Source organism: Blennius ocellaris (genome assembly GCF_963422515.1).
Source record: "Blennius ocellaris genome assembly, chromosome: 5".
NCBI lineage: Eukaryota > Metazoa > Chordata > Actinopteri > Blenniiformes > Blenniidae > Blennius > Blennius ocellaris.
In genome coordinates, this window is record NC_137654.1 from 5,705,550 (window position 1) to 5,777,638 (window position 72,089).

Genomic DNA, 72,089 nt, shown 5'->3' on the forward strand with positions numbered 1-72,089 from the left:
GAATGAAGATAGATGTGGACATTGTATACGTTCCCATGGTCATCCATTCTCAAGCCGTTCCATTGGCGGCGGCGTGCGAGTGCGCAGTCCTAAAAATGGAGCCGTGCTTTTTATCAGCAGGAGCCGCGCTGGTCCAGCAGAGGAAGCCTGGAGGCGTCCTGTCATGGACGCAGCCAGGATACAGGCTGGTAACGGCCAGGAAGTCTGGCAACACAACAACACGGTTCACACAGTCCTGCTGCAGCGCTCGCGCCATGGTCAAGCACTGACACACGGCAGAGTGCAGTACACAAAATGTTGGGAAAGTCCAACTGTGTTTTCAACCCAGATTCCAGAAAGTTTGGCAAAAAGGAAAAAAGAAAAAAAAAAATCACAAAAATTATAATTTTGAAAAATTAACATTGGACGTATTAAATATGCAAATTAATGCTTCGTGTGTGTGTGTGTGTGTGTGTGTGTGTGTGTGTGTGTGTGTGTGTGTGTGTGTGTGTGTGTGTGCCACATTTGATACACGTGTCTGCTTGTTAACACAATTATCTTATCAGTCAATCACACTGCAGCAACGCAACGACAGAAGGCAGGAAGACATGTTGAAAACAAGCTACAAAGGTCGTCTGTGTGTATTTGAAGACTGTGGTTGTTGGTCTCACTGCTTCACATCCGTGTTGATCTTCACACACAACTGTCTATAGCGTGACGTGAGCAACACATCTTTGGGTAAAGATGTATGTGAACGAAAAATGTCTAAAACTGATTCCAAACTGCAGTCAGCAGAAGTTCACAGACGAGACAATGAACTGTGAAGCTGATAGTGTTGCAGCAGCAGACAAGGCAGTGGAGAACAGGAAACTCTGGCTACAACTCACACAGGCTCCCACAAACAGGTCGGAAAACATCTCCTGGTCTGATGGGTTTGAATTTCTGCTGCTACATTAAGAAAGTAGCCTCAGAATTTAGTCAGAATTTGACCTCGCAAGAAACAACGGCGCATAAAAGCCACAGATTTCATAAGAATCATTGTTGTTCATCTCTATACGATCGGTGTTCCAGCTTCTCATGGACACTTGGAACAGAATAACACACCGTGTCATAACATTTCAATCGTCCTGAACTGGTTTCTTCAACATTGTAATGAGATCAGTGGACTTAAATATCCTCCACACTCTCCAACAAACCAACTCTGTGATATGATAGAATAACATACGCACCTTGAAATGCACAGCTGAAGACACCTTCACGTATTCATGTCAACATGAAGCTCTCTAGAATGTTTCTGGCGCCATTTTGGATCGATGTTATGAAGAATGGAGGAAGATTTTAAGATAATATTTTTTTTAAATGAATAGCGAGCTGTACAATGTTACGGCCTGTCAGTGTGTTTATGTTTTGCTTTTGAGCATTCATGTTTTGGTTGAATGCAGAAATGGAATAAAGAATAAGACATGATGATGCTGACGACATGTGAAGAGAAAGTGTGAGTGTGTGGAAGCGTCTTATCTATAGTGTAGGTCACAATAGGACACCTTGAGACGTCCTCTGACTTCTCAGTTCTTTCCTGTATTTTTACTGTAAACGTCAATATTTAATATCGACATACGATAAGAGGAACACACACACACACACACACACACACACACACACAAAATGCTAAATGTAAATGCTTTGTCAACACCTGTGGTCTTGTGTCATAAAAACTCCAGGGACTGGCTTACTCTCTAAAACACACACACACACACACACACACACACACACACACACACACACACACACACACACACACACACACACACACACACACCTGTGTACACACAGGTGGAGGATCGCCACACACACACATTCAGCCCCACTGACAGGTTCCACCACTGTTTCACTATAATCTTATTTCTTGTAATGGTCCCTCTGTTCAGCCTCTCTGTCGGTATCTGAAATATTTATCCTGCCTCTCTGCTTGTTTGACGGTCCGGTTTATTCATCGCTCTGGGTGGCCCGGACCGTTCCGCCAGCCCCCGAATCTCTGCTGGCTCAGCTGTAGAGAGGATGCAGCTTCAGTCATGGTCACAACTTTGCCCGGGCTGTTTTGTTTTACGGCTTCGGAAGCGATTCATATGGGTAGAAACTGTTTCTGACGGCGATGCTCCGGATCTGGGTTCAGTCAACTCTGGGATGGTCAACAAGTGCAATGTTTCTCAGTCTGAAACAAAGCAGGGGCAGGTTTAAAAGTTTAACTTCACTCAATTTTAAAGGAATAAAACTCAAAAGCAGAAATTCAAAATTGAAGTCGAGTTTGTTTTATTTTCCAAGTTTTTTCTATTGATTGATAAAGCAACCAGCCAACCAAAGTTCATCTACTAAGACCTTTCCTTGAAGTTCACAGTCTTATCAAGCAATGTCAGCAAATAAAACTACGTACCAGTCCATTTTGTAAATGGCTATGCTAATGCTACAGAGAGAAGAATAATCCACAGTGGAAACATTTGACCCTTCAATTTGGAGGCTCACAAGTTGTGCTGCGCATTGATGGAGGGATAGAAGTTGAGCCTTTCAAAGGTCTTGTTATGTTGTAGAGGTTGAAGCAGATTGTCCAGATTATATATTTGGTGGGTCTTTGCACTACTAATGTTAACTTCAAACAACATGAAGCCTCACAGCCGTCCAGATTGTGAACTGATGGTTCACTGCAGATCTGACCCACTTCCAGTCCAGAACAGACCAGGTTCAACTGTAAAACTAGCAGGAATGGTTCATCCAGTGGTAAGTTACATGATGATATTGATCTGTTGGGACCAAGTCACTAAAGTCCTGGTCATGGTCACACAGATAGAGTGCACTTCCTGTTAGCATGCGTTTTGTGGTTGGCCCCTGATTGGTTTGTAATTGTCTGACTCATCCTGGTGTCCCGTTGTGAAGCAGAAAGGAGGGATTTGGATGAATTTCCTCTCGAGATGCTGATGAATTATATCTGCAGAATCCAGACGGTTCTAATTCTATTGACCTAAGATCTAACCAATTTTTCATTTCCAAAATATTGACACATATTTGGATATCTGTACATCATTCATGTTTTACATTGAAGAATGAAGTATTCATTGCTGTGAAAATGTTGATTTTGATATAATTATTCATGCTTCTTCTACAATCTATCTACAGGGTGAGGGTTAAGGTTCAGGTGGGGGTTGGGGGGGGGGGGGGTCCCACAAGCATAAAATTAAATGTGACTTGGACGTGTTGATGGAGAATATTTTCAAACATTACAGATGGGTTTTTTTCTTTGAACCTTCACACAGGAAATATCCCGTCAAAAGTCAGCAAATAAATGTCGTGGGTATCCAGCCGAGGAAAAGCCGCTCACCACAATAAAAGCCTCTCACCACAATAAAAGCCTCTCTGTTGCTCGAACTTTTTCAAACGCGATAAAAACAATAACAAACAACACAAACCTTTTTGTGACGTTATAAGTCAATTAGCATATGATTAGCATAAAGTCCTGCCAGCCTTTCACGTGTTCAGGTGGACATGAAAGAAGGTCAGTAAACATCATGACATTGTGACTCTGTGGAGGACAGAGACTCTGGGATCGGCACACAGTCTCACACAGGATGAAAATCTATTTTAGTCTTTTGTAACTGAATATAGAATCAACCTGCAATGCTGATTTACCCCCCACCTCACCTCACCTCCCCTCACCTCACCTCACCTCCCCTCACCTCCCCACCCCACCTCCCCTCACCTCACCTCACCTCACCTCACCTCACCTCCCCTCACCTCACCTCACCTCACCCCACCTCACCTCACCTCACCTCACCTCACCTCACCCCACCTCACCTCCCCTCCCCTCACCTCCCCTCCCCTCACCTCACCTCCCCTCACCTCACCTCACCTCACCCCACCCCACCTCCCCTCACCTCACCTCCCCTCACCTCACCTCACCTCACCCCACCCCACCTCACCTCCCCTAACCTCACCCCACCTCACCTCCCCTCACCTCACCTCCCCTCACCCCACCTCACCTCACCTCACCCCACCCCACCTCACCTCACCTCCCCTCACCTCACCTCCCCTCACCCCACCTCCCCTCACCTCCCCTCCCCTCACCTCACCTCACCTCACCTCCCCTCACCTCACCTCACCTCACCTCACCCCACCCCACCTCACCTCCCCTAACCTCACCCCACCTCACCTCCCCTCACCTCACCCCACCCCACCTCACCTCACCTCCCCTCACCCCACCTCACCTCACCTCACCTCACCCCACCCCACCTCACCTCACCTCCCCTCACCTCACCTCCCCTCACCCCACCTCACCTCCCCTCACCTCACCTCACCTCACCCCACCTCACCTCCCCTCCCCTCACCTCACCTCACCCCACCCCACCTCCCCTCACCTCACCTCACCTCACCCCACCCCACCTCACCTCCCCTAACCTCACCCCACCTCACCTCCCCTCACCTCACCTCCCCTCACCCCACCTCACCTCACCTCACCTCACCCCACCCCACCTCACCTCACCTCCCCTCACCTCACCTCACCTCCCCTCACCCCACCTCACCTCCCCTCCCCTCACCTCCCCTCCCCTCACCTCACCTCACCTCCCCTCACCTCACCTCCCCTCACCTCACCTCACCTCACCTCACCTCACCTCACCCCACCTTCCCTCACCTCCCCTCCCCTCCCCTCTCCTCACCTCACCCCACCTTCCCTCACCTCCCCTCCCCTCTCCTCACCTCACCCCACCTTCCCTCACCTCCCCTCCCCTCCCCTCACCTCACCACCCAATCCCTGGTAGGAAAACTCAATGAATGTGTCATGAGGCCTGTCAGGACCCCAGTGAGGGTCGACGTCTTTGTACACTGAACAACAGGAGATACTGGACATAATGAAGGGGAAAGATGATGTCACCAATAGTGATTTTTTTTTTCCTGTTTGTAAATAGAGGAATGGGGATACATACACCATTGGAGTGGACTTGTCTTGTTTTTTTCTGGCACATCACATCCTGACTGAATTTACCAGCCTGGACTCTTTCTTGTTACCAAGCATTTCTAGAATAAGGGTTTGTGTATTTTACAACATGTAATATGCTATTACTGCAGTTATTTTATTGTTTTATGATTGCTGCCCCCTGGTGGCGAGCTTCCTGCAGGTAAAGTTTTATGTACAATAAGTTTTGTTCTGTATTCAAAAAGGACAAAACAGGAGGAAGCAGGAATTGAGGCTTTAGAGCAGGTTTCTGCTCCGAACTTTGTCCTGAGACGACGACTCACTTGGAGTGTACAAAGGTGAAATATGGCACCTTTGTTTCTCAGAGTTGGCCAACTATTAGTGTGAGTTTCCTGGGCTATCTACACACACACACACACACACACACACACACACACACACACACACACACACACACACACACACACACAGTGAGTGTTTAAACATGGGCACGGATCCAGCAGGCATATTGTAGTAGCAACACACTACCATCGCTCCACCCTCTCTGCTCCAGTCTCACCCACGACTCACAGGCCAATGACCCGGAGCGGGCGACACACGCACGCACGCACACAAACACACACACACACACACACACACACACACACACACACACACACACACACACACACACACACACACACCAGCAGGAGAGTGTCCATCAGCTCCTGGTCCTGCTGGACGGACTCCCACTGCAGCCAGGTGAGTCCATGAGCAGCCGAGGGAACGCCTCCTCAGCTGACGTCACCGTCACGTTCACCCACAGAGGCCAGCCACAATTTAATTTTATTAAGTTAAAGAATAATAATAATCCAGTCAGTGACAGATGTGACACAAAGAAATGTGTGATCCCATTTGTGTTATTGAACTTGTTCATATTGTTTTAGAAACCGTATAAAAACCTGTAAATGGGAGCATTTTTAATAGAATGTATCTGTAAAGTTTGTTTTGGGTGCAATCCCAAATGCTGCCAGCAGGGGGCTCCTGGGGACAGCAGATTGACTTTAATGACCTTTCTTCAGACTGGCAGAAGCGGGAAGGAAACGCAACGTTCTACAGGTTAGTCTACATCCTGAAGTACAAATGATGCTCAACCAACTTTTATTCTTTGTTGTGTCATGATAAATGTTGAAATTAGAGTAGTTGTGAGAATGTGTGTTCTGTTGACCGGAATGTCCGTGCTGCTACATGCTAATGAGCATTAGCCTAGCAGGCCTCGTTCAGCACAATATGACTGCTGGGCCTTGTTTCTGTTTAACCCTTTAATTTAGTGCTCCCGGTCAAAACTGACCGGTCTGTTTTAACTACTCTTAAATTAGCACACACAAAAAAAAAAATTCATAACCAAATTATTATGCAAACATTCTTTAGCTGTGAACAAAGTCTCAAAGTTGTGTTTAACATGAATTTATAGAATTATACATAAAATAACTGCAGTGAAAATACAAATCGACACTGAAAATGTACTCCAAAATTAATGTAATACATTGAATGTAATGCAAAATTGTGTGTGTGTGTGTGTGTGTGTGTGTGTGTGTGTGTGTGTGTGTCCATGCAAAAGTGTCACGTGACACTTAGGTCAGAGTGGGCCATTCAAACATAGGCATCACATTTGCAGCATCTCAGGCGTGTTTTGTTGTCTCTGGGGGCTCAGAGCTCACAGTGCTTCCATTTCCTGTCCATGTCCTTGTTGGGCGAGATCAGCCAGGGGGGAGATCAGCCGGGGGGGGGGGGGGATCAGCTAGGGAGAGATCAGCCAGGGGGGGTTGGTGCTGGGGCTTCACACTCCTAACCACACTGGCAGAGGCTGGTCTGTGAATTTAATAATTCTTGAAAAGACATGAAACTGTTGTCAGGACATAGTTGCTGGAATATAGGCCTGCCAGACTCTGCATCCCACTGATTTTTTTGTAGCCTCATAGTTTGAGCAATATACTCCTGCTGAAATCAACAGACTGATGTAGACTTGGAGGTCTACCTGGTCCATTTCTCTCCAGGTGTCCCCAAACACACGCTTCCCCTCCAGGTTTGTCATCTCCAGTATAATTCCCTCAACAGACTCTAGTAAAAAGAGTTGGAAGCTGGACTTGATGTCATGTTGACCCTGGCATCCTCTTTATGATGTTTTCCACTCTCGCTCTATTTCCTCTGTCCTGGGGGGGATGAAGACCAGAGCAAGTGTCCTCTGGGACTGGAATGTCTCCTCAGGTGCCTGTTCTTCAGGTGCCTCTTCCTCTCCCTCTGATGACTGGTCAGTCTCCTCAAAGTCTGGATCAAAAACTGTGTTGTCCTCCACTTCCGAGACATCCTCCTCTATCTCTGGTTCAAATAGTGTCCTCTTCATCATGTCCAAAAAGCTGGACCAGAACCTCTTTGACAGAGAACCTCTTGGTCAGTCGCCTCCTCATTGTGCTCAGAGTAAAAGGATTGCAAAGCAAACATCAAGCTGTATATATGAGGTCTGTGTGACGATGTTGATTAGTCTGGAAGGTGAGGTTCACATGAGAGACTCCTTCTAGTCTGTGTGAAGATGTGATACATTGTATCACCAGGAATCATGAGGGAGGATCACTGTGGATGAAGATAGTAGGAGGATGACTATGGATGAATATAGTAGGGCTGCCATTCATTTCCTATGGTGGTCACTTTTGACCAGGAACACCACAGGTGTAACAAGGTTGATTAAAACACTTAAAATTCAATGAAAGAGGTGATCACCACGTTTATATGTTCAAGTGCATAGTGTGGAGGATATCATAAAGCCTTGAGGCAATCAGATGTAAAACACAATATTTATGAGTGTTTTAAGTTGAAATCGGTCAGATTTGACCGGAACACGACCGGAAGGTTAATCCATTTTAATTTGTTAACTTTATAGCCTTCCTTGACATCCCTAGATACATGTAAAGTTCACAGTTTGTCATGTGTATATGTTTTTGTGTAATAATTGTGTGTTCAAAGTGTTCATTGTTTAACTTTACCAGCATTGCCAGCGTTTTTATGGGTTTTCTCATTATTTCAGTTTAACAGATGTTAAAGATTTTGTTTATATCATCGTAAAGCTTTGGATATAAAGAAAGATGTGTGAATCTTATTCAGTTTGATCTGAGATAAGCAGTTGGAATTGGTTGACAGAAGCAATAATAAATGTGTTGCACGTGTTTAACAGAAATACATTGATATGTAAAAGAAATAAAGCAGACTGGCAGAAGGAGGGAAGGAAACACAACGTGTCGTCCGTCTCACACTCTTTTCCTGATTCTACAGGAATAATTAATGTTAAACAGACTCCATCTATGGGGCCTGTTACACTGACATTAAATGACTTTACTGTGTGATTCAGTGTCTGACCAGTGAGTGTTACAGAGGATGTAATGAAGTCTGACCAGAACGTGTGTGTGTGTGTGTGTGTGTGTGTGTGTGTGTGTGTGTGTGTGTGTGTGTAAAAAGCTCTCTCTCTCCATGTCTTCTCAGCTGAGGAAGCGTCCAGTCTCCTCTGGCCATCCTTCAGGTGACACACACACTTCCTCTGACCAGTGACGCCAGCAGCTCCATTCTGATTGGTCCTCCTCTCCGTCCCGTCAGGAGGAGCAGACGTAGGGTGAGGAGCAGCGGTTTGATCCCGCCTGTCAGTGGCTGGCCAGCGAGGCGGTGCGCCGACAACGTCACCGTCATCCTGCTTTCAATTGGCTATTGAGCGACACGCATCACTTCCTGTTTTCTACTAAAAGCTTCTGCTAAAAGGACTGTGGAGTTAGCGACTGTGGGAACGCTCACACACTGCTGGAAAGAGGAGCGAGGTGGTTGGACTTTCAGCTTTGATGAAGAAAACTTTGTGGTGCTTCATGCTGCCTGTTTCCTGTACAGGTGCTACGGGAGCTCGCCACAGACAACAAACAACCAACAAAACCCACATTCAAACACCTGAGGGCTGCTAGCACAGCCACGAGCTAACAGAATAAATCTGGAGATAAAAGCTTGATTAAAAAAAATACTTTATTTACACACTGATAGCTCATATTGCTCCTCAGAGGGGCATCCGGTTCCCGTCCACGCTGATCTTGTTGGCGCTGGTTTTTGTCAGGAACCGGATGGAGCGATAGCGACGCATCGCCCTCTTTCGGGGAGAAACACCCTGACTGACCGGACCCTGCAAGAGGAAACAGAAGCTGGTTCAGAGGCTGGTTCCTCAAGGAGCCTCACCCACCCTGCCAGAGGCGGCGCCGGGGGGATTGGGTGAGCTGCAACTCCCCCGAGGAGAGCCAAGACATGGGACTTTATTTTTTTTGTGTGAAGATTATAATTTGTTGCCTGGTTAATTAGTAAGTACACAAATAAAACATGTATTTTTTAAATTTATTTTTAAAATAAAAAGCGATGTGATTCCATTGACCTTTGAACTTACAACTTCCTGTTATTGAGAGTGCATTTTTCCTGCTGACAGCGTGGCTTATTAATAATGAAACATGGAGGCTTTTTGCAAAAAACATAAAAGGGAAAACAATCCCGTATTATTTTATTCTGACGTCTCATGGTGACTGATGATTTTTGCCTGTTTGGTTTTTAAGATCTGAATTCTGAGCCTTGGTTCTCTGTACAGTGTTTATTAATGTCATTAGAGCCACTGAACTAAATATGTTTCTTCCAGTGGAGGTTTTGGTGACAGCAGGAGTCAGTGTCTTTGTGTTTGAGGCCCAAATGAAAACTTGCAGTGTGTTTTGCTTCCTGCTGCTGTCGAGGCTCCATCAGTGACATTCTGCTGTTAAAGTTTACATTCAGTGGTGAGTTGAAGTGGCAGGATTGTAAACCTTTCATCTTTATCTCGTTTTGTGTTGCATAATATTGTTTTAAATAGCAGAGCTTTTAATTTATTTGTACGACTGTCACGTGCACGGTGCCACATGCGCGTATTGTCAGCATTACCATAGAAAATGAAGGACAGACCCTTACATTTCCAGCACCGTCACTGAAAGACCAAGCTCCCCTAGAGCACTCGCAAAAATCAAACTGTGGAGTGTCACTCACCTTGCTGGAGTTTCCCGCCACATTCCACTTGGGTCGGGCCAGGTAGACCCTGGTGGAGGGCATCGGGACCCGGGCCCGGTCAGTGTCCTCGGGTCTCAGAGCTCTGTGGGGGGAGGGGGAGGAAGAGGAGGTGAGGTTCTGGTGGTCTTCAGGGAGCTTCAGGTGTTGTCAGGTGGTCGGAGGTGGACTTACTTGTCTTTTCCAGTGATCAGTCTCTGAGGCGTCTGGACCAAGAGGATCTGCTGACACGCCTCCCTCAGCCTTTGTTTGAGGCTGGAAGTCGTGTCAGAGACTGGCGCCGACTGGGAGCCAAGCGAGGTCTGCACCTCTGCCTCCTCCTCGTCCTCAGACTCACTGTCGCTGCCGAACAGGGCCTCCTTCCGCTCGCGGCGTTTCGCCGCACAACTTTTGTCGGAGCTGTAGCCACTGTCTGAGTCTTGGTGAGCAGACATATGACACCGCTTCAACGCTGAGAGACAGAGACAAACAGAGAGACAGAGCTTTCTCAAAAACTCCACCAGCTACTGACGTCGTTTCACCAGAAACTCAGTGGGAATAAAAGAAAAAAAGCTGCTCCAGGTATTTACCTGGCTCGTCCTCATCCTCGGACGTGCTGACCCGACGACGCTTTGTGGGAGCGTCAGTGTCGGCGGGCTGCAGGGCCTCTGCCGCTGAGCCACTGTCAGCCGGGGGTTCCTCCATGACCGTCCCTTCAGCTGTGGGACACAAAACACTGAGTTGAGACGATGGAGCTGATGGACTGAAGCCTGGCGGCCGATCTGGCCTGATGGTTTAACACCCTCCAACAAGTGTTACAGTGAAACACACACACACACACACACACCAGCCAGGGGTGGACAGATGTTCACAGGTTCAATTCCCACAGAGCACAGGTGACAGGGAAAAGTAACTTTAATCTGATTACTGGTTTGGAAATAGTAACACGTTAGATTGCTCATTACTGAATAAAGTGTTTATATAAGAGTAACAGGTAACTAATTAACACGTTACCGGCATCACTGGATGGAAATGCAACATATGTGGGTGCAAACTGCCGTAAAACCAAAAAGAAGAGGAGGCAGAAGAGATTAGGGCTGCAACAACCGATTAATAATAGATTAAATTCGATTATTAAAAGTGTGGAAAACGAATTTAATTATCGATTCGTTGTGTCGCGTGATTTATGCTTCACTCGACCGGTAACGGCAAAGTTGTGGTACGGCACTCGAGCTAACCGGCTAACCGCCGGAGCGCGCTCCCAGGCGGGGAGACGTCACCGGGGCCGACTGGCGTTTGCTCTCGGAAACAACACGAAGGTTGCGGCGCAGCACTCGAGCGAACTAGCGAGCCGCTGGAGCGACGTCCGGGGCTGGGAGACGTCACCGGAGCGACATCCGGCGGCGAGCCGCTAACTGGCTAGCCGCCGGAGCTCAGATGCGGGGAAACAAAACAAAACAAGCAGTGCATATATTGTCTACATCTTTGTATTGGTTCAGTTATGTGCTTAATAATCATATTTGATGTTTGGTTCGTTCAATATCAACTGGTCCTACAATATGAAATGTTTGTTTTTTTAACGGATTCATTGATTCATCGAAAAAATTATTGACGGATTAATCCATTATTGAAATAATCGATTAATAAATTATTAAAATAATTGTTTGCAGCACTAGAAGAGTCAGTGGAAGCAAAGTGGGTACTTACAGGAGCAGCTCCCTGGCATCAAGTCGTCCTCCACACAGTTCAGACTCCGAAGACGGTGCATGATGTTCTCCGTGTTCTGTGGCTCAGAAACCTTTAGAACCTTTGGAACCGCTAAACAAGAGCCAAATCAAACTGAGAGCAGCAGGAGCAAGTTTTTGCCGAATGAAGCCTCAGAGCAAGGTGCATGTGTTGCCATGGATGTCTCCAGATGCATCTGTTGCCATGGAGATCAAAGGAGATTAGCTTGCATGAGCCTTGAGCAGTCACACCTGCATTGATTTCTGGAAATGCAAACCTCTAGTTCAATATAATTATTCTTTGATTGATCACTTTAGAACTTAAAGGTTCATATAAACTTCCTAAAACATGTTCAGGGAGTTTATATGAACCTTTAAGTTAATGTCGAGTCCCCATAGGACTGATAAAGTATCCATCCTCCATCCATCCATCATTCTTTATTTGTATGAATCATCTCACGTTGTGCTTTTATTTTAAGAGCCACTTGTTATTTCTGTCTTTTTCAGTTAATAAAGTTTTGAAAAGTCCCCCATGTGAGTTGCAGCAATACAAGTTGACATGAGTGAGCAACCTTAAGACGAAGGAGATTGAACATCTTGTTGGCCTATTGGATAAATATCAGGGGACATGGAATATCTCACCCAATCAAAAATACATGAAGAGGCTGTTGGGAGTATGAACACATGTATGTAAATAGCTTTGGTTGAGGAGCAGGCCGGTTTAGAACAGACTAGTTCTCGTACTATTCCCAGGATCTCGTTTATTCTTCATCTGCATTTTGCCACTTAACTAATCTCTGACCACAAATACTTGTTCGGGAAGTGTGCATCCCCTCCCACTGCTCACACACTAAAGTGACATGCATAGCACAATTATTTATACAGAGCAAAATCTCACTTTTTCAATGCACTGAGCACGGTTTTCTGCATAACACACCTCAACCTGACATAAAGTCACATGTTTGCCATGTCAAAGCACTGACATTGAAAACATCACTATGAACTAAAAGGAAAATGTATGTGCCACCTGGCCAAACATCTCAATGGTTAGTTGACTTCACTCCAGTTCAATCAGGAAGTAAGGCCTGTAAAAAAGACCAGTGTGTCGTGGAGGAAGAGGCCAAATGTTGATTGGTGTCCAGGACACTGCCACTGTAAAGTTGATTTTGGAAAATAATGAAATCAGATTAGCAGAAAACCTAATCAGAAGGAAACTACTTTATAATGTGAGAAACTCTCAAAGAAACAAGGAGCTCAGAACGGAACATGTGGATGTTAGTACAATATTGACTGATTATTATCAGCATGGCGGTGGTGGAAAGTATGGACTGACCTGTTTGGTAAAAAAAAAAAAAAATAATAATAATAATTATAGATATATATATCAACAGCGCATGTGAACAATGTGAAGAATCTTCTACAATTTGAACAATTCAAGTATTATGTTAAAGTATGCTAAAGACTAGAATGCTTTACACTCGGCCCAACGGTGTGGAGTTGGTTAGAAAAAAACCAGGTAATTTGAACTAAGCGTGTGCCACTTGGTACAGACGTTCGATTTTGATGATGCTGTATGTACTTTTGGTTGCAGTGCTTCATTTTGCAAGATACATGAGGTATTTTGCAGTTTAGATGTGAGGTTTTGTGGATTGTGTTAAGTATTTTGATAAAACCAACCATCATAGGTTGCAAAATTTTGTTTTAGCAAATGGAAAAAAGCTGTTATCACAATCATATAGCAGCGTTTTACTTACATCTCATTAAACTCTACTTAATCAAAATAGTCGGTCCGCTGTCCACTCCTGATTTGGAATTTAGCACTTTTGCTGTTGTGACTTTAGCTGTTGTGTGTTGTGTTGTTGATCCTTCTGGGCCACCGTATATTGGTGTTATTTTGTCTCTGGCAATGGAAATATATGTATTGAACATATTGAAGGAATTCAGAAAGCCGGCAACACAGTGAAAACACTAACTGGATAAATTAGATGAGCCGTCAGAATATTCAGGCGTTAAATCAAACGTGACCACGAGGAATGAGGGAGGCTGGATCGCTGCAGCACCACCTGTCCAAGATCTCCTGAGTGCACCTGTAGAACCGGCCTCCACACGTCGAAACATGTTACAATGGCACCCTCTTCAAAATGTGAAGGCTCTGCGAGATTCATAGGCAGCTGTTAATTTGTGGCGCTGCTCGGCTGCGCTCTCCTCCCCCTAGTGCCTGACATGGAGAGAGCTGCGTAAACATTTATACAGCAGTAATTTTTAAAGGCCCTCGGCAGTGTCTTGTAAATCTGCCCCATGCTTTGATACCTTATCTGTTGTGCGTGTGTGTGTGTGTGTGTGTGTGTGTGTGTGTGTGTGTGTGTGTGTGTGTGTGTGTGTGTGTGTGTGTGTGTGTGTGTGTGTGTGTGTGTGTGTGTGTGTGTGTGTGTGTGTGTGTGTGTGTGTGTGTGTGTGTGTGTGTGTGCGTGTGTGTGCGTGTGTTTAACAGAGATGCAGGACCTAATTGTTCAAAAAGAGGGAGATGTCAAAACATGCTTTTCCTTCATTTGTTGATTGTTGTTTGTCCCGCTGCGACGCCTAAACACACCCTCATACTTTCAGAAAACCGTTCAGTCTTTTGTGTGAGACATGGACAAACGTCGTGATAATTCACCTGTTCGGCTCCAGAGGAAGGACAAGCCAGGGCCGATACATTACAAGTAAAGATTTTATTGAGACACATCCTCCCTCTGGGAATGTTTCCTCTGAAAACCACCGATTCTTCAGCCGTCTCTCCCTGTTGGATGGGAAATAGATGAACCCATTCAATGAATTGATGCAGCAAAAGCAAACTACACACTTCAATATTTTCTCAATATTCCCACAGAGACGTGGACGGTATCTTCCTGCTTAGCACCCCTTAAGGCCCTTCGTCTCCTCAGCAGATTTGTTAAACGCTGTTTATATTACAGAAAGAGAGAGAGAGAGAGAGAGAGAGAGAGAGAGCGACTGCAGTGATTTACAAGCCTGTGAGTGTTTTAGTGATGGCTGGTGCAGGTCAAGGTAATGATCATAAATAATAGGTGCAGGAGAAGAAGTGGGAGGGGGCGGGTGAGGGATAGAGGCTGGAGGAACATCATAACAAGGACGGGTTCAAATTCCTGTGGCTCGTACATGTCGTAATTTAGAGCAACACCTTGACCCAAGGAGAGCCGTGAAAGTGGCTGTTGACGTTGTAATCCGTCGAAATCGGGATTTACGGGGTGGAAATGTATATACAGCAAAAGAAACGGTTGCTTGTGGGCGAAAACATTCAAATATAACATGATTTGCTAATGAGAAGGGGGAAAAAAGTGTGCTGTCTTTCAACCTTAAATCGCCAGTCTGCCTTATTGGTTCTCGTTTGGAAATGAACCCTGCAGTGTGAACAACAGCGGAGGACGAGCTGCTGCTACCGGGATGACACTCACTCCAGAGCGGATCAAAAACATTCATTCAAAGTTATCGCTGCTGTGCTTGTGAACGTTGCCGCACGTCGCTCGTATTTCCTCCCTTTGAGGAAACGTCCACTTTGCAAGTATTGCACGTTGCCCTGTTGCCGTCGTTTCTCGCTGGTGCACGGCGGCGTCACGCACGTTGTGCAGCTTGCGTGAGTTACGCAACGCGTGGTGACATCACTCACGCCCACCGGAATCGATAAGGGAATGCTTCGCCAAATTAGCCAATTAAAGCATTAGAAAACCGGTTCTCGTTTCCCGTCCCTATCCGTCGCTCTGACACATGCTCGGTCGGTTGGTAGGTTCAGTCCCCCCCCCCCTCCACCACCTCCACCTCCACCTCCACCCTCCTCCCACGTCAGAGCCATAGTTGAATCCAAGAAGAAATCCATCAGGGGATTTAAAAGCCATTTCAAACTACTCCGTCCTCGGTGTAATGCACCCTCTAAGTTGGAATTGGATGTTTGTGTTGATTGATAGATAAATACCGTATTTTTTCAGCTCAGCTGTAGCTCTTTTCCCATCATTTTGAAATTTAAGGTTGTTAGTTTTAAACCTGATTACGTATTGGATGAAGGATTTTTTTTTTTTTTTTTTTTAGCAGAACCTGAAAGCGTTCTGGATTTCAGGTCAGGATTTTCTTTGTTTAATAGTCAAACCAGATCTGTTGGAGAGGTAGAATGCCTCTCTGGTGTGGTTGCGTTTGGAGGGTGACCTTCAGTTATTTAATTAAAACGTCTCTCTAGTGGCACACCACCCGACGAACACCAAGCCTGAGAAATTGATTGTTTTGTACACACTATCATGTCTATCCAGGAAGCTTTGAAATGATTAAGATGGATCACTTTGTGAATGAATCGTCATTCATGGATGTTGAAGCAATGAAACAAGTTGAATGATTTTTGCTTGCTGTAACATTTTCATTAAATTTCCAGGCGGAGTCGAGTGATTGAATTATGAGAAAAGAGGCATGATCCACACCGCTGAAGACTGATGATTTATCCTGAAATGTTTTAATTATCATTGTTACTATTCTGCCTATGAGATAACGAGGTACGCTCATCCAAGGTTGAGGAGTTTCCGCAGTGGTTTTAAATAATAGATTTAAGTTGAGGTTGAAAATCTCCGATAGTCTTGGGAACACCAGCTACATGTTGTTTAAGCTGCTCCACATTGTGGGTGAACGGGTGAAGGTGTCCAGCATGTCTAGTCTGACATATGTGAGCATGAAATAACTGAGAACTCATTTTGCTCGTAAAGCAGGAGGTCATAGAACATACATTTTATTTACTCTGAAATTTAGGAATAATTTACCACATGGTGAATATTGTTTAGGACTTGGAAATAAAAGGATATTTTCCATGCGTTTACACTGATTGACATCATTTTAGGGGCAACACGCCGGTGTACTTGTAGTCACTCTGGTCTCACAGTCCACAGGTTTATTCCAGGCTCTGGGGCCTTTGTGCTCAGCGTTTGCATATTTTCACTGTCCATGGATGGATTTCCTCTCGGTGCTGATTTACTTCTATAGTCCAAAAACATGGTTTGTTCCAGGTGTGCAGCGCTTTTCCTCATTGTGAGCTTCAACTGACTCCCGAACCCCAAGAACCCAGAATTGGATGAATCTATATCCAAGAGGGACGGACAAATGGAGCAATATTAAGTTTAAAGTTTTGATCTGAAGCGCCATGGATTTATTACTGAATGAGTAGAACTGGGTCAAGTGGCATTAATTCCAGAGCAGATTCCAGACGTTCAATAAGAGGACGTTTTCATCGGCACGTTGACCCAGACGTTATTCATGGAGCCGTGAACCTGCAGTCCTCCAGGTCATCCATCCATCTTAAATATGCACATAATTCAACTAGGAGTGGCAGTGTGCTGGACTTCATCCCAGCTGACATGTGGCGGCGGCAGGACGGACCCAGGAAAGACTTTCTAACACGTTCCCTGCTCCGAAACACATCTGCAGGCCTGCCAGAGGCACTAATGACCTAACTGGTATTTCTTTTCATGGGAGAACCCAGAACATGCATAGAAGGAGCATGCAAACAGAACCACTGGGGAAACAGTAAACTCCAAGTGTTTCCGTAAAAAGATCTGACTGAATGCCTTTGACTCAGACGTGCAAACACACGATCGCACCCACGTTCATGCACCTGCACACCTGCACACCTCTCCAAAGTCTGAGTTATTGTTGCAGGAAGCTTTGGAGACAGGCTCTCCCTGGAAAACACACAAGCTTTCTGATATGATTGTATGGTCGCCGCTCTGTTTGTCCACCTTCTCAGATCAGGGCTGAACTGCGACACAGCGCCTCTCCTTCTCCATTTACTGAATGACAATCTAAAAGGAAAATTAATACTGCACCATAAATTAATACTATAACATCCAGGACCCCAAATCTGACATGTTCAGGCTTTGTTAAACATAAAATTTCACTAAGGTGATTCTGTGGTTTTGGTCTTCTAACAGCAAACCAAAGTGCTCAACCGACAGCCATCCTGCCAGAACGCAATTGATTCAAACAAATCTTCCTTTTGCATCCTGAAATTGTAAATGTAGCGCGACCATGTGGCCCGAATGAAGAGATTCTGTAAAGCTTGTGTCCTCAGTGGATTCAGTAGGTGATCCTGGGGAAACGACTCAGACAGTGATTCTCACTCAAGTGCTTGAGAAAATCCACCCCACAAGTTAAAACACTTTTCTTCCTTTTGAGTCTCATTGACTTTTGAAAAGCTGTCCGTATGAAGCTACACGTGACATCTGGTTCAGTTTGAGGTCCTGTGCACCGTCGATGCAAGGCAGGCGACAGTCTTTTACATCTATGGCCAAAACAGTAGGATTGAAAAGTTCTTTTAAAAGAGAAGCATAAATTAATTTTAATCCGTGAATTTGATTGAGTTTCCTTCAAAGCTTCTTCAAAAAGAATCGCTCTTCCCCTTCGCGGCAGCAAATATTTCACCTGTCAGGCCCTCCCGTTGAGACACATTGTGCTCTCATGACGTCAGGCCTGATCCCACTTCTGCTGTAGTTTATTTGCTCCCTCTTATGGAAGAAAGCAGTCATCACACTATCAGTTCACTTCAGTTTAGTTCCTTTTTTTATCAAGTATTTTCTGTCATGTCTTTGTGTTTTTTTTTTGCCTTTTTGTCATTTCTCTGTTTTTTTTGGGAGTAAGTGTGTGATTTGTAGCTCTTTGGTGTATACTCAATATAAACTGTTTATTCAGTGTATTCTGTGTATATTCTGAATTGACTTTGTACTGAGTGTTTGGTTACTGTGCTTCAGCAGGTGACTGTCTATACATGCTTTTTGTTTGTTTTCCCCTCCTTGTGGTCATTTGCAAGTGTTTGTTAAAAGGTTAGGAAGAGATTTTCTGTTCATGATCATTTGCTGTTTTGTTTGAATCACTTTCATTGTCTTTGTTGTTATTTTGTGTCTTTTCAGTTGTGCTGTGGTTATTTGTTTTCTCTGGTCCACACAGGGATTCCTGGATGGGGCAGTAACATGTTTTGAGATGTTCTTTGTTTGCTGGATTCCAGAAGAAAAACACACTGAGCTTTGTCTTTTGTCGCCTCGTTCTTTCTGCAAATGACGTCACTTGAGTTCAGCCTCTTGTCTGTTTGCTTTGTCTAGTTTCTTTCATGGCGTCCTCAGAAAAGGAGAATGTCTGAGGCCCAGGTGATGCCTGCGTCTTCCTCACTTCTGCCTGGATCCATATTCTTCAGGTTTGCTTCTTCTTGTCATGCAGAATATCTGTATAATGTGCCAGTGGTGGAATTTGGCACGTCTTCCTTCATACTTGTTACTTTTAGTTACTTTGTGATGTTGAGGATTTTAAAGCAATAACTACAATTATGTTTGTTGTTTTTTTTTTCTTTTTAGATTATTTCTTTTGATCACATTGGGAGGTTCAATATATGCTACACTTTTGATTGTCAACTGTGTCCAAACACTTTCAGTTCTTACTTGTTTCAATAACCCCATAACAATATGAAGAATATTCGTGTTCGTGTCGTCTCCTCACCAATCTATAATTCTCCCAGTCTGAAGTTGGCTCGCTCGCTGCAAGCTTCCAAAACTGCACTTAGTCCACTACTCCAAATTTCCACCAATTATATTTAAAAAATGGATGAAAGTCAACAATTACTACCCGTGTGATTTATCCTTTTTCTCTTTCAGCATCGATAGTGGCACAATCCCACCACCTCCTCACTTTTTTAGCAGTTTACAAACAACTATCAAGTCATTAGATTTCATCTTGATGTTCTTTTTATAATATTAAAAGTTTAGACCAGTTAGTCTATCAGTCTTAAGTGATGCAATATATTGTAGTTATCTGGTTTTACTGCTATTACATGAACTGAAGGTTAAAAGAAAATACTTTTCTAATATTCAAACTGGACTTTATATTCAGGGTTGGGAAGGTTACTTGAAAAATGTAATCCGTTACAATTACAAGTTACTTGTCCAAAAATTGAATCAGTAACTTACTCTAAGTACTCAAATAAAAAGTAACATACCAGACTACTTTTAGTTACTTTTGGATTACTTCACCAGCAAACATAAAAAATAAAGACAAGAAAGAATAGAATGTGTCGTCAGTGTATTGACACGTCTTCTACACAAATTGCACTGAACAAGTGTTGAACTAAATCAAAACTCAGTAACCAATCAGGTGTCGAACACTGATTCTATTTAAGAATCAAAACCACAATTCAAATGAAGCTTTTAATTTCTGTTCAAGAAAATGTGACCATATTTTTTAAAACTCACTCTCTCTTATGTTGTTTTGTTTCCGGACTAAATATGAATGTTTGATGAGAGACTGTATCTGGCAGCATAAATCACTGATTGATATTAACTGAACAATCTGCTACTCAGTCAATTAGCAGCCTTAGAAGAAAAAAAAAAGTTATGTCACATGTCACCCCGATTAATCCCTAAAACATGAGATCCTCTAAACGTATTGAGAATGTCTTCCTACCGTCAGCACCAGTACTGGTATTGGCAGGTTACTGACAGGTTATGGACTAATAAAACTAGTTGACAGAGTCCAGGTGTGTTTCAGTAAAGTGAGCAGGTTTTATCCTCCCAGATGTTTCTTCAGGTGAGACGTTCACAACACTTTCACAGCTGGGAGGCGTCATTAGCATTGTACAGAGAGGTTAAGAGACTCCTCCCACTTTAAAACATAGTGATGAGAGCAGCTGGCTGCAGTATCCATGGCAACGCCTCAGTGCTGGTGAGCCTGAAAGTGTCAGGAAGTGACGCAATGCCAGTGGACGGATCATGTGACACTGCAGTTCTAGTTTATTCCATCTGATTTCTATTGTAATCCTGCTCAGTAATCCCACTTTTTATCCAATATACCTGTAACAAGATTACACTTTCTTTTTTATGTACTGTAGCGGATTACAGTTAAATCCTAGTTACATTACACCATTACATGTAATCTGTTACGACCCAACCATGTTTATATTATATCTATCTTATCACTGGAAAGTGGTGGGAATTTTAGAGTCACCAGTTAGCCTCACATGCATGTTTTGGGGCTGTGGGAGGAAACTGGGCAACAGAAAAAAACCCACATAAATAAAACATTCAATCTCAGACGTTGGCCTGGCTCGTATTTGAACCGACAACCTCTTTGCTATAAGGTGAAAGCACTAAACTCTGCAGCATCCGTTAAACAGTGTTGCACCAGATACTACAGAACGCTCCACAGATCAAATAGGTGACATTCTGTTGAGTCATTTTTGCACTTGCATTATGCATTATTATGCATATCATAAAAGACCATTTTATCACAAGAAAAGGTTGTTACTTTACTTTACTTAAGGTTAAAAAGTAGAGTATGCTTCTGCAGGGTGGGTGGACAGAAAGAAAAACAAAAAAAAGTGTCAAACAGGACAAACCTGCTCTGTACAGAAAACACTGAAAAACTCCTGAACTAATGCAAATGGTAGGAGCACAAATCAGCAGGTGAATCCCCACTGCACCAGCTGCAGTGCAAGAACAAAATATAACTACTTCCAATAACTAATAACTAATATATGTAATATTATATATAACTAATTCCATAGATAATATTTAAAAAAGCAAATGACTTGTTTTAAGCATCAGCAACCAGAACTTGGATCAAAGCACATATTATATTTCGAATTACTGCTTTATTTTGAAGGGACAACCCCATACCTTGCAGTTGTGACTATTCTTAGATTGTTTTACAAAAGAAAAAAGGGAGTGTTGGAAGACTCACACTTTAGCAAAGGTTCACTATTTTCATATTGTATACATATATAATAGATTAGCTTAAGTTACTTTGCACTGACATGCATTACTTGCATTACCCATATAAATGTATTACTTAAAACATTTTTTTTTTTAAGTTTGCTTGGCTTACTAAACAAACACGTGCACAGTTCTGAGTTGTATGGAATGCTTTCACCAAAATTGAAGACGTTCTTTGAAGGCACCTTTGAGATGTTGAGGAAACACTGGGATGGACGCCGATTCAAAAGCACATCAGTTCCAGCCCATGACGCTCCTCTGGCAGGACCTCCGCAGGAGGAGATCTACCTGTACATTTGGGAGGGGTTGGGTACAGGACGTCCTCTTCCCGCTAAACCCACGCAGGCAAATTTGTGATTTGAATACAAAAAAAGTGTCTGTGGCACTAAATACTATGAATGGGATGCAGTAGATTGGCAGCGTAGTGATACGCCTACGTGCGTGCGTGTGTGAGGCCACTAGCCATTCCTCTTGTACTGTCAAAATATCTTTGTCACATGAAGCAAAGCATGACAGTAATGTGGTGCACTTCACCGTGCACTTCACCGTTCCCCCATCAGCACCTGGACCTTCAAGTGTTTCTTTGAAAAGACGTCTTCCTTCACAAATAGCAAGAGGAAGAAGTTCAGCTTTGTAACTGTGGGGGTTGCAGGGGTTCACAAGGACCCCCTCTTCTTGGAAACGCAAAAAGCTCACTGAAGTCTCTGGACTTGCTGGAGAGTCAACGTCCGTGGCGTGTGACTGCAGAGAGCAGCAGGCTGCAGAGACGCAGTGACGAGACAAGTGATCAAATCGGGCTCCATCAAACTGATTGTCAGGAATCTGGTTCAGGCAGCTCTCTGTGCCGGACGAGCTTCTTGCATGATGCATGTGCCATGTTGCTTTTGTCTCTGTGGTTGACCGGTCGAATTTGCATGCCATCGCCGCAGTCGTGGAGTCCACCACACCCTGCTGCTCATTTTACACACGCAGCTGCCCTCATGCACACTTCGTGTCCTCCGATACCAGGCCAGCGACGAGTTCCTCATTGTTGGTTAGCACAATAGACACTTTGATTATTATCATGTCAAATGTGTAATCGCACTTCCACACAGGTAGAAAGAGGCTCGGCTAGTCTTGAGACTTCCCTCTTAGCAAAACTCCTTTCAGGTTATAATTCATACATGGTTCTATAAATATACTTTCTATGTGTGTAAAAATCCCATTTAGCCCTTCAGATAGATAAAAGGACATTTGTGCAGTGGACATTTCTTGTTCTCAGTCAGTTCGGTCCCTCTATCACCACAGGGCTTTATGCAACCGGTTTAACCGGTTATGTGGGATTTCAGCAGAACAGGAATATCAAGGGAGAACTTGCCCGGGCCTCGATGTTTGTGTTCCTCAAGGGGATAACCGCTCCAACCGGTTTTCTGGGCTGGAGAGATGTGAGAAAGAGAGAGAGAGAGAGAGAGAGAGAGAGAGAGAGAAGGTGGAGGAGGGTGTACATGGGGCGTTCTCCCTTCTCACCTCGTTCTCACTGTTTCTCGTCTTTATCCTACGACTCGGTCCATCTGTGAAGCAGCACTGAAAGTTTGGCCAAAGGGACGACTGACACGAGTCGAGGGAGTGATTCTCCTCACCCCCCCCCATCGTGCATGGTGAGCAGACCGCGAGGACCTGAGGAGGACTGCTGGCAGGTTGGTAGAGCGGTGGGTAGGTTGGGGTGTGTGGCCAGGAATGGGCCTTATAAGCTTGACGAAACTTTGTAAGTGTAATGGTTGGTTTCCATATCTTGCTATTAAAGTTTAATTGATCAAAGTGAAACATAGTGGATAATCTGTATAGATCAACCCAAAAGCTACTCACCAGTAGGCCACAGAGACCTTGAAGTATTCTATTTGGAAGATGTTACATTTAAAGCTCGAGAATGACAGAGTAAAAGACTTCTATTGAAATGTATAGGCTATCATTTGTCATCACTCTTACCAAGGCCACTTTATCTCCGTACGCACCTTCCTGTGGTGAAACTGTGAACCCGGAGGAGTGACAAGAACGTTTAGTCAAGTCCCACGGGGATTGTAAGTCAGACACGTTGAGGAACATGAGGCTACCGCGTTCCTCTGAAGTGTCCAGTCTGAATGAGGTCTGAAGCCTCGTCCAGCATCCATTGAAAGTAGTTCCAGGTGGGAGGTGTTAGAGGAAAGGTGTGTGTGTGTGTGTGTGTGTGTGTGTGTGTGTGTGTGTGTGTGTGTGTGTGTGTGTGTGTGTGTGTGTGTGTGTGTGTGTGTGTGTGTGTGTGTGTGTGTGTGTGTGTGTGTGTGTGTGTGTGTGTGTGTGTGTGTGTGTGTGTGTGTGTGAGAACACCGATCAAGAGATAGCGAAGCAGACATAAAAGCAGACAGGTCTTTTCTTGCTCCGCTGAGATGATGTGAACACTCGTCTGACGTATCCTGACATGTCGAGGAGTCGAATCCACACTAATCAAAATGTAGGGGAAAAAAAACAACATCTGTATCACACGCGCGTGTTTGCATGAAACTCCGAATGCTCAAGTGACATCAAGCTGTCTGAAAATGGAGACGGGCAGACTGACTGAAACACACAACTCCAAGGTTAAATTGCCTCATGTGACTAATTCGATTGCACAGAGAGTCACTGGAGGGAAAAGCAATAAGGATACAAGTGTACTACAGTGGCTACTTCTTGGTTTTGAGTTTAAGAAAAGTGTGGGAAGACTTACTTTCTTCTTGAGAGTTGAGCCACGAAAGAGTCTGAGCTGGAGGTTCATTCGTTTCATTCATTTGCCTTTATTTAATCAGGAGAAACACATTGAGATGAAGAATCTCTTTTGTAAGTGTGTCCTGGTAGAGGTACATACAATAGATTTATAGTGTCAGTGATATTAAAATGTTCAAAAAAAAAATGCAATATGCAACTACATTAAATACAATAAATGTACAGACATAGGGAGCATATGAAAGATTAAAAAAAAGAAAAGAAATCAAAGAAACAATTCTAAAAACCATCAGATAGTTTAAATAAGTTAGGTAAAACCAGAACATGGTGACTTTTTTGTTTCCATGTGGTGTAAAAGGGCCTTAAACACATGAAGCCTTTTTTGCCCAATTCCGCACGGAAAATAAGTCTTTGGACCACAGATTGTAGTTGTTTTGGTTTTTTCGGTCATGTAGCTGCAGAGGTACGGAGGCAGCGAGCCAAGAATTACCCTATAGATGAAACCAAGCCAGTGAATGTGCGTAGAGGTAGAGCTGGCCAGCGGAGAGTGAGCAGTGGTGGGTGAGAGCTTTGCAGCCCATTATAAATCTCAGTGCTCCATGATAAACTCCAGTCCAGTGAGTGAAGACATTGAGAAGAAGCATTCATATATACTATTTGTATATCTAGTTTTCAAGTCCAACATGGACAAGAAAACTAGATCAAGGCATTTTTAGGCCGGAAGGAGAAGCTTAATCGATGTCTGCAATAAAAACCCAATTTTAATTTCAGCTTTCTCACAAGCTGGTCAATGTGAGGCTTAAAGGAGAGGGAATCATCGATTGTGATTCCAAGGCAGGTGGTGAAGAGGTGAGGTGGGCATGAGGGTACCAGAGGGTTTGCTGTGGTCATGAGATTTTTCAGGTTGTACTGTACTTTCAAACACGACATCACACTTCTCTTCAGGAGCTGAGCATCTTTTAGGGCTTTTCCACCAAACAGAACCAGGTTCTAGTTCAGGGCCGGTTCTTAAATGAGCACCACCAAAGAGCCTGTTGTTTTTCCATTGTCAACGGAGCCAAGTGAGAGCCACGTCATGATGTCACTCCAAAACGTTGTACATCACTGGTACGACTGGTCCACCAATGTTGTGCTGGCAGCACTCATAGAAGAGCGAGGAGAGGGACTGTATTGATCGGTTAGGCGTCGGTCGCTCCATCCAGTCTGGCCTGAACCTCGGATTCAGACCAACCCAAGACCTGGAAGTGACGTTAATAACAACGATGAAAAGCGTGGAAAAAAAACGACAATAAAAAACCGCTTCTAAATTAGCCGACGTAGGTGACTGTGTGACAGCGCAGGAGCTTTGCGGCACAACAGTTCACGAGCCACCGGCACCGTGATCGCAGATTCAATGATCTTATTCCCATGTTTTGTTTTGTTTTTCTCGAGAACTACTCCAGGGCTCCGTGTTCACTGTAGATTTCAGAAAGCTGGTTCAGCATCTCTTTCACCTTGTGGGTACTTCTAACTCCAGCCATAACTCCGCCCCAAGCTGATGACATGTCAGACCCCGCTCTAACCCCCCTCTGGCCCAGCAACAATGTGGGGCCGGCTTAGCACACATCTAGGCCCTGATAGGCCGGGGCTTTGGCAGTGGAAAGACAAAGAACCGGTGATAAATCTCGAATCGAACCAGTCCCTGTTTCTTTCTGGTGGAAAAGCCTCTTTTGGAACCTCTGTTACTAAATGAATGAAGACGACTGTAGGATTTCAGTAGTTATACTTGTCTTGGTTTTTGGGGGTTTATTGACCAGATAACCTTCATTGTGAGTTTAGAATCAAACATAATGTGTAGGATAGCCTTTGTCATTCAGGGGTGGAGTTCAGGGTAGACGGGGGTAGGGTGATAGTAAGGTTAAAGTTGAGGGTAGGTAGAGAGAGAGTGTGAGAGTTAAGCCACACACACACACACACACACACACACACACACACACACACACACACACACACACACACACACACACACACACACACACACACTGTGATACAATTGCAGGCAAAAGATGACAATCACAGGAATCGGTAGTGAAATCAGTGGTTTGGGCTCTAATGGGTGGTCTACGTTGCACCGTGAGCCCGGCTTAAGAGTGGCTGACATTGTGGTTGTAAGCCTGCGATCAATATCAGACTGTCCGATATTTCTGGGGCTGTTGCTTCGAGCCCTGGGGTGGATTTCTTTCTTAACGCATAAATGTCACAGCGGCGAGGGCTCCATTCATGTTTATGTTTTGGATGTGTTGTTGTTGCATGATGATCCCTTATTGTAGTGATGACCAAATGAAGCTTCAATAAAGCTTCATGAACCAATGTCTTTATCTCCTGAAGCCACTAGATGGCGTTGTCTGTTCAACAAATGTTTGAAAACACTTCATTACCAGTCTTTCAGACTCGATCTGCAAACCAGGAGCGCCATCTGGTGGAGTCAGGAAATATAGAAAGTGGTTCATGAAGCTTTATTGACGCTTCACTTGGCCGTCACTTCCTTATTGTGTACTGATGTCATCGTGTACAATCACGTCATCATTCAGTCTGCACACAGCAAACTTCACGATGTGGCATAGTTTATGTGGCAGGCTGTGACTGTGACTTATAAGATGTTAAAATTGTACAGTTTGCAGGAGTGAGTGTGGGTAAAGTGATGGGTAGGGGTCGGAGGAAGAGGTGTGGATAAGGACAAGGGCACGGCCCGGGGTATGGTTAGTGTTCGTGTTAGGGTTACAGCTCGCCCAGCTAAACGTCCAAAACTATATTCCTGTTAAGTGAAATTGAATCCATTGAAATTACAATTAAAAATTACAAATGAATGTAATCAACCTTCTATCTTCGTCTTCAACGCACCGCAGTCAGAGTTATAAATCTCTGTTGAATCAAAGTCTGCTTATAATGAATCATGATCAATAACTCCCAACGAGAAGAATCTGAAAGACTGGGAATGAAGTGTGTTTTCAAACACTTGTTGAACAGACAACGCCATCTAGTGGCTCCAGGAGATAAAGACAGTGGTTCATGAAGCTTTATTGAAGCTTCATTTGGTCGTCACTACGCAACGCTATGAGTGAAGTTTATCACTGTGCAAATAAAAACAGATTAATGGATGAAGATATCAACACCATGCGTTGTCCATAAAAACAAGTCTTAGGATTGTTTTCCACTGTCATCATCATCCACAAGTTGTCCTCCTGCTATGCTGGACTTAGTCTCTTGGTGAGCAGCTGATCTTTCAGAAATGAAAGGATTAAAATAAAAAATTTTTAAAATATCCAAATAAATGTATGTGTTCCGTTTTAACATTTTGTAGCATGTTTGAAAAGTACCACATGTATGAATCTGCTGCCCTCCCACATTCCTTACAAGTAAGTCAAATGTGAGGCGAAACAACAAGATTACTGCCTGCAAACTCCGGCCATATATGGCCATAGTCAGATTAATTACTGTTAATTTAAATGGCAAATTATGACTTAACTGTCTTTGTTCTGAAATGTGTTTAAAAAATAAGGTGCATCAGAGGTTTGCCAGTTTGTGTGTTGGTCGGGTTAGGGTTAGTTTTTGCAGATCATCATAATCGTAATGAATGTTATTCTACAATGGATTTGAGTTGTGTCGTGTGTAAATGCCGTTGATATTTGTGCTTTTGGATTCACATGACCGAAGATGAGAGCCTGTTAGTTTTGTAGCTCACCATATCAAAGTTTGAATGGCGTTTTATTTACAACACTAATATTCAGTTATTTGCGGCTCTTGTTTTTCTGTAGTAGTCCTACATATACCTGTAATGAGAATTAGCAGATCTGTGTTCTCATGCAATAGTTTATGTTACTGTAAACATATCCACAATCATTTTAAGTTGGGTTTGCACTACTCTCTGACTCTGCTGCAAATCACTGGAACAAGTCAAACTGTTGCTTAATTAATGAAATGTTGACATGAAGATCAAGGTTGTTGGGTTTTTTTTCTATCCACTGGGATCATATTTTGCTGGAAATGTCTGATCTCAGCCAGAGAATGTTTTACGCACAATGACAAAAAGTACGAAATGCGAGGAAAAACCCAGATGCTCGGTGAGACCATGAATAAGTTGTTTCTCGTGTACTTGATTCACAAACTGCAGACTTTGAGCTCCGACCTGACGGGACTGGTCACACCAGTTTTTATCATCCACAATATACCAGCAAGAAATTTGCTCGTGCATGTGTGCCACAGTACAACGCATGACGCCAAACGTAATCAGACGAGTCCTCGGGCTGTAACGCCTGTGTACTTAATAACTGTCAGATTTGCTTTCCGCTTCAAAGTTTTAGTTTTATTTCATGAAAGCGTCGGGCGAGGGCGTGGAGTGTCAAGTCCAGTCAAGCCTGATTCGTCTAAAAGTAAAGTTCCACTTGACAGTATTCAAATCAACAGCGGTGTCATACATGAAGTCCAATTTGACCTGCAGCCGGCCGGAGCAGTCAAACACTGAGCAGACAGAACCACAACTCCAAACTGATGCTGCCACTTGCTTTAGTGCAGAGAAGTATCACAAGTTAAAAACGGTCTTTTTACCAAAAGAGTGTCTGGATAAAGACAAATGGGTATTTGATTTCAACAATAAGCCATTTCCGGTGCCAAACACAGTGAGATACCGAAAAAAAACATTTTTTCTATTTTATGCCTTGTAAAATCTTCTCAAGACACAAGAGTTCTGTAAAGCCTGAGCCATTTCGTTTTAAAGCAGACTATTTTATTGAAACGTTTGTTTAATAAAAAAAAAAAACACTTTCTATAGTTTCTGTATTTGCACATCAAACATTTTGTTTGAATTGTGGCTCAACATTTTGTTTATCGGAAATAACATGTTTAAAAAGCAGCTGTCAAACAAGTCCTATGCTGTGGCCTCAGATGCAACAAGGTTTTCAGGCAATAAAAAAATCAGCCATGACAAATGACTCACTAACTTATATATGAAATACGAAACATGTTTACAGAGCTAATGCTTCTTTGCTCCAGATTTAAAAAAAAGAAAAAAACATATTTCATGACTGCTGTTCAAACTAACACAACCTCCTCCAGTAAATAGTAGAGAAACAGCAGTTAATAGTATGAACAATCCATCTTGAGCCTTTGTGATAGTTTATATTCAACCCTCTGGTGGTTTGAGGTCATCTATCCATCTTCTATCAACAAAATAAGTGATCACCATTTATTTGTTTTTTGCACAGCAGAAAGACAATGGAGTGCTTCAATGATCTTCTACTCAAACTGCGGGAGGTCCACGAGCGAGAAGTGGAGGGTGAGCAGGATCTGAGAGCGTTTGGATGAAGGATTCCACAACTTTATGAAAATGTTTGACTTTGTTTTTGTAATCACAGGGTGGCAGGTGAAAGTCCAGGAGCTGTCCAACAAGAAGGGCTGGTGAGTGGAGTCTTGTTTACACGGCGCCGACAAGATGTTCAAGCTCATCTTGAGAAGGCGTGGGTTCCTTAGTGGGGCAGCAGGAAGGCAGGCCCTCCACTGAGCCCTGAACCCGCTCGGCTTGACTGGAAACTCAAGTTTCAACAAGCTGTTACGGTCTGAGGCGCCAAAATCCTTTGTCTTCTTTCTCCTATGAATTCACGAAAGTTCTAAAACTTTGAATAACTTGCTTAAAATTCATTGCCAAATGCCTTCAGGTTAAGTGAGATTGGACAATTAACATTTAGATATAACATAGAGCTCCCTTGTAATCAGGGGCGACTGGTCATTAGGGGCTGAAAAGTATATTATTAATTCTTTAAGATTATCTACAATATGTTCTTGTCGCCTCTCTGACCATACAGTGTGTATTGCATGCAGTAAAGTGTAAGTACGCATGCTCAGGCTGTCGCTATGTTCATACAGATCAAGCGACTCGGTTGTTTAGTTGGTGATTGAAGCTTGAAGCCTAATAAACAACATCATTTGGAAGCTCAGCGCTGATTGATTGAGAGCAACAGTTAAGAATAAAAAATTAATTAGGTCTAATATTTACTCGAGAGGGAGTTTGTAACTCTTATTTTGGCAGAAAAACTGGAGGTAAGCTGAGTGACACAGTGACAAACAGAATATCCATCTATGAAACAACAGGCCTTGGTTCAATTCCTGATTCTTGCTCAACCTTTTCACGGGATCAACAACTATAATGTCGTGGCTAAAAAAGTTGTGCACCACCCAGTATAACATATATCAGTAACACCCTCCAAGCTGGAGGTCGATAAACCAGAAGCAGACTCTTTATTCTGTGTTCCAACGGTGAATATGTGACTCCATAACAACATAGTGATCCACTCCAGTCTGGTCAGGAATAGTCTAAACCTGAGGCACGATGAAGGTACGAGCCAGTGGCGTCAGCAGTGGCAGGCTGTGCATTTCAGAGCCCGGCCTTCACTAGTGCTGGTCTGAGTCAATCCACCTATCAATAACTGTCTTATGGCTACAAAAATCACGTTACCGTGCAGAAATGCAGTATAAAAAGCCTTTGCATCACAGATAGATACTCGTGTAGCCAGAATTAAAAAATAAAAAAATCCAGCTTCACGTCTCTTCTCCTGCTGCAGCTGCATAAAAAAGCAGCTGCTTTTCCCAGAACCTCTGGGGGTCGAGGAGGGAGACAAACATCAGCTTTTTCTGGTCTTGAAAATAATAAAATGGCAATAATATAATCCTGAGTCCTGCCATGGAGTTTTTAGTGAGCGCAATTAAAGTGCAGGAGACCTCCATGAGCTTGGAGCGCCGCGGTGCGTTCAATGACCTCTGTGTGTGTGGAGTCATGGAGGTCCAATGTCATGCAACGAGTGAAAGTTGACTCTAAACTCTTCTGTGTTTAGAGTGTGTCGGTGTCCATGGCGGCCTCATGGCGGCCTCACTGCACCACACAGCGACGCACCAAGCAGGCGAGATGCCGCAGAATGTTTTGTGACAATAAGTGCAACCTTGGCACACCTTCCAATGACAGATTGACAGATTGTGATACCGGGCACCTAAAAGCAGAACAGGCCATTCTGCAAATCTTTGATTGTAACAGGAGGAGACAAAAGGATCAGAATCAGATTACATTTAGAGATGTTCTCTGTGAGTTCCTTCAAAAATGTTGCTCAAAATTATGGTCTGATAGTCTATAGTGAAGAATTGATGAATCCTACTGAATCCTTTCAATGATTCACATTGTAAAAGACATTTTTAATCCAAGACTGCATGAAAGCTGTGCACAATGCTGTTTGAGTGTGGATGAACATTCATGAAGGAAAAAGCTTATCATTATAGAGTGTAAAAATAGAGTTTTACAATCCTTAAATTTTTACAATTGATGACTGAATTCCAGTTTGCGCCAATACAACCAAGATCAATCTATTCGTCATCCTTCTATCAATGCTTTCAGTGTCACCAGTTAAATTCCACACATGTTTTGTTGGTACTGAAAGTCCCACTGAGGTGAAACACGGTGTGCTTGTAGGCGGATATAGTGTGGCACTGGCACCCACACTAAAAGAAAGCTGAATACGTTTGTTGTAAAACTGGAAATGGCCTTGTCTTGTTTCATGTGGACAGTGATACAAAGCGAATGGAGGAACTGTTCACCAGAAACCAGCAGATGAAAGAACAGCAGAGATTACTCACCGAGAACATCAAGACGCTGGAGAACAGGTATCCTCCTCCTTTACTCTCTGCTGTTTCTCACATGTCAACTTTCATTTAAAGCATGCATTTAGTTTAATGCAACCCAGAGACAACATGTCAAGTGTTGCATTTAAAAACCGAATCCACATTTTTGATTCAGTTATGAGTGACGATTTCAAAAACGTTTGGACACGGGCAACCAAAGACCGTAAAGTCTGTTCTGGAAAGAAACACTCAACACATAGTTTAAGAGGTTGCCGGCTAACGTTTTGCTTCTCAGATCTGGCAGAAGTAAAAACAAGGCTCCTCTGATTGTAATTCAGTAGTGAAGTAAGTAAGGAACTGAATCCATCCATCAATTCATTGGTTTGTGTTGTTTCAATGTCTGTAGTTCAAACACGTCCACGGTGTTGTTAAAACTCGAGCCGAGTGACGGCCAGAGATCTACTGATAAATCTGGAGCGTGTTTTAAATTCTGTTAGTGCTTGTCAATGCAATGACTTTCATACAGGTGCATTCAGGAAACTATGATCAAACATACAATGTGAGCTGACAAAGTCTATTTACCATCGACATACTAACAATTAAAACATGTAAAAAGTTTACTTTAAAATTAAGATTTTTCAGCGTTTAATACAATACAATACAATACAATACAATGGAATATATTATAATATAATAACTACTGCTGTCAATCGATAACAAAAAAATAACAAATTAATTGCACAATTTTCTGTAATTAATTGCAATTTATCGCATTGTTTTTCTCCTGAAGACTGAAGCTTGTAATGTATATTTATTTATTCAGGGAAAACCACGGAATTAATGTCGACTCAACACAAAGAGACTATATTTAAATTCAAAGACTATTTATATAATGTGCTTTTAGCTTTTGGTGAAACTGTTTCCCTCTAAGATTAGCAAAATAATAAAAACATAAATGAATTATTAATAAACATCTAACATAAGTCTGGGTTTTGTTGGAGTGTAGGCCCACCACCTTCAACTTGAATTTCTAGAAACAAAGTTGTAAACTTATTACATGAACAAAGTGGCAATAATATGCTGTAATATACACACACACACACACACACACACACACACACACACACACACACACACACACACACACACACACACACACACACACACACACACACACACACACACACACACACACACACACACACACACACAGATTACAGGGGAGCCAGGGAAAGAGAGAAAGATGATAAATGTATATTTTACCAGCCAGTATTTCCTCCAGGTTAATAGTTTGGGGCTCCTGGTCAGCCAACATGGCAACCTGCTGTTTTGCTGAAGAATTACTTCTGTGGTCGTTAAATTCGGCTTTTCTCAGTAAAGCTAATGACGTTCACTTTCTCAATCAGCCATCAGGAAACTTTTAAAGTGAAAATGTTTACCTTAATATCATTCCGCTCTGTCACAGTACTGCAAACAGAGATGCTGCTCATACTGCTGCTCTGGTAAATGAGTAAAAATGAAAATAAAAACAGAAGGAAACAAAACTACATTAATTCCGGAATTTTTTTTAACAAACAACGTTTCAAATCAATTAGTTGAATCAACACGTTATTTTTGACAGCTCTAATAATAAGTGAATAAATAAATAGATAAATACTATGCTATGCTATGCTATGCTATGAGTATGTGAATCAAATCAATGAACTTCTCAGTAATATTCTTCTTTTACATGAGTGGTGCTTTAGTGGTTGTGTTGTTTCCCTGCAGGCTGCGGGCCGGGCTGTGTGACAGATGCACAGTAACTCAGGAGGTCGCCAAGAGGAGGCAGCAGGAGTTTGAAGCATCACAGATCCAGAGCCTCCAGCACATCTCTCTCCTGGGTATTCTGATCATTCCATCCTCTCTTCCTCTCCGCTCACAACATTTTCAATTCTTGTTGCGGGATTCACTCCTTTCCTGCTCTAACAGTGGCTATGTTACAGCCACAGAGATGAACGGCCTGAAAAAGGAGAACAAAAAACTGAAAGAGGACGCCAGACATTTGAAGACAGCTCTCGAGTGAGTGTAAAACATCCCACTACAGTGGACACAAATAGAAACGCAACATTTTAGTTTTACCTCCCATTTTTCATGAGCTGAACTCAAACCTCTCAAAGAAAAATTATGCCATTCATTTATTAATTAATTCATGTACACAAAATGCCTATTTCTCTCAATTATTGGGTCTAAATCTGTGAGTGAGCACTTCTCCTTCACCAATAATCCATCCACCTCACAGGTATGGAATCTAAAGACGCTCATTATACATCAAGATTACTGCACAGGTGTGCTTTAGGCTTACCACGATAGAAGGAAGAACACTTTGAAATGTACAGTTTCACCACGCAGCACGATGCCACAGATGTTGCAAGAGGTTTGTAATTGGCATGCTGACTGCAGGAATGTCCACTAGAGCTGTTGTCCATGATTCCAGTGTTCATTTCTGAACCATAAGCCGTCTCCGAAGACGTTTCAGAGAATAGGGCAGTACATCCAACCGACCTCACAACCACAGGCCGCGTGAAACCACACCAGCCTAGAACCTCCACATCCAGCATGTTCACCCCCAACATTGTCTGAGAGCAGCCACCTGGACAGCTGCTGCAACAGTCGCTTTGCACAACCAAAAGATTTCTGCACCAACTGTCAGAAAGCGTCTCAGGGACGGTCTGCATGCTGGTCGTCCTCATCAGGGCCTCCTTGGTTCATTATTAACCAATCGACTCGAGATCCTGATCTGGACACAATTCCTGAAAGATGTAAACCTCTCACTTCTTGTACGGACTCGCATTTTTTTTTTTTTTTTGGTACAGAGTATTTTGGATAAAAACTGAATCAGGTGTTAAATATATGACCATCACACATTCACCATTCTGAAAGCAGTGCACATTAATGGAAATAACTTAAAAACACATCAGTGTTGTTACGATGCGATGCGATGCCATACCATGCGATATTTTGTCTACTATATGTCCCAAATCTTTTGTCATCTTGCTGGTCATGCGGTTTAAGAAGTGTCTCATATATCAAAATATGTATGATCTGTGACCACTAGATGTCACTGTATGACCACAGCAAGCTGCTACAGTGCCACAGTAAATGTCACGGCTGGGAGCCGGTGCGTGGAGCTTGAACCCAAAAGCAGACCGCAAGACGGAATTGGTGCACTTGTCACAGTTTTTATTGCGCATTGACATACACACACACTTCTTGGAACGGGGACCCGGGGACTCTCTGGCTTCTTGGAACGGGGGCCCGGGGACTCTCGGGCTTCCTGGAACCGTTGGAACGGACCCGGGGACTCTCGGGCTTCCTGGAACCGTTGGAACGGACCCGGGGACTCTCGGGCTTCCTGGAACCGTTGGAACGGACCCGGGGACTCTCGGGCTTCCTGGAACCGTTGGAACGGACCCGGGGACTCTCGGGCTTCCTGGAACCGTTGGAACGGACCCGGGGACTCTCGGGCATCTCGGAACAGACCCAGGGACTCTTGGGCATCTTGAAACCGTTGGAACGGACCCGGGGACTCTGGGGCATCTCGGAACGCACCTGGGGACTCTCTGGCTTCTTGGAACGGTTGGAACGGACCCGGGGACTCTCGGGCATCTCGGAACGGACCCAGAGACTCTCGGGCATCTTGAAACCGTTGGAACGGACCCGGGGACTCTGGGGCATCTCGGAACGGACCCAGAGACTCTCGGGCATCTTGAAACCGTTGGAACGGACCCGGGGACTCTGGGGCATCTCGGAACGCACCTGGGGACCCTCGGGCATCTTGAAATGGGGACCCGGGGACTCTCGGGCTTCTTGGAACCGTCGGAACGGACCCGGGGACTCTCGGGCATCTCGGAATGGACCCAGGGACTCTCGGGCATCTTGAAACCGTTGGAACGGACCCGGGGACTCTGGGGCATCTCGGAACGCACCTGGGGACCCTCGGGCATCTTGAAAACGTCGGAACGGATCCAGGGACTCTCGGGCATCTCGGAACGGACCCAGAGACTCTCGGGCATCTTGAAACCGTTGGAACGGACCCGGGGACTCTGGGGCATCTCGGAACGCACCTGGGGACCCTCGGGCATCTTTAAACGGGGACCCGGGGACTCTCGGGCTTCTTGGAACCGTTGGAACGGACCCGGGAACTCTCGGGCATCTCGGAACGGACCCAGGGACTCTAGGGCATCTTGAAACCGTTGGAACGGACCCGGGGACTCTGGGGCATCTCGGAACTCACCTGGGGACCCTCGGGCATCTTGAAAACGTCGGAACGGATCCAGGGACTCTCGGGCATCTTGAAACCGTTGGAACGGACCCGGGGACTCTGGGGCATCTCGGACTGGGCCCGGGGACTCTCGGGCATCTTGAAACCGTTGGAACGGACCCGGAGACTCTCGGGCATCTCGGGCTCCCCCACCCCGGGGAGGACACTCACTCCCCGGGGAGGACAAACACAGACTCGCATGAGACCGCAGTCGAGAGCAGACAAACAATCCGCTGGCACCGGACCCACCTCACTGCAGGGCTTAAGAGCACGGAGCAATCAATTGCCTGATTGCCTGCAGGAGTGTCCGTGAGGATCTGGTGCGGGAGTGAGGTGTGAATCGTCACAGTAAAACCTCCATTACTGCTGGATTTGACTGACGGAGTAAAAAAAATGTCTCTTAAAAGAAAAACACCACAGGTAATTGTGGGCTGAAAGCCGAGGAACAAATCCATGGAAGGTTCTGGAGCTCTCTCTGCAGAGAACTACTTTCTGACCCAACAGGGTGTAATGGAATATATATATTCTATATACTATTATTTATGCTATATGGCTCCAACTGCTTCAATAAAAGAAAAACTAACACACTGTGTACCATAAATACTGTATGTTCCTCATTTATCCTGCAAACACCTGCCAAAAGATGTATCTTCTACTTCAGTAACTATAAACATCCACCTTCTATTCCGCTTTATCCAAAGTAGCATGGCGGGGAGCTGGAGTCGGTCCCAGCTGACTGGGACGCACCTGAACAGGTGAGCAGTCCACCACGGGGCACGCACACACACGCATACGCACACACACACACACACACACACACACACACACACACACACACACACACACACACACACACACACACACACACACACACACACACGCACATACTTCATTATTCTTGTTACATTCTTAGTTGGATAAAGTAGCGAATCTTGCCAACTGAAGAATGCATTCCTGTAAATTATTTAACTGCAAACACTTTACTTCAGTTAGTTTCAGTCAATGAATAATACTTAACTCAGTAGTTCTCAACCACTCTCCTGTCTGCAATCCTGCACAAAAACGTTGTTCCCTTTAACGTGAGCTGAAACTTTCAGCTTTTCTTTCTGAAAAGTTATTTGCATGTTTGTGGTTTCCTGTGTTCTCTCGCTTCTTCTTCGAGTTATTAATCCAATTCCTTTCAAGATCAGTTGTTATGTTTGATTCTGCCAAACACTTCCTGGCCTCTGGAGAGCAGTTTGAAGCTTTCAGTGACTTGTAAAGGAAGTCTTCTGAAAGAAGTGGTCTTTGTGGAACCTGCAGAACAAGTGTGTTTGTGTTTACAGCAGAGGGGCAGAGGTGAAGGGTCACAGCTCCCCCGACAGCTCGCCCTCTTCGGGGCCCATGGCCCTGGTCAGCGCTGCAGCCGGCAGGGCTGGCGAGCAGCCGGCAGACGCTGACGCCGTGGCAGTGAAGACTGAGGCAGAGCAAAGATCTGAAGGTTTGAGTGGAGAGAAAAAAGACTTGACTTCTTTGTTTTGTTGGATTGCTCTTTCCTTCATACATACTTTCTGCTTTGATCAAACAGAACTTGAAGGCAGACAGTTAAGGCCGAGCCGCAGCTACTTTGTAAGTTCCTCATTTCTTTTTCAATTCTGTGTTGATGGTGTATTGTGACACATTTATGTCACATTTATGTTAAGTTTTTTGTTTTTTTTGTATTTATTCATTCATCCTATAAGAGAGTACCACACTGACCCACCCTGCAAACAATAGACATGATGAATTAGTGCTTCTGGTTGGAGCATCTCACCACCATGACCAACAGGAACATACAGTCAGAGGTTGGTCTGAGGATCTATGAACAGTTCTCTCAGAGGGCTCCTTAATTACTCCCTTATTTATTGCCTTCACCTCCGACGTTGGCCCAGAACGTTATACATCTGTCTTTGCATATTTATTCATTCATTACTTTGTATGTATGCATTTGACCAAGTTTACACAAAAATTATTCATTCAAAATGCATGAAATTTTCAGGGATGATTTCTCCCCATCCAAGGACCAATCCACTAGATTTGGGGATGTGAACGGTAGTGATGGCCAAATGAAGCTTCATGAACCACTTTCTATATTTCCTGACTCCACCAGATGGCGCTCCTGGTTTGCAGATCGAGTCTGAAAGACTGACAATGAAGGTGTTTTCAAACATTTGTTGAACAGACAGTGCCATCTAGTGGCTTCAGAAAATAAAGACATTGGTTCAATGAGCTTTATTGAAGCTTCATTTGGTCATCACTAGCTAACGGCTAACTGTTTCTGAATAAATCCCCAAAAAACTGTGGAAAAATGTGCCCCATAAATCTCCTTTCATCTTATAGCACTAAATGTCCTTTGAAATGTTCTAGTAATAACAGCAGCCTCTCCGTAACCTGGGAGCTGAGCCATTTCCATAGCGACAAGGCACATTTCATACAGTGAAGTACTGTAGCTAGCTGACCTACTGAGATAGCATTGATATGAGCTAACAGCTATCGTGCTAGTGAAGCTAGCTCCGTTCCACAAACAAATGTGGTGTTGGTGAAGGTAAGTGTCCATTCTAGTTGTATTTATGGTTCATTTTGACCACACTGTGCAAAGTGGCAGCAACACAACAGGAGCTTAAGCTACAGCCCTTCTTTCACTCGCAGAAATACACAAAGCCTGAAATGTTAATTTTCTTTAGAGCAACTTGTGAAGCTAAACGGCTTCTCATATCGATATGTGTTGTCAAGAAGCTCTTGTTTTGTTGTCCCAACTTTCAAACAATATTTACCAATGAAGCCTCAGCAAAAGTACTCATTTATTATTGTTTCCTGCTTTTCTTCACTCTCACAGGAACAATACAAGTCGCTTCTGCTGCCCAGTGTCTCATTATCATCACCGTGGAAGACGGAGCGCAGCCCGACCCAAGCCAGGGAGAGGAGGTGAGACAGTCACGGTGGCGGCGCCTGATCTTTATTTTGCTGGTGTTCTGGGGGAGCGTGATCTTTCAGTGACGGTTCCAGGGAGTTTAGGGATCTCTAGTTTATTTTCTATTATAATGTTGACATTATGTGCACACAGTCGCACACATACAGTAAAAGCTCCACTTCTTTAAACAATAATATGCAACACAATACACAAGATATTCAGCCAGAGTGAGAAAGATGAAAGGTTTACAATCCTGCCACTTCAACTCACCACTGAATGTAAACTTTAACAGCAGAATGTCACTGATGGAGCCTCGACAGCAGCAGGAAGCAAAACACACTGAAGTTTTCATTTGGGCCTCAAACACAAAGACACTGACTCCTGCTGTCACCAAAACCTCCACTGGAAGAAACATGTTTAGTTCAGTGGCTCTAATGACATTAATAAACACTGTACAGAGAACCAAGGCTCAGAATTCAGATCTTAAAAACCAAACAAAATTATCAGTCACCATGAGACGTCAGAATAAAATGATAAGTTGGATGTTGTGGTTTAGAGCAAAGGCATCAGTGACTTTGTCACTTTTTTTGTTGCAAAAAGCCTCCATGTTTTATTACTATTAGTAAGTTACACAGTCACCAGGGAAACTGTCCGAGTAATAGCAGGAAGTTGTAAGTTCAAAGGTTAATGCATGCAATGCAGCGAAGCTGTATCGCATTACAAATATATAAATACATGATTTATTGGTGTATTTATTAATGAACCAGACAACAAATTATAATCTCCACACATTAAAAACAAAATCTCGAAATAAACCACTTAAAAAAAAGAAGGACTTTCAGAAGGACTTTGAACTCTTGGCTGAAATGGATTTTTGAAAGGGCACAAATACAATTGGTGAAATGGAGAAGAATACATAGCTGTAATCAAAAACCCTTAAATGACTAGATTTTTAAAAACAAAACGCAAAACTGCATATAAAAACAGTCAAAATTATTACAGCAGCAAAAATGAAAAAAAAATGCTGCAAAAGAAAGTTTCAACCTCTAAAATCGCGAACCAAAAGAGCTGAAGGTGTAATGAAATGTTTACCATCCTAAGTCAGCCTCATTTTAATTATTAAATAGGTTTTGCGACTCCAGTTAAATTTGATTGGGTGGAAAGTCAGTAAAATGGACGTTTAGTTGTAAAGGTGGTAAAGTCAGCATGACAACCTGCAGCTGATCCACATACCTACAGCTTGCAGATGAATCACAGAAGCACATGCTCCAAATGCCATATATACAGCACACATGAGAGTTTATTTTGAGGTCTTGCTTTTAAGCATTTTCTGTCACTTTGGATTTGATGAAGAGGGACTGTTGACCCCTGGTTGTATTGAAGTGTTTGCACTTGTTGACTATACATGTGGGACGACTTTGCAGAAGGTCTGGTCTGAAGTTCCTGCCGTGGTTGTTACAATTGTTATGTAAGAAATGTTACAATTTATGTTGGGTTCACGTTTAAATTGCAGTTCCTGCAATAATTGAATCACGTGTCGAATGGGACATTTTCTCTTTTTGTGTGTGTGGGGGGGGGGGGGGTTCCCAGCTGGTGGCTTATTTCAACAAATTACTGATGCTGCAGTAAAAACCAGCAGTAGTCCCTTGATTGCACACGACAGTGATTCTTCTGCTGACATTTACCTTCACAAACCGAGTCCAATGTGTCTCAATGGGTCCAATGCAAACCTGCAAACCTTGATCATGAGAGATAACTTAACAGTCTGCTTTTTCATTTGTTGAAAAATAAGTATTGGGAACTAGAGTCGTTAAGCATGAATGATAGGAGGATATATTTCATTTTTTAATCCTTTTTACAGATCGGCTGATGATGCATCAGCTACCATCTGTTGTCCTCTGACCTTAATGTGCCGGTCTGTGTTTGTCTCCTCTAGAGTTACCAGCATTGACGGCCTTGACCAGCGTCCTCCCGTCATTCCTCAAGCTCTTCTCCGGGGCTCTTCTTCCTCGATGGGCGGAGAGATGAAGCCCAGCAGACATGTGCTTCATATTCCAGTCCCCTGCCATCCTCAGCCAATCAAGAGCAGCCCTGTTTCCATCCCGTGGGCCTTATCTGAGCACTCCGAGTGGGGGTCTATTGCTTCTGCTGTCACCAATTCAGCCATCCCGCCTTCCTCCAGGCTCAACATGCCACGCTTTAACAACCTGATCTCAAATAGCCAGGCTCCTCGAAGGCAGGTTTTCAACCCCCCCTGGCAAACGCAGAGCGCCCCGCAGCCCTCTGCCAAAGAGCCCACAGTCGTCTTTCGACTAGGTGGTTTGCCAGACTACGCTGAAAGTCAAAGGAAGCCACAGGACAAAAGAGAAAATCAGCCGTCCAAGGCTGAAAGTGCCTCAGAAGAAGGGACCAACGAAGCATGTGATGCTCCTCTGGATCTATCGGAGCGAGGGAAGTCCAACTCCAGCCAAACCCCGAGAGCAAGCTCGCCCACAGTGGCACAAAGAGCAAGAGTACAGAAGAGCCCCAGCATTGTTTTGAGCGCAGGTTCAAATACCCCGGTATCGTCTCCTTCACCCGTCTTGCTGGACTCATCCTGCTCCTCGCCTCCAGTCAAACCGGAGCAGGAGTCCTCCAGCGACCACGACAAGGTAGCTTCAAGCCGTTCAGCCGTCACTTTCAAAGATTTAAAACTATATTCAGAACACGTTGATGTTGTGGCAGCAGGTCGACATAGAGCAGGAGCAGAGCGAGGAGGTGAATGGAAAGAGGGACCAAAGCAATGAGAAGAAGGTTCCCGTCCTCACCATCTCCTTACGTCCAGGTAAGAGGTGTGGATCGGTGTGGACCGGAGGCGCTGTAGAACTACGAAACCAGTCAAACTCAGACTATGTCATCTGGTGGTATATTTCTTAGTTGGAGCTCTTCATCCAGTGTTTATTTAGTTTAAATACAGTGTATTTATAAAGCACACTTCAACGATCTTGCCTTTTGAGTGAACTCGTTGCTCATTGTCTCCATCGCCACATCTCGCAGAAACACACCAGAATAAACCAGAACTCACTTTAAGACAATCACTGAGCAGGTGTGGCCATGGGTGATTAAAAAAGAACACGTACATCAAAAGACACTGATTGGTGGAAAGGTGAAACTGCAACTTGACCCCGCCTCCTCAGGGCGAGCACCCAAACTGCTCAAACACACACACTGGAGAGAGAGAAATCAACAAATCTACTCTTTTATTGTCGATTATCAATAGAAAATGAAGCACATGCAGTTCAGGGCCCATTGTTAGTTTGTTGGCACAAACATATTGGACATTATTACAGTTCATCAATTTATTTAAGAAAAGAAATTGGTGCTTGGTGCCTTCTATTGACCTGAGGTGGAAAAGGTAAAAACTGGGACTTGTAGGATTAGAATGGATTGGATTGGATGAGTGCCACCCAGTGGTGGAGTCGTGCTGCAGTTGTTCTCACAAATGACCTTGAATTGTTGAACAACTAAAATCCATCATTCATGAAAGAAAAGGAAACCTGAAAAAAGGCATCAATTAATTTCTCTAAATTAATTTCTCCTGCATATCTGATAAATGTCACCTTCTTTCAGACACTTTTCTCCTGGCGATTGATGTATTGCTCCATTTTTAGGCTCAAGTTACTGTTATCTGTATGGTAGGGAGACTTTTTCTTCTTTGTGAAAAACAAACTGTATCGGATCATGTTTATTGACAATGAAAAGACAAGACGAAGAAGAGTAGACATCTGTTTCCTTTCACCCTGAATTAAAGCCCAGCTCATTCATTCAGACCTTTTTTTCACAGAAAACCACTCTGAGATGGTCAATCTGGATGGAATCATGACTTGTTGGATGTTGTTGACAGCATGTGTGTAATATTTGAACCCGTCATGTTTCTTTTACAGTAGTAGTGCTGGAAACTCTGAACTCTGCCCTGCAAAAGCAAGAGGCCTTATCATCCAACGGCAAGGTAAACCAGGCCACCGTGCAGATGCAGTGGAGGTTTCACTTCCACTTTCATTCTTACAGCATCACAACCACTGATGTGACTCAAAGCTGACTTTTCTTGCCTCGTTTGCTTCCGGTGGTCTTGAGCAGTCGTCGCCGGGAGACGAGCCGGGGAGCAGCACCGACGAGCTGGACGAGGACGAGAGCGGCTCGGGACAAGAGAGCAGCCAGAGCTGCAAGAGGAAGAGGACGACGGCGGAGACGGAAACCAACTGGGATTCGGACGCAAGCGGTGGGAATCTGATCATCGCTGTGATTGCCCGCTTTCAACGTGGCCCCAAATCCACTTTCTCCCTGTGAATTCTTTCTGCGCCCCAGTCAGACAGTAGACAACAGTGCTTGAGCAAAAAGATCAATTTAGAGCATTTAACTTCTTTTTGTTTTTTTGTTTTTTTTTGGCAGATCTCCCTCAGGAGAAGAAAACTAGCAGCACATTGAGAGCTGAGAGGAAGAGCCCCTGATGACGAGGAGGAAGTGACTCCATTGGACAACACAACGAGCCCTGGGCACTTCAGTGGGCGTCCGGATCGGCCTGGAAACCCGATCCTGTGAGGACTCACGCACTCACCCAGCAGACCGGGAGCAACCTCCGCTTTGGGTTGGAGTTTCCAAGGATCCAATGGGAGGACTTTTGCTTTTGGCTCTGTTTCACTGTGATCGGCCTGATCAACAGCTATATTATATTTTCCAACAATTTTCTGCTCTTGACTGTCTGCTGTCTAATGAAATGAGCCGTTAAAGAAAAAAACCTGCGGGTTTCATGAAAGATATATTCTAAATCTGCATTTACACATTTTATTTCTTTTTAGGGTCGGAAGAAACAAATGAGCACTTGCATTGTAGACCCCTGACAAACTGAGGGAAATAAAGGACTTGGAAATGATGTGATTGGCAGTAAATAGAGTTTTCCACACTACAATGCTCGCTCACTTCTCACCAGGATAAATCGCCAATTAACTTACTCTGAATGTCTAACCTGCTCGGGAGCTGGTTATGATTTCCCCAAGAGGTCAAAGCTCCGCCTCCTGACCAATCAGGGCTCTTGGAAAACGACCCATTGAGATTGGAGAGGCGATGACAAATCAATTCAGAGTGATCTTTTTGACATAATAAAATAGATCCTGGTCACTGAGGCTTTGAAGGATGTCTTTGTTCTTGACTTGTTCCAAGTCTGTTTTTCTCCACGAGGGTTGATCTGGAATAATGAGGTTAATGATCTCACCTGACAGAACTGCAGAAACATGAATTAATGGAACACAGACACAAGAAACACAAGAGACTTAGCCTCAGAACTAGAGATGTAAAATCTAATCTCTTTATATGGCCGATGAATTAATCTGGTGTGATCTCATGAAGACACGCATTAACAAGTCAGGACTGTTCTGACTTTGGACGCAGCAGCAGTGTTGCTTTTAGCTGCTGGACGTGTTTTAATTCTTCATATTCTCCGAGAATAATCGCTGCTTCAGTCATCGGTAAACTGTGCTGCATAGTGTGATTGGTCAGACGCTGCAAACTCCACCCCTTTCATGTGAACGTGCACACCTAGGTGTGGGTAACTGCAGCAAAGCAAGAACAATATCGAACGACTTTGCATTCAGAGGAGAACGGGGTGGATGGATGGATCATAAACCGGACTGTAACGCAGGAAACTGCATGGGCTTTGGTCCAGTGTGCAGATTACAGTAACATCAACAAAAACTCATAAGCAATGTGAAACAATGATCACCAACAGGGTTTTGGACTGGAAATCATTAGATTCTGTCCTATAATATGAGGATATGCTGCTCATTTCACAGCCAAACAATCTTTTAATTGACTTATTGTGGTCTGTTTGAATAGAACTGATTTAAAGTTGGACTTGAAATCATTTATCAATGACATTGTATCCACAGTTCTCACCTCTCGGTACAGAGCAGGAGTGTTGCTGGTTGGGGTTCTGCTTTGTGGCCTTTAACTGTTGACTTTTAATTTTCTACTTATGTTTGTGTTGGTTTTCTCTGGGGACTATGAATCCTTCCTCCCGGTCTCAAAGCTCTACACTGGTCAATTCACATTCAAGATGTCACAATATTGAGAAACACATGAGAAATATCAGACCTTAATCTTGGATGTTTAGGAAAAGACCATGTTTCTAGAGAAAACTGTTTGCATGTTCTCTCTGTTCTCTAGGTTTTCAAGTGAAAAGTCTAAACCTTCGTTGCATTTTGGAGGTCCATTTACATGACAGTGGTGGTTGGAGCCACTGAATACATAACTTTCTGAAAACGGCTTCTAAGGCGGAACTTTTTGAAAATACTTCAACTCAGCTGTCACGTAAAGGCTCTCCATGTGAATGACGGAATCACTGTTACTGCACATGTGCACCACGGCCGTCGTATAAAGTTCTCTTGCACGCATCCAAGAACATGGAAAATAACAACAATGGCATGTCAAGACTCCCAGTCCATAGCCTCCTGGAACTTGATAGTTTTATTGTCGACAGTCACTGTAATAACAATACAACTTCATCATCTGTCCATACAAATATCACGGTACTACCATTGTTAATGTTTAGAGTGATTTGTTCTCTGGATATTTGTGTGTGGTTTCATTACAAAAGCAAACAACAGCTCCCACTAGTGGCCCAACATTAAAACAACATTGTTTTCCAAATGTTACCACGTAAACGCCAAATTTTTCTGAAACGTGAAAACGCAGTCACGATGTGTTTTCACTTGAAATGTTGTGTAAACGAGACCAAAGTGTGTGTGTGTGTGTGTGTGTGTGTGTGTGTGTGTGTGCGCATATGTGCAAATCTTGTTTTCATATCAAATTCCCTCCATTTCTCTTCATGTTGTTGAATGAGTGACAGTTCATTCGGCCTCTGCTAGCATTTACTAACTGTCATCCAGTAGAAATGTATAATTTCTGTGGCTCCTCATCATTCCCATGGACGTTCAGTATCTGTGTTCCGGAGGATGGGGTAGGGTTAATGGGTGTTTTTGCGGAAGGCCTGTCATATTTATTTTTTTCTCGTCTTCAAACCAAACCAAGAAGTACTTTGGTTTCACTTTCCCGGCATCTCTCTTACTGGCAGGCTATTTTTTGTTTCAGCTACCCCTAAATAGTCTTACATGGAGAACAAAGAAGGACAGAAGAGTGAAAAAAAACATGTTCCTCTTCCTCTTTTTCATTTTCGGCCGGCACATATTTTGCAAGTTTTTCCATTCACAGCTGTGACAGCTTCTTGTTCAGCTGCTGGGAGGGCAGGGCCGAGAAAAACAGCACCTTGAAATCTCCAGTGTGTGTTGATATAAAGACATGGATGCCTGGATGAGCCAGTGAGACGTGATTTCACCTAATAATTTTGTGAAAAAGCACTTTTGATCCTGACCTCTCAGTCACATGAGTCCTAATGCTGTTGTATTGATTCCTACTGTTTCTCTCTGGTGCCATTATTGTCCATTAGGTGCAGGACTTTGTCAATGTCCCGGGGATGAAATCATCTTTCCATTCCATTTGCATCTGTGTGAATTAACAAATGATTGACTGTGTGACTGGAAGTCCTCTAAAGCTCTGCGACTGTCACACAATGCCCATCCATCAAGCTGCACACTCACCTTTGGCTCGGTCTTCTTACCAATATTTATTCTAGAGACTATAGAGAGAGAAGACACACATTTAAGAGACTGGAAAAAACACTATACATCACGTAGTGGAAGTAAGACGCTCTGTAATCTGGATGTAAGACGAAGAAGATGCTCCATAATCTGGATTTTGAGAAAGAAAAAGATCATGATGAACAGAAGCAGCAATAAAACCACAGCAATAAAACAGCGGATTCAAAGAAACAACGTACAGAGGGCTTGCAGAGGGGAAGCTAATAATTGGTGGCGTAGTAGCAAACAACGGATAGTTGTTTGCCAGTCTTGATGAGCGTGCTAAGTTTGGTCAACATTTGAGTGTGTTTAGTGGGTCAAATTTGGGCTCAAAGTCATGTCAGAAGTCCCAATAACGAAGAAAAATAAGAAAAAACATTCCAAATACAATAGGGTCCTTCAGCGGTGTGGCCTTTTGGGCTTGGTCCATAATAATAACAATAATCATAATAATCATAATAATGATAATAATAATTCCTGGCATTCTTATAGGGTCTCACCCAGCTGTGTTCGGCTCGGACCCTAATAAAAGATTGAAACTGGTGTTTCCCCAGCCTGCTGTCCACAATATCATGTACCAGTAATATGTTGGATATATATATGTTTCACCTTGCTCCAACTTCCTTTCACAATAAACTGGATAAAGTGTGAGTATAACATGTTTGATGGTTGAGTTATTGGGAATGTTACACTGAAATGCTGTTTAAACGCCACAAATCCATTTGAGCAGAAGTTTAAACATCAACTTTTAATGTTTTCTGTAAAGACTGAACTGAGTGTTCACACTGTTAAATGAGGAACTCTTCTCTCTCTCTCTCTCTCATTTACATGAAAAGCTCAAACAAAAGGAAACACTGGGGCCTGCATACGGACGTTTAAACACACGCCGTCTTCAAACTGCCTGTAAATCCTTCCTATTTGGACATCCTATTTAAACCCCGTGTCGACCCCCTCTCCTCCACCTCTCATGCCGTTACATGTCACCTTTCTCCTCCTCCCTCCTCACTTTATTATCCGCCTCAGAGCATGATCCGCTCCTCCTTCTCCGCCACATGGAGAATTTTATTTCTAATCCCGGTCGATGATTACGGATTACAGGCTTTGTCTCATGTGTTAATACCAAGTTGCCCGCTGTGGCTGGGGGGGGGGGGTCTCCATGCCCACCACGCCTCCCTCCCTCCCTCCTCCACCCATAGAGAGCTGCTGAATAATATCTGACTGTCACAACATGCAAATGCTCCCCTCACATCTGTCCACACGCGCGGTGTTTCCCGAAAATCCGACGCGAATTTAACCCGCAAGTTGCAGAAAAGTGGAGAACGTGTTCAGAAAAGGGAGGCTGGTTTTCTGCGGTGCGCTTTTACGCACGACGGCGCGTTCTTCCTCTCCTCTTTTTTTTGTTTCCCATTTAAATGAAGCACCGTCGGAACAATCAACAGGCAATAAAACGAGAAAAGCAGGCCGTTTCAGCAGGTGCTGCTCAAGAGTGGCCTGTTTGACGTGTGCTTGTTCCTCTTTTTTTTTTTTTTCTCTCTTCTTTTCACCGCCTCGGTCAGACGCGCACAAACTCCAACTTCCTCCTCCGAACACTTGATGAGCTCTGCGCCGCCTCGCCTCGCCGTCCTGTCCGCGTCTGAGCCCGAACCCGGAGCCGCCAGGGAGGGATGGAAGCCACTTAGAAGAAACACCAGGGACGGAGATATTCTTCACGCACACTTCTCAATCTAGTCGAATTCTCTTCTTCTACCCGGGAGCCCAAGTATTCCAGAAGATCGGATCAACGGTGAGTTTGTTTGTCCTCGTGCGTGTTTGTGCGTGTGGAAATGTAAGGAATATAAGTGTGTAAGACGAAAAACAGAAATTTCGTTGAACTGTGAATAAATCGCCATTTGAAGGAGAAATGCTACAAAAAGATGCTCAGGACTAAAAAAAAGAGGAACTGGAATGTTGCTGTATTGAAAACTAAAGAACATGGCTTGAGGTGATGGAAAGAACCAACTCATTCTTTCTTTCATTAATTCTTTTAAAACAGCAGTTTGGAGAGCTTATCTTCATCCCGGCAGCGTCTGAAAGTGTACAGCGGCTATTTTTAGAGAGCCCCTCTCACCTCAACCAGAAACTAGACAAGTTTCAGTTCTCGCTTGTTGTAAAGGCGCGAGCAGCACAAGAACATGGTTTTCTTCTTGTCTGGTGACCTGAACCTGCTGCACACTGAGCCGCGCGTGTGTGTGTGTGTGTGTGTGTGTGTGTGTGTGTGTGTGTGTGTGTGTGTGTGTGTGTGTGTGTGTGTGTGTGTGTGTGTGTGTGTGTGTGTGTGTGTGTGTGTTCAACAGTGCCTTCCTGCATTAATCCCCCATCACTCACTGAGAAAGCCTCAGTGCTACACACAGTGCAGAAATGCCACTATTACATCATCACAGTGACAAATGGTTCAATTCCCCCCTTGCATTAGTTTCCTCCATCTGAAATGTTGTAAACGCGAGAGAAGTTACTGCAAAACAAAAAACTCTCATAAGACACAATTACACATAAACAGCAAAACGACACATACAGTGTCTTAAATCTCAAAAGAACATGCATCAATGTTGTTAAATCTCTATAATGTGTTCATATTGTGTGTACACATGATAAGACTGAAACTTTGTGATCATAGAATGAAAGAAAAAAAATGTTCCAGCCTCTAAAGGAGAAACAAGTGAAACAATGGGAAACTTGATATGGATTCAGAAATAGAAGATCTGTGTCACTTCCACTGCTCATGTGACTTCAACATAAACTGCCCCCATATATTTCATACGGAGCTCAGATTGGAAATAATGTCCAGAACACTGAAGCACAATCTGAATCTTTATGAATTCCAAGCGTTACATAACATCTCGACAGTCTTAGGGGTCATTGGGTTCGTTCTACGTCACTGGAATAATGTGGACTCCTCCGTTTTTTATAATGGGAATCTCCGTTTTGAACTCAACGTCAGAGATTCCTGAGTCCAGCCTGGAACAAGATATTAGAAAACATATTCATGTGTGTTTAGAGCTTGTGTTTGAGTGGTGCCATCTGCCTTTCATCCTCCCAGAGTAAAACTAGCAAGAACATCAGCCATCACTGGTCGTCCGTCTGCTTCTGCTTCAGTTGCTGGTCTGAGGAGACCTGATGCTGCAACACAACATGTGTCTGTTACGTCCTTGTTTCACCTTCTGCTTCAACAAAATAAACTGTAAAGATGAGAACTTGGAATGAAACTGTCACTATGATGTCACACCAGTTCTTTTTACTCACCTTTCAAATAAAGGCCTTGGATTTCTGCAGTCACCAGACCCTAAAGCACCAGACCCTAAAGCACCAGGCCCTAAAGCACCAGACCCTAAAGCACCAGGCCCTAAAGAACCAGACCCTAAAGCACCAGACCCTAAAGCACCAGGCCCTAAAGAACCAGGCCCTAAAGCACCAGACCCTAAAGCACCAGACCCTAAAGCACCAGGCCCTAAAGCACCAGGCCCTAAAGCACCAGGCCCTAAAGCACCAGGCCCTAAAGCACCAGCCCTTAAAGAACCAGACCCTAAAGCACCAGACCCTAAAGCACCAGGCCCTAAAGCACCAGGCCCTAAAGCAACAGACCCTAAAGCACCAGACCCTAAAGCACCAGACCATAAAGCACCAGATCCTAAAGCTCCAGACCTTAAAGAACCAGACCTTAAAGCACCAGACCATAAAGCACCAGACCCAGGGCCGCCCCTGGCCAAGTGGGGGCCCTAAGCAGGATTTTATTTTGGGGGCCCCCTTCCAATTACAATTACTAACGAATCAAATGAACAGCCTCTATCAACAGTGGAACAAGAACTTTACAGTTGCTCACATCTGAAAAACTTTGTGTCATAAACAGTTTATGCCACAAAGTTTTTTATTTTTTATGTCAACAACATCCCACCTTCAAGTGAAGCACGAGCCTCTGACTGTTTGGACTTTTTCTTTCTTTTGCTAACTCCCGAATCGTATTGACGTTTGGAAGCCATCTCTCTCTCTCTCTCTCTCTCTCTCTCTCTCTCTCTCTCTCTCTACTCTACCTGGAAACAACTGCCTGCCGGCCCGTCTAATCGCTGATTGGTCAGATGGTGACGCTTCGCGCTTTCAATCATTGCGTCTCTTTTTCCTCTCTCTCTCTCTCTCTCCTGCCTCTCCTGACTTGGTGGCGGTGTTCTACGCGCCTCTCGGCAAAATGCACTCACATCCTTTGCGCATTTGCAGATTATGATGATACTTTATTGATCCCGAGGGAAATTCAATTCACTTGCGCAAAATGGGGCCCCCATGGATCGCGGGGCCCTACGTACAGCGCGTGTTCTGCGTGTAGGGAGGGGCGGGCCTGACCAGACCCTAAAGCACCAGATCCTAAAGCACCAGATCCTAAAGCACCAGACCTTAAAGAACCAGACCCTAAAGCACCAGACCTTAAAGCACCAGACCTTAAAGAACCAGACCCTAAAGTACCAGACCGTAAAGCACCAGACCTTAAAGCACCAGACCTTAAAGCCCCAGACCTTAAAGCACCAGACCTTAAAGCACCAGACCCTAAAGCCCCAGACCTTAAAGAACCAGACCCTAAAGCCCCAGACCTTAAAGCACCAGACCTTAAAGAACCAGAACCTAAAGCACCATACCTTAAAGAACCAGACCCTAAAGCACCAGATGCTGAAGCACCAGACCCTAAAGCACCAGACCTTAAAGAACCAGACCCTAAAGCCCCAGACCTTAAAGCACCAGACCTTAAAGAACCAGACCCTAAAGCACCATACCTTAAAGAACCAGACCCTAAAGCACCAGATGCTGAAGCACCAGACCCTAAAGCACCAGACCTTAAAGAACCAGACCCTAAAGCACCAGACCTTAAAGAACCAGACCCTAAAGCCCCAGACCTTAAAGCACCAGACCTTAAAGAACCAGACCCTAAAGCCCCAGACCTTAAAGCACCATACCGTAAAGAACCAGACCCTAAAGCACCAGATGCTGAAGCACCAGACCCTAAAGCACCAGACCTTAAAGAACCAGACCCTAAAGCACCAGACCTTAAAGAACCAGACCCTAAAGCCCCAGACCTTAAAGCACCAGACCTTAAAGAACCAGACCCTAAAGCCCCAGACCTTAAAGCACCAGACCTTAAAGAACCAGACCCTAAAGCCCCAGACCTTAAAGCACCAGACCTTAAAGAACCAGACCCTAAAGCCCCAGACCTTAAAGCACCAGACCTTAAAGAACCAGACCCTAAAGCACCATACCTTAAAGAACCAGACCCTAAAGCACCAGATGCTGAAGCACCAGACCCTAAAGCACCAGACCTTAAAGAACCAGACCCTAAAGCTCCAGACCCTAAAGCACCAGACCGTAAAGCACCATACCTTAAAGAACCAGACCCTAAAGCACCAGGCCTTAAAAAACCAGACCCTAAAGCACCAGACCTTAAAGAACCAGACCCTAAAGCACGTAATGTGAGTGAGACGGACCAGTAACATAGACCAACAATAATCTTTTAATGAATAATTTCTGGTTTTTCTTGGTCGTGGTGCACAGTCTACATTTTGAAAATGTCTACATTTTCACAAATCCCCCAAAAAGTCTGCAGAAAATAACAACAATTTCAACATCAAGACAATTTTAATGAAACTTTCTGATGCAAAATAGTCATCCTTACATTTTAATTTATCTTTATGTCATTATATAATGAAATTCTAAAAGGTTTCTGTCTTCAGTTAAAGATTAACACACAGAGTTCAAATTAATTTGAATAAAAAATGAAGTTTAGAGCTGCAAGCGTTAAACAGCTTCAACTTGAAATGATAACTTTACTAAAGAAACTCCAAATAAAAAATGACCATAGCAGTGTTATGGCAGCAAACGTGTTTGGTTCTCCTGCCCTAATGGGAAAAGATTTAGGAACCATTTCTTGTATAATTCCACCAAAAAGACTCTTACATAAGTGTAATAAAATGTCTTTTTCCTTCAATCAAATGTCTTCATTTTCCGATTCCTTCTATTTCTTGCCACTTAATTTTTTTTGTTTATTTCATAATGTGAGTTTTCTAGCAAAACCATGAACATTTATCATCATTTTCCTCTGAAATACTTGTTTCATTATTTAAATTGGGTCAATACAGATCATTTACTTACAACTAACAACTCATTAGTATTACTGATGGAAAGTTTGTGTCTTAATTGAAGTTGTGTGAAAGCTAATAATAAAATAATCTCCGCATCATCTTGGGAAAACTTTACTTCTGTTTTCAAATAAAGAAGTGATTCTGTTGAGCTTTCAGTCCCTTTATAATTCCTGGTCCTCCGGGGCTTTCACACACGGCCATCGGCAGCGTTCAACAGAGAATGATTGAAAAACTGTTTATTTTTAATATTTGCTGACTCATTTTTCCGTCTTCACAAGTTTATGGTTGCACGAAGTCAGTCATTTGTAAAGTTCATATTTGTTCGTTTTACAAAGAGACATTGGACTTCCTGGTGACAAGTTACTTCATTACAGAAACATGTTTGCGGACATTAAATCTTTCTTTCTTTTTCTTCTTCCTTTCTTTCTTTCTTTCTTTTGTTCTTTCTTTCTTTCTTGTTGGCCTTTTTCCAGGCTGGCAGGTGATAATGTTTTGGCCTCAAGCAGGGAACACACACGCACACACACACACACACACACACACACACACACACACACACACACACACACACACACACACACACACACACACACACACACACACACACACACACACACACACACAGGATGCAGATCATAAATTATTCTTGTCCTTCGTCCCCTGACAGCTCGTCGTCGTGTTCGTCCTGCTGTTGGAAGATGAAACAGGGAACTTTCCTGGGATCTATTATTATTACAATTATAAACTTATATAATATTCTATGTGTGGTAGCTCACTATATAGTAGGATTGTTGTGGTTCTACATGCTACAGAGCTGAATGTGGCTCTTCAGGAAAATGACTTGTTGGTATTACTGCATCTGAAATGGTCACATTGTTATTGGCCATCAATACATTATCGGTTGTGTTTGACTAGTGTTCCACAGTGGAAAATAGATGATTTATGAAAGAATATAGTTCTTATTCACTGAACTGTGAAATTTGGAAAAATGTAATATTTCCAGACCAATAGTAGGACTCACATCAAGAGCAGCTCATAAAAACCTGCTTTTTATCAAGACGTTATTCTTATTGAGCAAAGCTCAAGTCACTGTATGACTCGGTCCCCAGGTGAAGTCATAATTTATGAGTTATGAGAATTATGTTTGGTCAGTTAGAACGTTTAGAACGTGCTGTGGTTTTGTTATTCTGGGAGGGTGTTTCCCCTTGTTTTCATGTTTTATATTCTGTCATGTTTCCTTGTAATATATTCTGTTGTTCTGGCTTTAGGTTTTATTTTAAGTCCTTCCTGTTCAGTTCAGTGTCTCGTTCGTCCTCATGTCCTCCTCTGATTGTCCTCGACTGTGCCTCATTTCTGTCCATGTGTCTTTTCAGTCCCATCGGGCCTCCAGACATTTTTTTTTTAAATATTTTTTTTTTCTTCTTCATTAAAATTCACTGTGTTGTTTTCTCCCACTAAAACCACAACATTGTGCACCGAAGCTGAGTGGTAGAACCCGATGTGGTTCGTACAGGGATGGTTTTTACGCTTACTGCTACACAGGCTAACGTTAGCATTGCCATCGATTTGCATGATACGGTGTGATGACGCTGATAATCATGAAAAGGTTCTTATCTGAAGGCTAACCGGATACAAAGACGCATTATATTTAGTATTTAGAAGTGATGGAATACCACGAGGAAGGCACTAATCCATCCTGTCGTATCACTGAAAATTCTACTTCAATGTCTTTAACAGTGCGACTCGTCTTCTTCCCCTCAGTTTCCCGGGTGTCCCATATTACTGTCACTAGTTAAAACTCATTTTAGTTTCACACCGTTTCCTCCTTCAAACGTAAGTCTCTCGTTATGACAGCAAAAGTCATCACATTAGAGCATTTAGAACAGTGAATAGTATATTCTTTTGATATTATATGATGCAAAAAGTTGTAACTTCAGTTGGTGAAGAGATAAGATGGAGCCTCTCCTCTCCTTGCATATGTTTTACTCTCAAGCGTGTGAATTGACCTGGACATGAAGCGTCCGGGGCGACAAATATTATAACTGTAGTTTCTACGAAGCTTAGATGGGAAAAATAAATGAGCAAATCAGCAGCGGCGATGCACATCTAGTTGCATGTCGGGGAAACGCCGCTACTTTCATGAGACTCTGCCTTTCCCGCTGTTAATCTGTAGGTCTGGAGCAAACTAATGTCAGTTTACTGTTATGAGACTTGGCTGTGGGAGTCCCAATTCCGCTTTTTTAACTCTTCCGCTGCCAGCTTTCATGAAAAGGCCCCGACAATATTATAGCCCGAGGCCGCACTCTGTTTTTTTGGGGGGGGTTTTTTGCTTTTAGTCTTGAACTGCATTGATAAGAGTTCATCCTCAGGGAGTCTTCAGTCATGGAGCGCAGCAGCAAGGTTTTCTACTGTACAGCTTTAAGGAAAACAAGTTGTCTGGAGGGATTTCAGTTGGAGTTCCAGCTCAGGTGTAATGGTGTGGTCAGTCAGGGACAGACTGGTGTCATATGAACTGACGAGCACATGTCAGCTGTGACGGAATAACTCTCAGTCCCTTTTTTTTTTCTTTAACTTTATTCTATAAGTCTCGGGTTTCACCTACGATCTTTGCATCCGAAAACTTTATTGACTGTCATCTCCCCAAACAATGGTCAAGAGAGAGATTTTAGCCTACTATTACTTTTAAATTAGTTTTTCTGAGTTTTAAATTGTAATAGTAGTCCATTGAAAACTCAACCAGGCATACATAATTGCTGGCCAAACACTCATTATTTCCACATTAAAGAAATTATATTTACAAATATATTCAGCCTATATGTGCAGCAGATTTGTCTTTTTTCATGAAGGTAATGAAACTGGGGAAACGTGCTATTTTTAGATACTTTATTACCGTATTATCGTCCAACCCTGGACCACACACTGTGTGTCCTTGAGGAAAAACAATGAAGCTCAAGTTTCCCCAGATTAACAATATTGACCTTTGGTGTGAGGTTCTTGCAGTTCATGGATTTGAATAGATGCAAAGTTTGTGGATGTGATACAGGTATTTATTACCATTACCTGACGTTGCACAGAGCAGACAAAGAAACACATCAGGAAGAAAACTTGTGCTTTAAAGATGCAAATATTTACCAAGTTCTGGGGCGTTCCACTGCTAAAGGTTTTACAGTTTTCATTTCAGCCTCCTCCATATTGTCATTATCAGTGGTTTACGATGGCTCAGTGACAAACTGTAAACAGCTGCTGGTATAAATCAAGAAGTAATAATTTCATCTCCCTCTGGAATATGATTAAAATAGGATCTGCATGGTGTAGAGATGTTCGGCGCTGCATTGTCCTCCGTGGGCCTCAGAAAGCTGCTTGGCAGAAGGCTTGTCTCTGGAGAACTGTGACAACAGCAGCTGCTTCTGTGTCTTCCTACAAGGAAAGTCTTGTTTGAAATCCACCGAGTTCAGACTACAGAAGGCGCTCTGAAGGGACCCGGCTGGAGCGAGGCCTGGGGCGGGGGACAAACCACAAGATCCAACATGTGGGTCAACTGCAATGTTGTTCAAATGATTACGAGACGATACGAATACACTCACAGCAACAACGCTTCAATACAAGGTGTTCAACCTCTTTAAGGAGCAAAATGGTGTTCAGTGTTATTTTAAGGCATTTTAAGGTGCACTTGATGTCATTTATAAAACAAAATGATGAAAATCTCTGATTTGGTAACATAAACTAATGTCAAAAGGGTTTACAAGCCTCCTACATGCTTCTGAAGCAAGTTTAGAAAATATACCTGAATGTCATCGGTCTAAAAGTCCCTCTACTGAGAACAGGCTGTTTCTGTGTCTGTCCTGGTCTACCCCAAGTTCCTCTCAGGGAGAACATCATCGTAGCTTGATCGGGAGATTCTCCTTGAGGAGCTTGTTTGTGTTGCCTTTTGTCTTTGTTCATTTAGTGCAGGTGTGTGTTTATGAGTTCTTTATTACGCATGTAATAGTTTTTCAGTTTTAACATGAGTTTCGACAGAGTTCAAGATCTGAGCTGGTTCATATTAAGGTGAGCAGGTTTTACGTTGCGTTTGAGCAGAAAAGAGTGAGTCAGACCTGGCAACCCTGGAAACGACGCAGCTCTCTAGTACGGTATTGTTTACAGTGCATTTATCACTATGACTTGTGGAAACACTGTTTTTTAACCAGTTTGAACCAGAATGTGACCCAGAAGGAGACAATCCTGAAGATGGTGAGTTAAAAATATTGTGCGTCTGAATATGTTTGGCCAAGTAGCTAAAGTGAGCGCCTGCTAACTGTGATTGTTACGGTTTTTCATAGTACACTGAATTTATTCAGTATATCAATGATATTTGTAAGGTTTCATTGAGCTGTGGGAGTGTCAAAGTGACTATCCACTAGCAGAGGGAGCGGTTATTTCACCACATGACATCACGAAGGGAAATGATCTGAATGGCTTGTATGAGCACACGTTCACTAAAAGATGAAGCAAGTGAGGCACTTTCTTCTCTCCTGGAGCTTCACACACAGGCTATGGGACCTCATATTACTGTTAGAAAACCATTAGGAAGTGAAGTTTGCACAATATTGGACCACTATGCTAAAACCTGTTTCTGACCAATGTCATTAATGGCTCTTCAGATATTGTGGGATATAATAATTTCCTTCTTGTTATTAAATAGAATGAAGTATCGGGTTTTGCATTACTGCACTATGGTTTATGGCGTGGCGGCAGCTGCAGTTTATCTTCTGAACTGAGCTTCAGGACATCAGAATAAAAGTGTGTGTGAGGATTTAACAATGAACAGTGTTTTAGTTGCTCTGAATGTCATGTGCAAGTTCCTGTCTGAGAGCTTATTGCTAATTCAATTCCTTATTATATTTGGGAAGTTATTGTTTCATAGTTCAGCTTGAGTTGGTTCATTTAGTTGATGTGCTTAATTTCTTTATACCGTCAGATGTAAATTGATAACGTTTCTATGACTTGGTACAACAAATGTATGAACTTCATTCTGTACATGGAGGCTGTGAATTATCTAAATCATTTTCAACAGCCATCACAGTGATTATGGGTTCAGTAGAGCCTCTAAACAAATAAAAAACTTCTCCAGTCGGAATCCACCTGGTCTGATAAGGACGACATTAAATCCAAAGCAGATGGACAGATGTGAATCTATGCTCTGACACAATCTATTCAACACAAAGTAGTAATGAGGCCAGTTTGTGTTTTATGTGCTTACAATGTTGAAGTATTTGTAATCGATTAAGATAATGAAAATATCGAAAAAGTCAAGTCTTTTAAAAACTTTTGTTTCCTTTTCTCCAATCCCATCTTAGAATTTCTTGAATAGTTGATAACATTACGTAGTGAACAAGATGACTATTACATATAACATAGCGTTTATTTGATTATTAAATGATTGAATATTGTCATATTATTTAGGACCAAAAATGATTGAATTGTCATACTGTACTTAATATACATACATGGTATGTACATATACATGCGTACTAGGGATGAGCCGGATACTCGTTTCAGACAAGTATGCATTTGTTACAAGTCCGAGTGTGATACGAGTAAAACTTGTAAATATCTGTGCTCGTGCTGAAGGAAAATCCTCATTTGGTAACTGACTGTCTTCGCGCTCTGTGATTGGCCAGTCACACACAGACCCCGCCCCTACAGACACACATCTCTGCAGACAGCTCGGACACACAGAGTGACAGTTGCTCCCTTCAGTACTCCTCAGGAGTTCTTCTGCTCGCCTCTATTTCGGCAGTAGAGTGCGGTGGTGTTTCAGTCAGGGCCAGCAGTTAGACACCCCCCATGCAGCACAAAGCCTTTGTTGGTCTGAGTTAGCTCATCCATTTCTGGTGTCGGCCTTTTTCTTCTTTGACTCACAATTGAAAAAGGTCCTGAAGCAGATCCGCTATCATATCATCAATCTTGCTGTTAAATTATCCGCCATCACTCCAGAGTAGCAGATAATAACAGAGTCATCACCACCTGCCCATGAGCCAATCAGTCAAGCTCATTTCAATGAGGATACCAAGGCCAGCACTAGAAACTCTGCTGGCCCTGAGGTGTTCCGTCAATAACACATCAACATCTGATTGGCTGACGATACTGTCACTCAACATTTTAACCCAATAGCAGCGTCCAGCTTCCATCAGAGGGTATCAATGAAGTTCCTGCTGGCCCCAGCAGAGGAAAGGAGCTGTGGTGCGTTTACAGGACATAGGAGATTTGAACTCCACAAAATATAACCAGTCGTCTTCTGGATAAAGTTGCTAAAGTCACTAAAGGATTCCACACACAGATTTCAGAATCACTTTTTAATTATTAAAAAAAAAAAAAAAAAAATGCTAGCCCTGCCCCTGACTGCACACCACTCTTTTTCGGTTTGTATGATATTTAAAGTTACGTGGTGAACTTGTTTCATAACGTACGTGGTACATTTGATAAGACAGAGCTGAAAACAGCTCGTGTCGCGTCGGTCACTACCTCCACTCTGGTCGCGTTTTTTATTTAATTTTTTTACCGTCTGCTTGCTCTTAGTTTGGCTGGTGACGTAAAGTCAGTTGGAAAACTTACTTTACATACTGAACGCGGTGCTTTTGAGAAGAATACAGTGAACAAGGCTGACCTATTATTTCCCTGTTTGCCACCATGAATATTTACATGAATCACCAGGCTCACACAGATCATTAAAAAATAAACAGTCTTACAGACTACTTTCACACATACACACATATAGCTGAACACACAAAGTAGCCTATATTACCGGTAATATGTTTATTGTATGAGGCTGTTCATAAAAATAAATATATTATAAATATTATAAATATTACAAATTAATACGCTGTATATAGTGTTCTTATATATAAAACATTGAATCTCAATTCTGAGGCTGTTCTGTAGATAATTTTCAAATAAACAATAAATAAAGCAACTTCTGATCAGTCCATATCAATTTTAGACTTAAAATAATGTACCGATTTAAGTCCCACCAAGTTTCAATTGAAAAACCCACTTCCAGTTTAGGCCCCGCCCACTCCGAGTATGGATACAGATAGAGATCATTTAGATGGTTGAACAGATACAGATACAGATAGTGGTGTACTTGCTCATCCCTAATGCATAATGTTCTGGATTCACATGTTATAATGTCCTTTATAGAAAATAATCATATTCACTCATATGGACATTAGTTCATGACTCCAACCATCCATCTTCATAGTTAAATTCAGATTTATACCTTTATTCTTTTATCATTTTGCAGCTGCATGTGTCCAGCAACAACAGCTTCAGCCACAGGAAAGAGAATTAGGTGGAGGGATGTTGATTTACCTTGTTTAAAACTAGTTAAACTGAAAAACAGCTATAACAATCATTTCAGCATACCTAAAATAAACACGACTGTACCTGGTCTAAGTTTTCATGCTGATGTGAGATACTCTGGGTTTGTTTTAGATTAAACAGGAGAATACTAGTGAGCTCAGTGACGAGATGAGAGCACACAAGGAGTGAGTCCTCTCATGCTTCAGGGCTTGTGAGCCATCTTACTTTCAATACAGTAATGTGTTACTAGCGTGTTACTGATTAATTTACTGTTCTTACACGTCAACCTCCTTCATAATACTTCATTCAGCACTTTGAGTAACCGCAGCATGTTTACAACCCTAAACCTGATTGTAATATCCTCAAAAGGGTTTAAAAATGCATTTGTGGTGTAATGCTGCTTAAAATATCTACTCTATGAAATGTTTTTATTCTTTTTAGACTTTAACCCAGTTCATGTGACTGATACTTTTGTGTTGCATCCGTCTAATCTATCGCTCTTAAACTTTTCATCATGCCACGATGACACGTTTGTCTTTGGTCACAATTATTGCATTCTGTAATAGAAATGTGAGTCTATATGGTTCATATCTGCAGCTTCGTCAGCTACTTTTATGGCCCTTTGTCAAAAAAGGAGGTCTTCAGTTCATCAACACCATTGATTTCGACCTCAGCAGCACCACATCCTGTGTCTGAATGTTTAAATGAAACATTTTCCATTTCCTACATCTTTGCTTGAGTATAGTGAAGATCAAAATCCTCTCAGAACTGTTCGCAAACTCTGTGTCAAAGACTCGATGATCAACCAGTTTACATAGTCACAATGTTTTTTTCACACACTTACTGGACAAGAAAAGAAAATTTGTAATTACAATTCAAATACGGAACTCTACATTATCGTCTCTCTGCTCTGCTACTCGGTTTCAAAGACTGGAAGTATTGTAGTTACTGTGGTTTATCTTGTACTCTTGGTGCCTTTTGGTGCCTTTCGTTCAGTCGTGCTGAACTTAATCTTGGATCCGGTGTTTGGTGTTTGGTGTTTGTTTGGTGTTTGGTGTTTGGTGTTTGGTGTTTGTTTGGTGTTTGGTGTTTGGTGTTTGGTGTTTGTTTGGTGTTTGGTGTTTGGTGTTTGGTGTTTGGTGTTTGTTTGGTGTTTGGTGTTTGGTGTTTGTTTGGTGTTTGGTGTTTGGTGTTTGGTGTTTGGTGTTTGGTACAGGCTGAAGGCAGAACTCCATATTGCTCTGGCTCAGCAGGACACACTCCACACTCCTCTTTCTTCTTCGCTCCGCATTCAGAATGATGTCATGGTGTTGGATGTTTTTAAATTTGGCCAGAAAAGGACTAAAGTAGCAGATGTTTCATTAAATGAATCCAAAAAGGAAATATGGACTGTCGCTAGAAGCTCAAACCAGAACAACATGAAACAGACAAGAAACCGACTTGTTTTCCATGAGAGGAAACCAAATTGATGGAAAACAAAACAAAACAGCAACCTCACCTCATATACAACAGACCCTAACAGTATTGTACCTTTGCATACATTTGTATTTATATGCTACATCCTTCTATCTCGAAATCATGGCCTCACAGCATCATGGCTACTGACACACAGTATTTCTGTACTTCGTATGCGAGCGGCATGAAGACCGTGGGTACTATATTCATGAACTTGAGTAAATCATGTTGATTTGTCTTCTAATTGAACCTGATTTTTAGCCGTGAACAACTTGGCTGCATTTTAACCACACGTGCATCCACACAAGGACATTTGAGAAGCAGAGCACTTGTTGGTATTTGGTACTTTTTTCTCGATTTTTATCCTTTTTTTGGTATCTTCTCGTCACACGATTTGATCTACGCTGAAATAATGAAGTCAAATACGCCGAGACATCAGCAGAACCCCTTGCAGTAGGACTCAATCAGATTGGCTAAATGTGTTGTTGACATGCAGAGCATGAAGGCAGTAGAAGAGTCTCACACTCTCCTTCCTTGTCGGATACACAGAAGAAAGAAACACTATTTTCTCCCGTGTTACAGATGCATAAGGTGGCCGGTGATGTAACAGTTGAATCGCTTCAGGACGTCGGAAAAAAAAATATCTGGAAGGGTTTTGTTTTGCAACATCTGGAAATCCTGACATAGGATCAGCAGCTGTGACAATATGAATTATTCAGGATGAACACCGACGCTGGAAGAAGCACAGATGAGTCACATTCTCTCACGGTTTCTGAGCCAGCTTGTCTTCACAGTCCTCTCACTGTTGTTGGGTTCATGGAACAACATCATGTGATTTTCACGCTTCCTCCACCCGAAGTGACACACGCTTTTAAATACAGTTACAGTAGCAGCCGCAGGCGGGGGAATACAGCGTCTCAGCTCAGTCGGTGTGACTGTGTCTGCGCAGCTTTGACGTGATGATGAGGAAGATGTGAAATGGACTTTATGGTCATTCTAAACTCAGACTGTCTGCTGGTTTTCTGCTCTGATGCTGAAGCAGCTCAGTTTGATTCATGTGTGCAGCTAAAATCATATCTCGTAGTATTTTGAGGCAGTAGCACTTACTTTTCAAGTGGTGGAGATAAATTAGTAGTAATAAAATGAGGTCTGTCTTTATATTGTCCTTGTTGATGCTCCATAATCTGGATGTTAGTGGAAAGAAGGTCCTCTATAATCGAGACACTAATGGGCAGCGGATGTTCTATAATCTGGATGTTAGTAAAGTTAAAAAGAGGAAGATGCTCTATAATCTGAATTTTGTTGCTTCTTGAATTCATAAACTAACCACAAGCACATGATACATCAAAACATGAGTTGAACTGCCGACACGTTTCTTTAAGGCTGCAATGAATTACAGACCCTTCTGATACAGGATGAACCTCCTGTTACATACATTCCCACGTCTTTGACGTCAAGCTGTATGTAACACTGAACCAACTTCCTTCTCCACCCAGCAGTTTGTGCAATAATTATAATTACACATCTGCTTCTGCAAAAAGGAAAGCGAATAGTTAGCCCACTGGTTCATAGAAAACCAAAGTAACAAATTAAAAGTAACTTCTGTCTCGAAGTAATTCACTTTCTTTAGATTTACTACTCATGGATGGAATTAACTGTCAGAAAAACATGTTTTGGACGTCAGTTCTTATGGCAACATGGCCTTAAATTTAAATCTCTATTGCCTTATCATTTGAAGCTTGTGCAGTAATGATATGTGTTGTGATGTATATGTGTGTATGTGTGTGTGTGTGTGTGTGTGTGTGTGTGTGTGTGTGTGTGTGTGTGTGTGTGTGTGTGTGTGTGTGTGTGTGTGTGTGTGTGTGTGTGTGTGTGTGTGTGTGTGTGTGTGTGTGTGTGTGCGTGTGCGTGTCTCTCTCTCTCTCTCTCTCTCTCTCTCTTGGTGCAACTTGAAATTTGCCAGGAGAATCTGTCTGTTGTCCTCATTGGGCAGGTTGTTCATTCATTAAGGTGTGTTAACAGTTAAAACCAGGAGTGTTCGCTCTTTAAGATAGTTTCTGTATGTATAGTTTGCCTTGGTACTCGCGAGTACCTCACCCAGTGCGATGAAGCAGGAGACTTGTGGTGGTGGTGTTTTTGCGATAATTTAAAAAAAACGAAAACGAAAGAAAGAAGTTTAAAGGCTTGGATTTAGGAATAGCGGCGCCACTCCCTAAATGAATGTTGATGAAAACCTGGATTATGTTTTTCTGTTCAACATCCAACTCCTCAAACCCAAACCAGGTCTATATGACAAACGTTGCACCGGTCTTCTTTTCGAGCTTCTCCTTTTCCACACACTGTATGTTTATTGGTGAAGTTCCTGTCGACTGCTTCCGTATCAAACAAATGTAAGTTCCACTACTTGACGAGGAAAGATATATGACCTATGAATTGTATAGAACAGCAAACACCTGAAGCGTCTGCGTAGTTGTAGTGAACTGATGTTTATGTGAGAAACTTTCTACTTTCTCTTTCGCAGCCTGGTTTGAGTTGCCTGAACCTCTGCCTCCTGTAACACTGCTCCTCAACTGCAAAATCCTCCGCTATTTCCTGGTTACATACATTTTGAATGAAGTCTCCATTGTCCTCAGGTCATTTCTGGTTTCTTGTTGGTTTAGCTCCATGTTTCCCGCTCTGGTTCTGCCTGTTCGGAAACATGGAGATGCGTCATCATGGTAGTTTGTTTGCAGCCAGTCGCTGCCTTCTATCGCCCGAACTCATCAACAAGTTCATTGATTTTTCTGCCCATGTTCTAAAGATCGACATATTGCTCTTCCTCCTCTGTTACAGTGGTCGTGCAGAAGGCAGGATGGGTTGTGTCGGCTCAAAGAAAGAGCAGGTGCCTTTCAGCAAAGGGACGAGCAACGACGAGCAGCAGAACCGAACGCAGACGACCCACTATGTGAAAGACCCCACCACAGGAACCTCCGGGAACAAAGCCGTAAGCAAGAACGTTCTGTCAGACTCCAATATTAGTGCCCGACTAACGCCTTAGCGGCGTCTTAAAACGTGCATACGAATAAACATGTGGAACATGAAGGCAATGTGAGCAGTCAAACGGTCGTGCACAACGGTCGGGACATTTATGGTGACCAGTTGACTTCAAATGAGAAAACTCGTTCACAGCTCATCAGGATGGCTTTTCAGTGTGTGAACAATGGAATGATCCAAAGAACCAAAAGTGCATATGAATTTGGCCAGCTAAAGCTGGGCGATATGGCCTCAAATCAATATCACGATACGCTGAGCAGCTCACCTCGATAGCGATTAATGGCCGACAACGACTCCACAGCACCCTGTGAGCAAAAAAACAACGTTTGTCCACCAGATGTAGCAGTTATATTGCTAGTACGACTCCCCTGGACCTATTTATTGTCACTTTAAAGGACTGTAAAACTACACTGTCTGAAAATAAATGAAGAAAATACAAATTAAGGACTTTCAGTTGTTAAGATGTATTGACGAGCTGATGAGCACAGATGACTCGAAATGAGAAGGACTGAGAGCGGATTATACCGTGACTTTGTCTGCATTGCTCCTGAAAACGGGGGATTTCTCCACAGTGATGTGAAAAAAGACGTATCTAACCTCATTCTCCTGAAAGAACTTACATAGTTTGTGTGTAAAATGACTTTCCACGTCCAGCCCGATGGACGACACGGCCACACGGCGCTCTGCCCACGATGAAGGCGCCGCCCCGCAGCTAGCGTCACTCGGCCACTGATCCTAAATACGGACGATTTGCGTCGACGGCTTCTCAAGCCGTTCACTTCAGCCACCACTGCAACCGCTACAACTTCTGAACCTCCTCCATCGCCTCCTCTCTCCATTTTAGTTTCCCACTGGATGGGTGGAGTCACGTCTCTCACGCAGTACAGCGTCTTAAAGGGACAGGCGACCTACACACACTCAAAACCAACCTTTGTTTTCTTTTGTTTTAAACACCAAATATCCCGACATGGGCAAGATGACCTCGGTAATTTTCGTAAATTTTGGTATCGGTAAATTTACATTTTTTTGCCAGTGATTCCTGTTCTAACATTTATCTACTTCCTGCCTAAAACCTAAAAGGCAGAATGATCATAAGGCTCTGATTCACGGTCTGCGCTCGTACTGGAAATCAAGATCAAGAGAACTTTTGTTGCTCAACTCGTCAGGAAGTTTCCGTTCTTCCTGGACTCCACTCAGTACTTCTGTGTTACAATGTGAAGGTCACACAGAAAGACCCGACTTCTCCATCCCATAACTTCCTGGTTGACAGACGGAACTGCTCACACACTATGCCACCGTGTCGTCTGCAATCTAAAAACGATAAACACAAACTGGCCGTGAATCCAACAGAAACACTGAGACTCTACCAGCCACCAGAGCAAGAAGACGTAAAGCTAAAACCTATATTCGAGTGAAGGGATCCTACCATGACACTACGATCAGTTTAAAACATTTTGAGAACAGATTTACATCACTTCACTGTGCAAAACCTCGACATTTGACCTGGACTTTCTCTTATCGCAGTAACTTCAGGGTTATCCCGGGGTTTTCTCGAGAATGAAGCGGCTTCACATCTTCCCAGAGTAAATCACCATGGTAACCTAGACTGAACCCCTCACCTGCTCCGGAGCCATTCGTGTTGTCGATAAGAGACCACTGAATGTAAAAGCTCCTCCTCCTCTTCCTCCTCCTCCTCTTCCTCCTCCTCCTCCTCCTCCTCCTCCTGACCAATCAGATTTCTTGGAAAATGACCTGCCCAATCTTAAATGATCTAATATAATCTTACATAATACAATAATCTTACAAGGTCCTGATTGGTGCACGGATGGTGAGAAGAGCTGAGGAGAGAAGGAGATGGTAGGAATAGACGCAATCTTTTCAACATAATAAAAGAAAGTCTTGTCTCTGAGGTTTTCAAGTTAGTTGTTTAGATAGATAGATAGATAGATAGATAGATAGATAGATAGATAGATAGATAGATAGATAGATAGATAGATACTAGATAGATAGATAGGTAGATAGATAGATAGATAGACAGACAGACAGACAGACAGACAGATAGATAGATAGATAGATAGATAGATAGATAGATAGATGGATAGATAGATAGACAGACAGATAGATAGATAGGTAGATAGATAGATAGACAGACAGATAGATAGATAGATAGATACTAGATAGATAGATAGATAGATAGATAGATAGATAGATAGATAGATAGATAGATAGATAGATAGATAGATAGATAGATAGATAGACAGATAGATACTAGATAGATAGATACTAGATAGATAGATAGATACTAGATAGATAGATAGATAGATAGATACTAGATAGATAGATAGATAGATAGATAGATAGATAGATAGATAGATAGATAGATAGATAGATAGATAGATAGATAGATAGACAGATAGATACTAGATAGATAGATACTAGATAGATAGATAGATAGATAGATAGATAGATACTAGATAGATAGATAGATAGATACTAGATAGATAGATAGATAGATAGATAGATAGATAGATAGATAGATAGATAGATAGTTTTATTTCAGTTGCACTCATACAAAGCAGCAAACAAGAATGAATCGTTCAGAAACTGAAAAAGGAATCGGCTGAAGCCTGTGGCTTATTTTCCCGGTCCTGTACCACCAAAGGATTACTGCAAACGAAGACCAGTCTTCAAATACAAAACTAAATGACACTTTAAATTATAAACTCACTTTACAGATAAAAAGTAAATATCAAATAAAAAATTTGCAGCATAACCTTTAATTAATTTACATCTTAATCTTTTGGAAAACACACAGAGAAAAACACCTTTTCAGTTCAGTATTAAGTTAATTCCATAATCTCTCTCCCAAAACTGACACACATCCATATTTAACGTTTGTTTTTTATTTTCCAGGGTACAAACATTAACCCCCCCCCCCTCGCTTAAATAATGAAGTGCCTTCTTTGAATGAATTATTTTTAATACCATTTGGAATACATTACACGGAACGTCATTTATAAAGTTTTTAAATATATAATATCCAGACATTTTAATGTGGATGATTGTTTGTATGATGTTGTTCTTGACTACAAGTTACTTATCAAATAAAATGAATCAGTAAACTTACTCTTAAGTACTAAAATAAAAAATAATGTACCAGAGTACTTTTAGTTACTTTTGGATTCCTTCACCAGCAAACATAAAAAATAAAGACAAGAAAGAATAGAATGTGTCTGCTCAGTGTGTTGACACGTCTTATACACAGCAGATACAAATTACTCTTAATAAGTTTTGAACGAAATCAAAACTCAGTAACCAACCAGGTGTCGAACACTGATTTATTTTTTTAAAGAATCAAAACCACAATACAAATAAAGCTTTTAATTTCTATTCAAGAAAATGTGCCCATCTTTTCCTCTAAACGTATTGAGAATGTCTTCCTACCATCAGCACCAGTACTGGTATTGGCAGGTTACTGACAGGTTATGAGCTAATAAAACTAGTTGACAGAGTCCAGGTGTGTTTCAGTAAAGTGAGCAGGTTTTATCCTACCAGATGTTTCTTCAGGTGAGACGTCGAGTTCCTGGACCTTCACGTCATTAGCATTGTACAGAGAGGTTGAGAGACTCCTCCCACTTTAACACATAGTGTATAATAATGATCACAAATGGAGTAACTGCAGAAACATGAATTTATGGAACACACTACACCTCGTACCATCATGGTGAAGAGTTAATATCCAGGAACACAGAGGAAGCTCTTCCTAACACCTCTGGGTTGTAATTGTCAGGGTTCGTGAACTCAATTGCACGGCAGACAAGAAGCTCAGTTCAAAGGTTTTTTTATTATAAAAACCACAGCAGAAGTGAAGTCAGGCAGTCCAAGGTCAAAACCAGTACAGGAGATAGAGGAGGAAATCCAGGAGGCAAGGTCGGGCAGGCAGAAGGTCAAAAACACACGGAGGCAACACGAGGCAAAAATGGCGGGTACGAACGGTGTGAGAACTCAGACGAACTGGCAACCAGAGCTACAAGAGAGGGGAACTAAATACAAACACTAATGACGACAACAAACAGCTGCGACCAGGAGGAGGAAGCAGGAGAGCACAGGGGCGGAGCTAAGGGGAACACAGGAGGGGAGCAGTGAACACTCTCAGGAAGGGAGGGGTGAGTGAGAGCAGGATCAGGACAGTAATGAAGTGAAATTGGCTTGTATTTGTTAATATTGTCTAATCTCATGAAGTTACACATTAACAGAGTCGGCCATTTTGATATCCAGCCCGCTTCGTGGGACAGGTCTGTGGACTTGACTCAATGACATAGGACACATTGGACATGTATTACTATAACGTAATTAGAAAAGGAATTGCAGGATGTTGTTAGGCAAGCTAGTTACTTTTTAATAGGGAGGGTGACCTTTGGTCATTAACCACATTTTATTTGCACTTCTTGGGGACACTGAAGTGTTCTGATGTAAATAAAGATAGAAATCTATTGCTCTCAAATGCAGAGGAGAGTGAAATAACACGTTTCACTTGTTCCCTCCACAAACCTGAGCAGTGAAATTCACAGAAGGGTTGAGACGTTCTGCTGGTGAGTTGTGTGTTTTCGCCACGGTCAGACTTCCGTGGCTGAAAGTGGCCTCGCCGCTGTGGGTTGATGTTCTTCCCCCGGGCTACAGCTTCCTGTTTGCTGAGTGTAAAGTGTCTGTCGCACTCGGCAGTGAAAGAGGAAGTGACAGAGAGCTCGGGCGAGATGTGTCCTGGGCGAAGATTGACACTTTGCTCAACTCAAACTGTACTAAGAAGTCTAAATATACAGAAGGTCTATAGAGCTGCTTCACTGAACCTTCGCCACGGCCACACAAAGTCTCTCGATCTAAAGTATAACAGAAAATGTCTACGTTTGATTCGACAGGCTTACATTTAAACCATTAAATGTTCTAGTTGTGTACAGACAGACAGGAAGCTGGTCTTAATTTGTATTAGACTTTCAAATAACAAATAAGAAATAACTGCTTTAAAAGTGAAGCATCATTGCTTGTGTTCATGTTGGATTCTCGTTTGAATTTACATTCATGTGTTTGTCTACAAATGTAGAACTTAATGAACCTGAAAGTGTGAGTTGGTGCAACAAATTGTCTTCTTTTCCAGAGAGGATGAAGTTTTTGTTGCACTGAATCTAACACCCTTCACACAAATACTGCTGTGGTACCTGGATGTGGTCCTAAAGTATTGCGGCCTGTTGATGGTTTTTCATAACCATGCTGGACGTGTCGCCTCACCTGATGCGACTGGAAAACAATGAGGTGTTCATGAAAGAACTCACCATTTACATTCAGTTATGTCTGTACTTCTTAATCTTTACAAATACAATACAAACATTTGAAAGTTAAGATCTCCATGTTGTTGTGATGTAATACACACAAGTACAGACAGTTTGATTTATTGATTGATTGAATAATAACAGTTTACCCCAGAAGGGCAAGTAAATGCCATCTTATTAGATAAAATTACAAAAGTCACCTTTTGTATTAACGTTATTATGTAATTAGTAATACAAATATTGTTACATTTTATAGTTTGCATTGTGAGTAAAATGCTTTGATGTGCTTCATGATTTAAAACATTTTTTAGTTCAAACAGAAGTCATTGAATGCACTGAAGCATATCTGTGGTCAAATGGAAGTAGTTTTAAGAGCCGTGACGACACATGAATTTCCTTCTGGTTCAGTTTTGACCAAGCAGTGAGGCAACGAGGAAAACAAGAAAAGGGGGTTTTATTTTCCCCCAAAAAATTAATTAAAAAACGTACGTTTCTGTGAGAAATATCTAACAAACTGAGGTGTTAACACAACAAACTGACCGAACAGAAAAATGTATAGATTGTATAATAAACCATATGGATACAATATAAATACATTTGTCACTATAAAAGCTATTAAATCTAAACTAAAACCATCATCTATGTTAAAATACAGCAATTTCCACCAGTAATAGAAGGGATGTCTGCCGCGTTTTGTCTTCCTGTCGGGATGAACCCGGCAGTCATGTGACCCGAAGAAAAGAAAAGAAAAGACAGAGGAAATGTACCCATGTCACAATCAGCTGTCTTTGTGAAATGACGGATTTTTTTCTTCGCTGTGGACAAAAGTAGGAATTACACAATTTGGAGTGAGACGAGGTTGTGAGTTCAAGTACATAATGACATCCATACTTGTGGTTGCACCTCCTTTATATTGAGGCTCAGTCGACGCCACGTTTTGTACAAAAGTGTTTCAGTTTGAATTGACAAAAGCAGCTTGAAGTCATTATCCTACACACAGTGACTGGTGTTTGTCTTTTTACTCAACAGACCAAACTTCCTTCCAATGCTGCATCTTCAGATGGTGAGTGACAATCTGTACATGCCGACACGTCTCCGCCCACGAGACCATTTAACGTTGCATCTTCAAAAAGTTATCTAAAAATCCATCCTTCCTCCTACAGACCCAAATGCAATTCAGACTTTTCACCCCCGTTTTGATCACTTTTGTTAAAAATGAATGCATCCAACCCAACAACTATTCATAAATGACCAAACCAGTCAGTCCTGACATGAACTCAGGAGTGTGTCTGTTTATCTTTCAGAGAGGCTAACATGAGAGAAGGTATCTGGAGGAACTCTGGTCTCTAATCTCAGACCCCGTTTACGCCACAACGATTACGAGTGTATCCGCAAAACTTTCTTCACTTTATGTAATTTAATAGTTGAGACTCATCCCTGATGCGTCATGATGTGTAAACCAGAACAAGCTCACAGAACTCAAAACTTTTTGTGTAACAGATTACACACAAATATTTAAATGATATTGTTAAATGTTTATAGATACGAGCACTTTATTTTATATCAAGTCCTACAAATGTGCTCCCTAATTATCAATTCGTGATGATTGAGAGAGAATGCAGAGAAATGTGTATATAGCCATTTTCTCTACTGATTCTATCATGTAATGTTTCTAATCTGTATTGAATGTGTGGATCGAATGTTCATTTGCCAGAATACGTCTGTAAAAGGAACCCAGAGTAACCGGCATCATGTAGGTCGGCGGTGGTTAGACGGAGGAAGGGGAGTCAGCGTGTGGGCGCAGAGCGATAGCCCCTGGTTTCACCACACCAGGCCTCCGGTACACAAACCAGCAGCTGTAGAGCAGGAAGTCTCTTCACTGGTAGCTGGGGAAGCCTGCGTTTGCAACACAGACCATCGCTCAGACCTCAGTGAAGCTCGTCACGTGAAATGGAAGCGACAAAGCCACATTCACCTCCACAAGCCTTGTCTTACCCAGCGTCTCTGCTCATGAGTGACGCTTTCACACGAC

General features: G+C 42.8%; 2 protein-coding genes across 5 annotated transcripts in view; both read left to right on the forward strand.

Annotated features, from left to right (window-relative positions):
- Positions 1-23,040: 23,040 nt before the first annotated feature.
- rbbp8l (retinoblastoma binding protein 8-like) lies at positions 23,041-43,994 on the forward strand. Of its 4 annotated transcripts, none has more exons than XM_080497174.1 (15): positions 23,041-23,179; positions 29,459-29,529; positions 29,609-29,651; positions 31,803-31,898; positions 33,624-33,736; positions 33,839-33,914; positions 36,858-36,911; positions 37,482-37,636; positions 37,724-37,764; positions 39,011-39,099; positions 41,022-41,736; positions 41,810-41,909; positions 43,009-43,073; positions 43,202-43,343; positions 43,514-43,994. In XM_080497174.1, exons 2-15 carry the CDS (start codon positions 29,469-29,471, stop codon positions 43,570-43,572), a joined length of 1,809 nt encoding a protein of 602 aa, XP_080353300.1. In that variant the 5' UTR covers positions 23,041-23,179; positions 29,459-29,468; the 3' UTR covers positions 43,573-43,994. The 4 variants fall into 4 exon arrangements, with proteins under 4 accessions (XP_080353300.1, XP_080353303.1, XP_080353302.1 ...); XM_080497177.1 differs by having other exon boundaries at positions 43,012-43,073; XM_080497176.1 differs by having other exon boundaries at positions 41,813-41,909.
- Positions 43,995-48,393: 4,399 nt separating this feature from the next.
- hck (HCK proto-oncogene, Src family tyrosine kinase) overlaps positions 48,394-72,089 on the forward strand; it is a 37,079-nt gene continuing 13,383 nt past the window's right edge. The window contains exons 1-3 of the mRNA XM_080497437.1: positions 48,394-48,535; positions 64,533-64,683; positions 71,087-71,120. Of these exons, the coding sequence (XP_080353563.1) occupies positions 64,552-64,683; positions 71,087-71,120 (166 nt within the window). The 5' untranslated portion in view covers positions 48,394-48,535; positions 64,533-64,551. The remainder of the gene's footprint in view (positions 48,536-64,532; positions 64,684-71,086; positions 71,121-72,089) is intronic.

Coding starts and splice junctions, on each gene's coding strand:
- rbbp8l (XM_080497174.1), top strand. CDS start 29,469: ATGGAGTGCTTCAATGATCTTCTACTCAAACTGCGGGAGGTCCACGAG. Junction 31,899..33,623: donor ATCAAGACGCTGGAGAACAG/GTATCCTCCTCC, acceptor GTTTCCCTGCAG/GCTGCGGGCCGGGCTGTGTG. Junction 43,344..43,513: donor CTGGGATTCGGACGCAAGCG/GTGGGAATCTGA, acceptor TTTTTTTGGCAG/ATCTCCCTCAGGAGAAGAAA.